This window comes from Maniola jurtina, chromosome W, assembly GCF_905333055.1.
Source record: "Maniola jurtina chromosome W, ilManJurt1.1, whole genome shotgun sequence".
NCBI classification, from domain to species: domain Eukaryota; kingdom Metazoa; phylum Arthropoda; class Insecta; order Lepidoptera; family Nymphalidae; genus Maniola; species Maniola jurtina.
The window spans coordinates 944,550-1,016,638 of record NC_060057.1 but is presented as its reverse complement, the minus strand read 5'-3'; positions in this window follow the sequence as shown (position 1 = coordinate 1,016,638).

The window sequence follows — 72,089 nt, the reverse complement described above, 5'->3', positions numbered from 1 at the left end:
TTGCATACGTAAGTAGGTCCTTGAATAAAAGTGAAAGGAATTATAGCGCTACTGAGCGTGAGGCGTTAGCCGTAATATTCTCAGTAGAAAAATTTCAAGCATATCTAGGTTCTCGAACATTCAAAATCGTAACAGATCATTCATCACTGAAGTGGTTCTTGAATTTAGAAAACCCTTCAGGTAGGTTAGCTCGGTGGGGTTGTCGCCTGTCTCAGTTCAATTTTGAAATCGAACATCGAAAAGGCACCGATAATGTGGTCCCTGATGCCTTATCACGTCTTATGAAGGTAGAGGCCATCCATACGGCTCCATTCACGCCTACAATGAGTACGAGAGATGAATGGTACGATAGAATTTTAAATGGTTGTAGATCTCATCCGACAAACTTTCCAAATTTCATGATTAAAGATAATACTCTTTATCGATTTAGTAAAAGTAAATATAATCTCACTAGTGAATTTGATTGGAAAGAGGTAGTTCCTAAGGGAATGAGATCTAAAATCATTCGAGAAAATCATAGCGAGGCTACAGCAGGTCATTTAGGTATTTTCAAAACACATAGACGTTTATGTCTTAGGTATTTTTGGCCAGGAATGTATAAAGATGTGTTAGAATTTGTGAATGCATGTGATGTATGTAAAGCGTATAAACACTCTACACAGGCAACGCCCGGTTTAATGGGTAAACCGAAGGTTTGTTCGCGACCGTTTCAGGTAGTGTCAGTGGATTTGGTTGGTCCGTTGCCACGATCCCGATCCGGTTACACCTTCCTTTTAGTAATTACGTGTTGCTTTTCGAAATATACACTTCTTTTTCCCTTACGTCGTGCAACTTCAGCCTTGGTGGCTAAACATTTCGAAAATGATGTAGTTTTGGTACATGGGACGCCAGAAACCATAATCCTTGACAATGGCAGCCAAATGACAGGTTCAGAATTCAAAAATGTCATTGCGCGCTACAATATACCAAAACTTCATTATACTCCGAAATATACCCCCCAAGTAAATTTGGTAGAACGTTATAATAAAACCATTATGACGGCTGTCGCGTCTTATGTGGAGGACAACCATCGTTCATGGGATCAAAACCTGAATAAGATTCAATTCGCTATAAATAGTGCAATAAACGAATCCACAGGGTTTTCACCATTTTTCTTGGTTCACGGTCGCGAACCTGTCATAAATGGAAACTTCTATCGGGATACAGATAAAGAATATAGAGTGGGTATGCCACGCGAGGAGTATGCAGGGGAATTTAAAAGTTTGGAAGAGATTTTTGATAAGGTACGTGAAAAATTACATCAAGCACATGCTAAAAATGCATCTCATTATAACCTTAGGCGAAGGAACGCCAAGTTCTCAGTTGGAGATCTTGTATGGAAGTCTACTTATACTCAGAGTGACGCTGAAAAATTCAAAATGTCAAAATTAGCTCCGAAGTATGAGAAATGTAGGGTTACAAGAGTTTTATCTCCACTGGTGTATGAATTAGAAAGACTAGATGGTACAAAAATAGGTTCCTGGCATATAAAGGATTTAAAGGTATAAATTGTAACTCAGGCATGTTCAATCCCAACCCGTGTGTGAACATTATAAGTGCTCACATACTAAAGTGTAAGGAAGTGGTAAACTTAATTTGGAATAAGTTACTACCAAGTATAAATGCGTGATGAATGAAGTAGTATAATGCAAGGAAAGAGTGAGAGTGATAAATAGAATGCGTGATGTATGTTATAGTATAATGCAAGAGTGATAGGGGTGAGATGGAGGCGGATTGATGAATCATGATTGATCTGAGACAGTCAACAAACCTTTCAACCATGGTGTATATTTTTCTTCTGAAATACGAATCATATACTCGAAGGTTAGTAATTTTCGTATTTTTCTTTTGCTGTGCATTTTGTTGCACAGAGATTATAGTATTCCTATGTCTTGTTAGCTCATATTGACGCTAGGACCTTGTTCCAGACATTTAGGAAATCAATTTCTTCTTTGCTGTGCTTTGCACAGAGACTATTTTTTCCCAGTGTTTTGTTTAGGTAGTATTGATGCTAAGAAGGTGTCCACACACTGAGGAAAATCGGTTCTTGTATATACCGAAAAAGTATCCGGAGACTCTGTCTCCTGTATCATAACAGTTATACTGTTTTAGTTTATTGTAAGATCAAGCTGCAAAGACCGTAGGCCTAGATGCATTGCTGTATTATTACGTACGCCGTTTACAGTGAATGATGCCAAGGTCCAAGCAACTTCTGATCGTCCTATAAATAGCAGAATTTGTAGTTGTATAGTTAAACTAGTGTTTTGCTCGGTGCGCGAGCTGCTAAAGCAGCTCACGTGACGTGGTTAGGTTTATGAGTTGTATTAAACCGATTTTTTTTATTAAGATACACAAATTACCCCGAAAACCCCATAAAACGACACCTATATCAATTTTTTTCTTAAAAAGTGCACGCTCGCCATCTTGGATTTCAAAATAAATGTCGTTATCAAAATCAGCACCCTAGAAAACTCTGAAAAAGACATCCATATCATTTTTTGTAAAAACGGGGTAGTTGAGGTTAATAAAGTAGGGTGCGTGGGTGCGCGGACCACTAAAGTGGTCCGCGAGCATGCAGAGTTTGTTCCACCGAGTAGACCTTCGGACCCTGATCATCTTTTGCCAAGAAACCACTCTTCCATCTTTTATAGCCTCCGAGATAGACACCGACGAAATTTGTACGGCGGCCATCTTGATTTTCCAAAATTTTCCACTTTTCCTATTAATCGTTTACTACATTCTTCAAAAATTGCGAGTTTCAACGAAATCGGTTGGAAAACAAAATAGTTGCAAAAATCATGTCGGTCGCCATCTTGTTTTTCTGAAATGTCATAATTTTCCCCTACTCATATTGCGCATCCGAACATATCTCCCCTACATTATCGTATCGTTATCCGTCTCTTTCTAGGAGAATGAGGCATTCAATATTCGCCATACAAAATGTATGGAAAATTAAATTCCGCCATTTTGAATTTTTTTTCTATTCATCGAGTAAACCTTTGGATCCTGATCTTCTTTTGCCAAGAAACCGCACCTCCATCTTTTATACCCTCCGAGCTGGACGCCGGCGAAATTTGTATGGCGGCCATCTTTTCTTCGCCATTTTGATTTTTTTTTCAGCTTTTTGGCAATTGGATGACGTCATGAATGACATTTGCTCAAGCACCCCCCACCTATCTTCAATACCTTAAGCGGGCCCTCCACCCGTCTCCGAAACCCTCAATCATCAGCTCTCTCCATAATTTTGGCTTACTAAGTTTTTGTTTTCTATACGAAACCATCAGTGAAAAAAAAAATTTTCATACAAAATTTTACAGGAGTTTCTTAGTTGAAAATCTCGAAAATCTCCCCAAAAGTGGCAACACCGGTTGAATATCTCCATACTGCCAGCCGAGATACACAATCGATTCATACATGTTAACTTTCCAAAATGTTGCCAACTGCCTCAAAAACGTGATCAAAATTTCAAAAAATTAAAAAAAATACAAAATGGCCGTCAACTCGTTTCACAGAAAGATTTTACAAGGTTTCATAATTTTCCTATTAACTACAGGATATACCGCTCCCGATGACGTTTCAATCTCTCCTCTCACTCGTACCCACGCGAAAGGGGATTCCGTGAAAAAGACCACGTCGAAAATCACTTTTTCTTTGATAAATTCCAGTGTTGCCAGTCTCCGGCAACAAAAATACCCAAATGTCATTTGTACAATCAAAACACGTAATCGCTCATACTCGGATTTTGCGAAAAGTCCGTATTTCGATTTTTTACAATTTCCCGAAAATCTTGAAATTTCCCTAAAAATGGGGTATTTTTTTTCCTCCAATCTATACCTCGAGCCTATACGTACAATCGCTTCATGGAAAGAAAAACGGTCCGATGTTGCCAACTTTGAGATATTTAACTTTTAAAATTGCGTTTTTTCGTACCTCTAACATAATGGCCGCCACGACAGCCGCCATCTTGAATTTTTAAAAATCACTCCTATTTTGTCAAAATAGAGAATAATCGTGGGCGAAACCAAAAAAAAATATTATCCTCGACTACCCCGTCTCGGATCTGTGGCGCCGCGGTTCGGGGTCGAAAAATCAAAATTTTCAAAACGCTGCGGCTCGGCCGCCATCTTGTTTTTCCAATTTTTTCTACATTTTCTATTAACCGTTTACTATTTTCTTTAAAGATTGCAAAATTCAACGAAATCGGTTGAAATACAACGGAGCTGCGAAAATCACCTCGGCCGCCATCTTGTTTTTCCAAAATGTCATAATTTTTCCCCAGAGGGTTCCCGAAACCGAACACAATTCTCCTACATCATTATATCATTTTCCGTCTCTTTCTAGGAGAACAATTATGTCAATGAGTCAGTCAGTGAGTCAGTGGTAATCGAGCTATATATAGTATAACTAGTGTTTTGCTCGGTGCGCGAGCTGCTAAAGCAGCTCACGTGACGTGGTTATGTTAACTTTATTATATTTAACCAAATTTATTTATTAAAGATACACAATTCACCACAAAAACCCACAAAACGACACCCATATCAATTTTTTTCTTAAAAAGTGCATGTCCGCCATCTTGGATTTCAAAATAAATGTCGTTATCAAAATCAGCACGCCGGAAAACTCTGAAAACGACATCCATATCATTTTTTGTAAAAACGGGGTAGTTGAGGTTAATAAAGTAGGGTGCGTGGGTGCGCGGACCACTAAAGTGGTCCGCGAGCATGCAGAGTTTGTTCCACCGAGTAGACCTTCGGATCCTGATCATCTTTTGCCGAGAAACCAGTCTTCCATCTTTTATACCCTCCGAGATAGACACCGACGAAGTTTGTGTGGCGGCCATCTTGTTTTTCCAAATTTTTCCACTATTTCCATTAATCGTTTACTACTTTCTTCCAAGATTGCGAGTTTCAACGAAATCGGTCGAAAAACAATAGAGTTGCAAAAATCATATAGGCCGCCATCTTGTTTTTCTGAAATATCATAATTTTCCCCTACTCATATTGCGCATCCGAACATATCTCCCATACATCAATGTATCGTTTTCTGTCTCTTTCTAGGAGAATGAGGCATTCAATATTCGCCATACAAAATGTATGGAAAAAAAAATTCCGCCATTTTGGATTTTTTTTCTATTCATCGAGTAGACCTTCGGATCCTGATCATCTCTTGCCAAGAAACCTCACTTCCATCTTTTATACCCTCCGAGCTGGACACCAGCGAAATTTGTATGGCGGCCATCTTTTCTTCGCCATTTTGAATTTTTTTTCAGCTTTTTGGCAATTGGTTGACGTCATGAATGACATTTGCTCGAGCACCCCCCACCTATCTTCAATACCTTAAGCGGGCCCTCCACGCGTCTCCGAAACCCTCAATCATCAGCTCTCTCCATAATTTTGGCTTACTAACTTTTTGTTTTCTATACGACACCATCAGTGAAAAAAAAAATTTTCATACAAAATTTTACAGGAGTTTCTTAGTTGAAAATCTCGAAAATCTCCCCAAAACTGGCAACACCGGTTGCATATCTCTATACTGCCAGCCGAGATACACAATCGATTCATACATATTGACTTTCCAAAATGTTGCCAACTGCCTCAAAAACTTGATCAAAATTTCGAAAAGTTAAAAAAAATACAAAATGGCCGCCAGCTCGTTTCACAGAAAGATTTTACACGGTTTCATAATTTTCCTATTAACTACAGGATATACCGCTCCCGATGACGTTTCAATCTTGCCTCTCGCTCGCACCCACGCGAAAGGAGATACCGTGAAAAAGACCGTGTCGAAAATCACTTTTACTTTGATAAATTCCAGTGTTGCCAGTCTCTGGTAACAAAAGTACCTAAATGTCATTTGCACGAGCAAAACACATAATCGCTCATACTCGGATTTTGCTAAAAGTGCGTATTTCGATTTTTTACAATTTCCCGAAAATCTTGAAATTTCCCTAAAAATTGGGTAATTTTTTTCCTGCAAACTATACCTCGAGCCTGTACGTACAATCGCTTCATAGAAGCCGAATCGCTCTGATGTTGCCAACTTTGAGATATTTGAATTTTAAAATTGCGTTTTTTCGTACCTGTAACATAATGGTTGCCACGACAGCCGCCATCTTGAATTTTTAAAAACCACTCCCGTTCTGTCAAAATACAGGATAATCGTGGGCGAAACCAGAAAAAATAATTATCCTCGATTACCCCGTCTCGGATCTGTGGCGCTGCGGTTAGGGGTCGAAAAATGAAAATTTTGAAAACGCTCCATCTCGGCCGCCATTTTGTTTTTCCAATTTTTTCTACATTTTCTGGTAACCGTTTACTACTTTCTACAAAGTTTGCAAAATTCAAAAAAATCGGTTGGAAAAGAACGGAGCTGCAAAAATCACCTCGGCCGCCATCTTGTTTTTCCGAAATGTCATAATTTTTCCCCAGAGGACTCCCGAATCCGACCACATCTCCCCTACATCATTATATCATTTTCCGTCTCTTTCTAGGAGAACAATTATGTCAATGAGTCAGTCAGTGAGTGGTAATCGAGCTATATATAGTATAACTAGTATTTTGCTCGGTGCGCGAGCTGCTAAAGCAGCTCGCGTGACGTGGTTAGGTTTATGAGTTGTATTAAACCGATTTTTTTTATTAAGATACACAAATTACCCCGAAAACCCCATAAAACGACACTTATATCAATTTTTTTCTTAAAAACTGCACGCCCGCCATCTTGGATTTAAAAATAAATGTCGTTATCAAAATCAGCACCCTGGAAAACTCTGAAAACAACATCCATATCATTTTTTGTAAAAACGGGGTAGTTGAGGTTAATAAAGTAGGGTGCGTGGGTGCGCGGACCACTAAAGTGGTCCGCGAGCATGCAGAGTTTGTTTCACCGAGTAGACCTTCGGACCCTGATCATCTTTTGCCAAGAAACCACTCTTCCATCTTTTATAGCCTCCGAGATAGACACCGACGAAATTTTTACGGCGGCCATCTTGTTATTCCAAAATTTTCCACTTTTTCTATTAATCGTTTACTACATTCTTCAAAGATTGCGAGTTTCAACGAAATCGGTTGGAAAACAAAAGAGTTGCAAAAATCACGTCGGTCGCCATCTTGTTTTTCTGAAATGTCATAATTTTTCCCTACTCATATTGCGCATCCGAACATATCTCCCATACATCAATGTATCGTTTTCTGTCTCTTTCTAGGAGAATGAGACATTCATAATCGCCATACAAAATGTATGTAAAAATAAATTCCGCCATTTTGAATTTTTTTTCCATTCATCGAGTAGACCTTCGGACCCTGATCATCTCTTGCCAAGAAACCACACTTCCATCTTTTATACCCTCCGAGCTGGACACCGGCGAAATTTGTATGGCGGCCATCTTTTCTTCGCCATTTTGAATTTTTTTCCAGCTTTTTGGCAATTGGATGACGTCATGAATGACATTTGCTCGAGCACCCCCCACTTATCTTCAATACCTTAAGCGGGCCCTTCACCCGTTTCCGATATCCTCAATCATCAGCTCTCTCCATAATTTTGGCTTACTAAGTTTTTGTTTTCTATACGACACCATCAGTGAAAAAAAAAATTTTCATACAAAATTTTACAGGAGTTTCTTAGTTGAAAATCTCGAAAATCTCCCCAAAAGTGGCAACACCGGTTGCATATCTCCATACTGCCAGCCGAGATACACAATCGATTCATACATATTGACTTTCCAAAATGTTGCCAACTGCCTCAAAAACGTGATCAAAATTTCGAAAAATTAAAAAAAATACAAAATGGCCGCCAGCTCGTTTCACAGAAAGATTTTACACGGTTTCATAATTTTCCTATTAACTACAGGATATACCGGTCCCGATGACGTTTCAATCTTTCCTCTCGCTCGCACCCACGCGAAAGGGGATACCGTGAAAAAGACCGTGTCGAAAATCACTTTTACTTTGATAAATTCCAGTGTTGCCAGTCTCCGGTGACAAAAATACCCAAATGTCATTTGTACGAGCAAAACACGTAATCGCTCATACTCGGATTTTTCAAAAAGCCCGTATTTCGATTTTTTACAATTTCCCGAAAATCTTGAAATTTCCCTTAAAAATGGGGTAATTTTTTTCCTCCAATCTATACCTCGAGCCTATACGTACAATCGCTTGATAGAAGCCGAATCGCTCCGATGTTGCCAACTTTGAGATATTTAACTTTTAAAATTACGTTTTTTCGTACCTCGAACAAAACGGCCGCCATGACAGCCGCCATCTTGAATTTTTTAAAACCACTCCCGTTCTGTCAAAATACAGGATAATCGTGGGCGAAACACGAAAAAATAGTTATCCTCGACTACCCCGTTTCGGATCTGTGGCGCCGCGGTTCGGGGTCGAAAAATCAAAATTTTCAAAACGCTACGGCTCGGCCGCCATTTTGTTTTTCCAATTTTTTCCACATTTTCTGTTAACCGTTTACTACATTCTTCAAAGTTTGCAAAATTCAACGAAATCGGTTGAAAAACAACGGAGCTGCAAAAATCACATCGGCCGCCATCTTGTTTTTCCGAAATGTCATAATTTTTCCCCAGTCGACTCCCCCACCCGAACACAACTCCCCTACATCACTATATCATTTTCCTTCTCTTTCTAGGAGAACAATTATGTCAATGAGTCAGTCAGTCAGTGGTAATCGAGCTATATATAGTATAATATAACTAGTGTTTCGCTCGGTGCGCGAGCTGCTAAAGCAGCTCGCGTGACGTGGTTAGGTTGAATTTATTTATTAGGATACACAATTCACCCCGAAAAACCCGTAAAACGACACCCATATCAATTTTTTTCTTAAAAAGTGCATGTCCACCATCTTGGATCTAAAAATGAATGTCATTATCAAAATCAGCACCCTAGAAAACCCTGAAAACGACCTTTACATTATTATTTTTAAAAACAGAGTAGTTGAGGATAATAATTTATTGGGTGCGTGGGTGCGCGGACCACTAAAGTGGTCCGCGAGCATGCAGAGTTTGTTCCACCGAGTAGACCTTCGGACCCTGATCATCTTTTGCCACGAAACCACTCTTCCATCTTTTATAGCCTCCGAGATAGACACCGACGAAATTTGTACGGCGGCCATCTTGTTTTTCCAAAATTTTCCACTTTTTTTATTAATCGTTTACTACATTCTTCAAAGATTGCGAGTTTCAACGAAATCGGTCGAAAAACAATAGAGTTGCAAAAATCATATAGGCCGCCATCTTGTTTTTCTGAAATGTCATAATTTTCCCCTACTCATATTGCGCATCCAAACATATCTCCCATACATCAATGTATCGTTTTCTGTCTCTTTCTAGGAGAATGAGACATTCAATATTCGCCATACAAAATGTATGGAAAAATAAATTCCGCCATTTTGAATTTTTTTTTTGTTCATCGAGTAGACCTTTGGATCCTGATCCTCTTTTGCCAAGAAACCACACTTCCATCTTTTATACCCTCCGAGCTGGACACCGGCGAAATTTGTATGGCGGCCATCTTTTCTTCGCCATTTTGAATTTTTTTTCAACTTTTTGGCAATTGGATGACGTCATGAATGACATTTGCTCGAGCACCCCCCACCTATCTTCAATACCTTAAGCGGGCCCTTCACCCGTCTCCGATATCCTCAATCATCAGCTCTCTCCATAATTTTAGCTTACTAAGTTTTTATTTTCTATATGACACCATCAGTGAAAAAAAAATTTTTCATACAAAATTTTACAGGAGTTTCTTAGTTGGAAATCTCGAAAATCTCCCCAAAAGTGGCAACACCGGTTGCATATCTCTATACTGCCAGCCGAGATACACAATCGATTCATACATATTGACTTTCCAAAATGTTGCCAACTGCCTCAAAAACGTGATCAAAATTTCGAAAAAAGAAAAAAAATACAAAATGGCCGCCAACTCGTTTCACAGAAAGATTTTACACGGTTTCATAATTTTCCTATTAACTACAGGATATACCGCTCCCGATGACGTTTCAATCTCTCATCTCGCTCGCACCCAGGCGAACCGACCGCCCCTAAAAAAGACCATGTCGAAAATAACTTTTACTTTGATAAATTCTAGTGTTGCCAGTCTCTGGCAACAAATGTACCTAAATGTCATTTGCACGAGCAAAACACGTAATCGCTCATACTCGGATTTTGCTAAAAGTGCGTATTTCGATTTTTTACAATTTCCCGAAAATCTTGAAATTTCCCTAAAAATATGGGTAATTTTTTCCCACCGATCTATACCTCGAGTCTATACGTACAATCGCTTCATAGAAGCCGAATCGCTCCGATGTTGCCAACTTTGAGATATTTAACTTTTAAAATTGCGGTTTTGCGTACCTCTAACAAAACGGCCGCCATAACAGCCGCCATCTTGAATTTTTAAAAACCACTCCCGTTCTGTCAAAGTACAGGATAATCGTGGGCGAAACCAAAAAAAAAATATTATCCTCGATTACCCCGTCTCGGATCTGTGGCGCCGCGGTTCGGGGTCGAAAAATCAAAAATTTTAAAACACTACGGCTCGGCCGCCATCTTGTTTTTCCAATTTTTTCTACTTTTTTTATTAATCTTTAACCAGTTTCTTTAAAGATTGCAAAATTCAACGAAATCGGTTGGAAAACAACGGAGCTGCAAAAATCACGACGGCCGCCATCTTGGCATCGTCATAATTTTTCCCCAGAGGGTTTCCGAATCCGAACACATCTTCCCCACATCACTATATCATTTTCCGTCTCTTTCTAGGAGAACAATTATGTCAATGAGTGAGTGAGTGAGTGAGTGGTAATCGAGCTATATATAGTATAATATAACTAGTTTTTGCTCGGTGCGCGAGCTGCTAAAGCAGCTCACGTGACGTGGTAAGGTTAACTTTATTATATAAAACCAAATTGATTTATTAAGATAATTCACCCCGAAAAACCCCATAAAATGACAGGCATTTCTATTTTTTGTAGAAAATGTAAGTCCGCCATCTTGGATTTGAAAATAAATGTCATTATCAAAATCAGCACCCTGGAAACCCTGAAAACGATATCGATATTATTTTTTGTAAATTAGGATAATAATTAAGTAGGGTGCGTGGGTGCGCGGACCACTAAAGTGGTCCGCGAGCATGCAGTGTTTGTTTCACCGAGTAGACCTTCGGACCCTGATCATCTTTTGCCAAGAAACCACTCTTCCATCTTTTATAGCCTCCGAGATAGACACCGACGAAATTTGTACGGCGGCCATCTTGTTTTTTCGAAATTTTCCACTTTTTCTATTAATCGTTTACTACATTCTTCAAAGATTGTGAGTTTCAACGAAATCGGTTGGAAAACAAAAGAGTTGCAAAAATCACGTCGGTCGCCATCTTGTTTTTCTGAAATGTCATAATTTTTCCCTACTTGCTTCCACCAGCCAAACACATCTGTCCTACATTATCGTATCGTTTTCCGTCTCTTTCTAGGAGAATGAGGCATTCAATATTCGCCATACAAAATGTATGGAAAAAAAAATTCCGCCATTTTGAATTTTTTTTCTATTCATCGAGTAGACCTTTGGATCCTGATCCTCTTTTGCCAAGAAACCACACCTCCATCTTTTATACCCTCCGAGCTGGACGCCGGCGAAATTTGTATGGCGGCCATCTTTTCTTCGCCATTTTGAATTTTTTTTCAGCTTTTTGGCAATTGGATGATGTCATGAATGACATTTGGTCGAGCACCCCCCACCTATCTTCAATACCTTGAGCGGACCCTTCACCCGTCTCCGACATCCTCGATCATCAGCTGTCTCCATAATTTTGGCTTACTAAGTTTTTGTTTTCTATACGACACCATCAGTGAAAAAAAAATTTTTCATACAAAATTTTACAGGAGTTTCTTAGTTGAAAATCTCGAAAATCTCCCCAAAAGTGGCAACACCAGTTGCATATTTCGATACTGCCAGCCGAGATACACAATCGATTCATACATATTGACTTTCCAAAATGTTGCCAATTGCCTCAAAAACGTGATCAAAATTTCGAAAAATAAAAAAAAATACAAAATGGCCGCCAACTCGTTTTACAGAAATAAATTTCATCGTTGTACAACTTTTCCAATAACTACAGGATATACCGCTCCCGATGACGTTGCAATCTCTCCTCTCGCTCGCACCCACGTGAAATGATCGCCCCTGGAAAAAGACCATGTCGAAAATCACTTTTTCTTTGATAAATTCCAGTGTTGCCAGTCTCCGGCGACGAAAATACCCAAATGTCATTTGTACGAGCAAAACACATAATAGCTCATACTCGGATTTTGCACAAAGTCGTTATTTCGTTTTTTTACAATTTCCCGAAAATCTTGAAATTTCCCTAAAAATGGGGTATTTTTTTCCCACCGATCTATACCTCGACTCCATACGTACAATCGCTTCATAGAAACCGAATCGCTCCGATGTTGCCAACTTTGAGATATTTGAATTTTAAAATTGCGATTTTTCGTACGTCTAACTTAACGGCCGCCATGACAGCCGCCATCTTGAATTTTTAAAAACCACTCCCGTTCTGTCAAAATTCAGGATCATTCTGAGCGAAACAAGAAAAAAATAATTATTATCGATTTCCCGTTTCGGATCTGTGGCGCCGCGGTTTGGGGTCGAAAAATCAAAATTTTGAAAACGCTACGGCTCGGCCGCCATCTTGTTTTTCCAATTTTTTTCACATTTTCTGTTAACCGTTTACTACATTCTTTAATAGTTGCGAATTTGAACGGAGTCCCTTAAAAAACAAAGGAGCTGCAAAAATCACGTCCGCCGCCATCTTGTTTTTCCGAAATGTCATAATTTTTCCCCAGTCGATTCCCCCACCCGAACACAACTCCCCTACATCATTATATCATTTTCCTTCTCTTTCTAGGAGAACAATTATGTCAATGAGTCAGTCAGTGGTAATCGAGCTATATATAGTATAATAACTAGTTTTTGCTCGGTGCGCGAGCTGCTAAAGCAGCTCACGTGACGTGGTAAGGTTAACTTTTTTATTATATAAAACCAAATTGATTTATTAAGATAATTCACCCCGAAAAACCCCATAAAATGACAGGCATTTCTATTTTTTGTAGAAAATGTAAGTCCGCAATCTTGGATTTGAAAATAAATGTCATTATCAAAATCAGCACCCTGGAAACCCTGAAAACGATATCCATATTATTTTTTGTAAATTAGGATAATAAGTTAGTAGGGTGCGTGGGTGCGCGGACCACTAAAGTGGTCCGCGAGCATGCAGCGTTTGTTCCACCGAGTAGACCTTCGGACCCTGATCATCTTTTGCCAAGAAACCACTCTTCCATCTTTTATAGCCTCCGAGATAGACACCGACGAAATTTGTACGGCGGCCATTTTGTTTTTCCAAAATTTTCCACTTTTTCTATTAATCGTTTAGTACATTCTTCAAAGATTGCGAGTTTCAACGAAATCGGTTGGAAAACAAAAGAGTTGCAAAAATCACGTCGGTCGCCATCTTGTTTTTCTGAAATTTCATAATTTTCCCCTACTCATATCGCGCATCCGAACATATCTCCCAAACATCAATGTATCGTTTTCCGTCTCTTTCTAGGAGAATGAGACATTCATAATCGCCATACAAAATGTATGGAAAAATAAATTCCGCCATTTTGAATTTTTTTTCTATTCATCGAGTAGACCTTCGGATCTTGATTCTCTTTTGCCAAGAAACCACACTTCCATCTTTTATACCCTCCGAGCTGGACACCGGTGAAATTTGTATGGCGGCCATTTTTTCTTCGCCATTTTGAATTTTTTTTCAGCTTTTTGGCAATTGGATGACGTCATGAATGACATTTGGTCGAGCACCCCCCACCTATCTTCAATACCTTGAGCGGACCCTTCACCCGTCTCCGACATCCTCGATCATCAGCTATTTCCAAATTTTTCCTCGATTTTTTTTTTGTTTTCTATATGAAACCATCAGTGAAAAAAAATAATTTCATACAAAATTTTACAGGAGGAGTTTTTGGGGAAAATCTCGAAAATTTCCCCAAATGTGGCAACACTGTTTACATATTTCGATACTGCTGGTTGAGTCACACAATCGATTGATACATGTCGACTTTCCAAAATGTTGCCAACTGCCTCAAAAACGTGATCAAAATTTCGGAAAATTTAAAGAAAATACAAAATGGCCGCCAAATCGTTTCACAGAAAGATTTTACACGCTTTCATAATTTTCCTATTAACTACAGGATATGCCGCTCCCGACAACGTTTCAATCTCTCCTCTCGCTCGCACCCACGCGAAAGGGGATTCCGTGAAAAAGACCGTGTCGAAAATCACTTTTACTTTGATAAATTCCAGTGTTGCCAGTCTCTGGTAACAAAAGTACCTAAATATCATTTGCACGAGCAAAACACATAATCGCTCATACTCGGATTTTGCTAAAAGTGCGTATTTGAATTTTTTACAATTTCCCGAAAATCTTGAAATTTCCCTAAAAATGGGGTAATTTTTTTCCTCCAATCTATACTTCGAGCCTATACGTACAACCGCTTCATAGAAGCCGAATCGCTCCGATGTTGCCAACTTTGAGATATTTAACTTTTAAAATTGCGTTTTTTCGTACCTCTAACTTAACGGCCGCCATGACAGCCGCCACCTTGAATTTTTAAAAACCACTCCGTTTTTGTCAAAATACAGGATAATCGTGGGCGAAACCAGAAAAAATAATTATCCTCGATTACCCCGTTTCGGATCTGTGGCGCCGCGGTTCGGGGTCGAAAAATGAAAATTTTGAAAACTCTCCAGCTCGGCCGCCATTTTGTTTTTCCAATTTTTTCGACATTTCCCATTAATCGTTTACTATTTTCTTCAAATATTGCAAAATTCAACGAAATCGGTTGGAAAACAACAGAGCTGCAAAAATCACCTCAGCCGCCATCTTGTTTTTCTGAAATGTCATAATTTTTCCCCAGAGGACTCCCGAATCCGACCACATCTCCCCTACATCATTATATCATTTTCCGTCTCTTTCTAGGAGAACAATTATGTCAATGAGTGAGTGAGTGAGTGGTAATCGAGCTATATATAGTATAACTAGTGTTTTGCTCGGTGCGCGAGCTGCTAAAGCAGCTCGCGTGACGTGGTTATGTTTACTTTATTATATTTAACCAAATTTATTTAAACCCACAAAACGACATCCATAACATTTTTTTCTTAAGAAGTGCATGTTTGCCATCTTGGATTTGAAAATGAATGTCGTTATCAAAACCATCACCCTGGAAAACTCTGAAAACGACATCCATTCATTTTTTTGTAAAAACGGGGTAGTTGAGGTTAATAAAGTAGGGTGCGTGGGTGCGCGGACCACTAAAGTGGTCCGCGAGCATGCAGAGTTTGTTCCACCGAGTAGACCTTCGGACCCTGATCATCTTTTGCCAAGAAACCACTCTTCCATCTTTTATAGCCTCCGAGATAGACACCGACGAAATTTGTACGGCGGCCATCTTGTTTTTTCAAAATTTTCCACTTTTTCTATTAATCGTTTACTACATTCTTCAAAGATTGCGAGTTTCAACGAAATCGGTTGGAAAACAAAAGAGTTGCAAAAATCACGTCGGCCGCCATCTTGTTTTTCTGAAATGTCATAATTTTTCCCGACTCCCATCCCGCACCCAAACATATCTTCCGAACATCATTGTATCGTTTCTTGTCTCTTTCTAGGAGAATGAGGCATACAATATTCGTCATACAAAATGTATGAAAAAATAAATTCCGCCATTTTGATTTTTTTTTCTATTCATCGAGTAGACCTTCGAATCTTGATCCTCTTTTGCCTAGAAACCACACTTCCATCTTTTATACCCTCCGAGCTGGACACCGGTGAAATTTGTATGGCGGCCATCATTTCTTCGCCATTTTGAATTTTTTTTCAGCTTTTTGGCAATTGGATGACGTCATGAATGACATTTGCTCGAGCACCCCCCACCTATCTTCAATACCTTAAGCGGGCCCTCCACCCGTCTCCGAAACCCTCAATCATCAGCTCTTTCCATAATTTTGGCTTACTAACTTTTTGTTTTCTATACGACACCATCAGTGAAAAAAAAATTTTTCATACAAAATTTTACAGGAGTTTCTTAGTTGAAAATCTCGAAAATCTCCCCAAAAGTGGCAACCCCGATTGCATATCTCCATACTGCCAGCCGAGATACACAATCGATTCATACATATTGGCTTTCCAAAATGTTGCCAACTGCCTCAAAAACGTGATCAAAATTTCGAAAAATTAAAAAAAAAAATGCAAAATGGACGCCAACTCGTTTCACTGAAAGATTTTACACGGTTTCATAATTTTCCTATTAACTACAGGATATACCGCTCCCGATGACGTTTCAATCTTTCCTCTCGCTCGCACCCACGCGAAAGGGGATACCGTGAAAAAGACCACGTTGAAAATCACTTTTTCTTTGATAAATTCTAGTGTTGCCAGTCTCCGGCGACAAAAATACCCAAATGTCATTTGTACAAGCAAAACACATAATCGCTCATACTCGGATTTTGCGAAAAGTCCGTATTTCGATTTTTTACAATTTCCCGAAAATCTTGAAATTTCCCTAAAAATGGTGTAATTTTTTTCCTCCAATCTATACCTCGAGCCTATACGTACAATCGCTTGATAGAAGCCGAATCGCTCCGATGTTGTCAACTTTGAGATATTTAACTTTTGAAATTGCGTTTTTTCGTACCTCGAACAAAACGGCCGCCATGGCAGTCGCCATCTTGAATTTTTAAAAACCACTCCCGTTCTGTCAAAATACAGGATAATCGTGGGCGAAACCAAAAAAAAATAATTATCCTCGATCACCCCGTATCGGATCGAAACCCCGCGGTTCGGGGTCGAAAAATCAAAAATTTTAAAACGCTACGGCTCGGCTGCCATCTTGTTTTTCCATTTTTTTTCACATTTTCTCTTAACCGTTTACTACATTCTTTGACAATTGCGAGTTTGAACGGAGTCCCTTAAAAAACAAAGGAGCTGCAAAAATCACATCGGCCGCCATCTTGTTTTTCCGAAATATCATAATTTTTCCCCAGAGGGTTCCCGAATCCGAACACATCTCCCCTACATCATTATATCATTTTCCGTCTCCTTCTAGGAGAACAATTATGTCAATGAGTGAGTGAGTGAGTGGTAATCGAGCTATATATGTATAGTATAGTATATATACTAGTGTTTTGCTCGGTGCGCGAGCTGCTGAAGCAGCTCGCGTGACGTGGTTGGGTTGACAAGTATTAAAACGATAGTATTTATTAAGATACAAAATTAACCGCGAAAACACAATAAAACGACACCCATATCGATTTTTTTCTTAAAAAATGCATGTCCACCATCTTGGATTTCAAAATAAATGTCGTTATCAAAATCAGCAACCTGGAAAACTCTGAAAACGACATCCATATCATTTTTTGTAAAAACGGGGTAGTTGAGGTTATTAAGTAGGGTGCGTGGGTGCGCGGACCATTAAAGTGGTCCACGAGCATGCAGAGTTTGTTCCACCGAGTAGACCTTCGGACCCTAATCATCTTTTGCCAAGAAACCACTCTTCCATCTTTTATATTCTCCGAGATAGACACCGACGAAATTTGTACGGCGGCCATCTTGTTTTTCCAAAATTTTCCACTTTTTCTATTAATCGTTTACTACATTCTTTAAAGATTGCGAGTTTGAACGAAATCGGTTGGAAAACAAAAGAGTTGCAAAAATCATATAGGCCGCCATCTTGTTTTTCTGAAATGTCATAATTTTTCCCTACTCATATCGCGCACCAAAACATATCTCCCGTACATTATTGTATCGTTATCCGTCTCCTTCTAGGAGAATGAGACATTCAATATTCGCCATACAAAATGTATGTAAAAATAAATTCCGCCATTTTGAATTTTTTTTCTATTCATCGAGTAGACCTTCGGACCCTGATCATCTCTTGTAAAGAAACCACACCTCCATCTTTTATACCCTCCGAGCTGGACACCGGCGAAATTTGTATGGCGGCCATCTTTTCTTCGCCAATTTGAATTTTTTATCAGCTTTTTGGCAATTGGATGACGTCATGAATGACATTTGCTCGAGCACCCCTATCTATCTTCAATACCTTAAGCGGGGCCTTCACCCGTCTCCAAATACTTTTCCAAATACTCCCTCGATTTTTTTTTTGTTCTCTATACGAAACCATCAGTGAAAAAAAAAATTTTCATACAAAATTTTACAGGAGGAGTTTTTGGGGAAAATCTCGAAAATCTCCCCAAATGTGGCAACACCGTTTGAATATTTCGATATTGCCAACCAAGTCACACAATCGATCCTCACATGTCAACTTTCCAAAATGTTGCCAACTGCCTCAAAAACTTGATCAAACTTTCGAAAAATTAAAAAAAATACAAAATGGCCGCCAACTCGTTTCACAGAAAGATTTTACACGGTTTCAAAATTTTCCTATTAATAACAGGATATACCGCTTCCGATGTCGTTTCAATCTCTCCTCTCGCTCGCACCCACGCGAAAGGGGATTCCGTGAAAAAGACCATATCGAAAATCACTTTTTCTTTGATAAATTCCAGTGTTGCCAGTCTCCAGCGCCAAAAATACCCAAATGTCATTTGTACAAGCAAAACACATAATCGCTCATACTCGTATTTTGTGAAAAGTCCGTATTTCGTTTTTTTACAATTTCCCGAAAATCTTGAAATTTCCCCAAAAATGGGGTATTTTTTTACCAATCTATACCTCAAGTCTATACGCACAATCAATTCATAGAAACCGAAACGGTGCGACGTCGTCGACTGGGATCAATAACGTGATCAAACTTTCGAAAAATTAAAAAAAATACAAAATGGCCGCCAACTCGTTTCACAGAAAGATTTTACACGGTTTCATAATTTTCCTATTAACTACAGGATATACTGCTCCCGACCACGTTTCAATCTCTCCTCTCGCTCGCACCCACGCGAAAGGGGATTCCGTGAAAAAGACCATATCGAAAATCACTTTTTCTTTGATAAATTCCAGTGTTGCCAGTCTCCAGCGCCAAAAATACCCAAATGTCATTTGTACAAGCAAAACACATAATCGCTCATACTCGTATTTTGTGAAAAGTCCGTATTTCGTTTTTTTACAATTTCCCGAAAATCTTGAAATTTCCCCAAAAAATGGGGTATTTTTTTTTACCAATCTATACCTCAAGTCTATACGCACAATCAATTCATAGAAACCGAAACGGTGCGACGTCGTCGACTGGGATCAAAAACGTGATCAAACTTTCGAAAAATTAAAAAAAATACAAAATGGCCGCCAACTCGTTTCACAGAAAGATTTTACACGGTTTCAAAATTTTCCTATTAATTACAGGATATACCGCTTCCGATGTCGTTTCAATCTCTCCTCTCGCTCGCACCCACGCGAAAGGGGATTCCGTGAAAAAGACCATATCGAAAATCACTTTTTCTTTGATAAATTCCAGTGTTGCCAGTCTCCAGCGCCAAAAATACCCAAATGTCATTTGTACAAGCAAAACACATAATCGCTCATACTCGTATTTTGTGAAAAGTCCGTATTTCGTTTTTTTACAATTTCCCGAAAATCTTGAAATTTCCCCAAAAATGGGGTATTTTTTTTTACCAATCTATACCTCAAGTCTATACGCACAATCAATTCATAGAAACCGAAACGTTGCGACGTCGTCGACTGGGATCAATAACGTGATCAAACTTTCGAAAAATTAAAAAAAATACAAAATGGCCGCCAACTCGTTTCACAGAAAGATTTTACACGGTTTCATAATTTTCCTATTAACTACAGGATATACTGCTCCCGACCACGTTTCAATCTCTCCTCTCGCTCGCACCCACGCGAAAGGGGATTCCGTGAAAAAGACCATATCGAAAATCACTTTTTCTTTGATAAATTCCAGTGTTGCCAGTCTCCAGCGCCAAAAATACCCAAATGTCATTTGTACAAGCAAAACACATAATCGCTCATACTCGTATTTTGTGAAAAGTCCGTATTTCTTTTTTTTACAATTTCCCGAAAATCTTGAAATTTCCCCAAAAAATGGGGTATTTTTTTTACCAATCTATACCTCAAGTCTATACGCACAATCAATTCATAGAAACCGAAACGGTGCGACGTCGTCGACTGGGATCAAAAACGTGATCAAACTTTCGAAAATTAAAAAAAATACAAAATGGCCGCCAACTCGTTTCACAGAAAGATTTTACACGGTTTCAAAATTTTCCTATTAATTACAGGATATACCGCTTCCGATGTCGTTTCAATCTCTCCTCTCGCTCGCACCCACGCGAAAGGGGATTCCGTGAAAAAGACCATATCGAAAATCACTTTTTCTTTGATAAATTCCAGTGTTGCCAGTCTCCAGCGCCAAAAATACCCAAATGTCATTTGTACGAGCAAAACACATAATCGCTCATGCTCGTATTTTGCGAAAAGACCGTATTTCGTTTTTTTACAATTTCCCGAAAATCTTGAAATTTCCCCAAAAAATGGGGTATTTTTTTTCACCAATTTATACCTCAAGTCTATACGCACAATCGCTTCATAGAAACCGAAACGGTGCGACGTCGTCGACTGGGATCAAAAACGTGATAAAACTTTCGAAAAATTAAAAAAAATACAAAAAGGCTGCCAACTCGTTTCACAGAAAGATTTTACACGGTTTCATAATTTTCCTATTAACTACAGGATATACTGCTCCCGACCACGTTTCAATCTCTCCTCTCGCTCGCACCCACGCGAAAGGGGATTCCGTGAAAAAGACCATGTCGAAAAATCACTTTTTCTTTAATAAATTCCAGTGTTGCCAGTCTCCGGCGACAAAAATACCCAAATGTCATTTGTACAAGCAAAACACATAATCGCTTATACTGGGATTTTGCTAAAAGTGCGTATTTCGATTTTTTACAATTTCCCGAAAATCTTGAATTTTCCCTAAAAATGGGGTAATTTTTTTCCTCCAATCTATACCTCAAGCCTATACGTACAATCGCTTCATAGAAGCCGAATCGCGTCAATGTTGCCAACTTTGAGATATTTGAATTTTAAAATTGCGATTTTTTGTACGTCTAACTTAACGGCCGCCATGACAGCCGCCATCTTGAATTTTTAAAAACCACTCCCGTTCTGTCAAAATACAGGATAATCGTGGGCGAAACACGAAAAAATAATTATCCTCGACTACCCCGTCTTGGATCTGTGGCGCCGCGGTTCGGGATCGAAAAAACAAAAATTTTGAAACGCTACGGCTCGGCCGCCATTTTGTTTTTCCAAATTTTTCCACATTTTCTGTTAACCGTTTACTACATTCTTTAATAGTTGCGAATTTGAACGGAGTCCCTTTAAAAACAAAGGAGCTGCAAAAATCACGACGGCCGCCATCTTGTTTTTTTGAAATGTCATAATTTTTCCCCAGTCGAATCCCGCATCCAAACACAATTCCTCTACATCATTATTTCATTTTCCGTCTCTTTCTAGGAGAACAATTATGTCAATGAGTGAGTCAGTGGTAATCGAGCTATATATATATACTAGTGTTTTGCTCAGTGCGCGAGCTGCTAAAGCAGCTCGCGTGACGTGGTTGGGTTAACTTTATTATACTAAACCAAATTTATTTATTAAGATACACAATTCACCCCAAAAAACCCACAAAACGACACCCATATAAATTTTTTCTTAAAAAGTGCATGTCCGCCATCTTGGATTTTAAAATAAATGTCGTTATCAAAATTAGCACCCTGGAAAACCCTGAAAACGACATCCATATTATTTTTTGTAAAAACGGGGTAGTTAGGGTTAATAAAGTAGGGTGCGTGGGTGCGCGGACCACTTAAGTGGTCCGCGAGCATGCAGAGATTATTTCACCGATAGACATTTAGATCCTGATCATCTTTTGCCAATAAACCACTCTTCCATCTTTTATAGCCTCCGAGATAGACACCGACGAAATTTGTACGGCGGCCATCTTGTTTTTCCAAAAAATTCCACTTTTTCTATCAATCGTTTACTACTTTCTTCAAAGATTGTGAGTTTCAACGAAATCGGTTGGAAAACAAAAGAGTTGCAAAAATCACGTCGGTCGCCATCTTGTTTTTCTGAAATGTCATAATTTTTCACTACTTGCTTCCACCAGCCAAACACATCTGTCCTACATTATCGTATCGTTTTCCGTCTCTTTCTAGGAGAATGAGACATTCAATATTCGCCATACATTTTCTATGGGGAAAAAAAATCCGCCATTTTGAATTTTTTTTCTATTCATCGAGTAGACCTTCGGACCCTGATCATCTCTTGCCAAGAAATCACACTTCCATCTTTTATACCCTCCGAGCTGGACACCGGCGAAATTTGTATGGCGGCCATCTTTTCTTCGCCATTTTGAATTTTTTTCCAGCTTTTTGGCAATTGGATGACGTCATGAATGACATTTGCTCGAGCACCCCCCGCCTATCTTCAATACCTTAAGCGGGCCCTTCACCCGTCTCCGAAACCCTCAATCATCAGCTCTCTCCATAATTTTGGCTTACTAAGTTTTTGTTTTCTATCTGATGCCATCAGTAAAAAAAAAAATTTTCATACAAAATTTTACAGGAGTTTCTTAGTTGAAAATCTCGAAAATCTCTCCAAAAGTGGCAACACCGATTGCATATCTCCATACTGCCAGCCGAGATACACAATCGATTCATACATACTGACTTTCCAAAATGTTGCCAACTGCCTCAAAAACGTGGTCAAAATATCGAAAAATAAAAAAAAATACAAAATGGCCGCCAACTCGTTTCACAGAAAGATTTTACACGGTTTCATAATTTTCCTATTAACTACAGGATATACCGCGCCCGATGACGTTTCAATCTTTCCTCTCGCTCGCACCCACACGAAAGGGGATACCGTGAAAAAGACCGTGTCGAAAATCACTTTTACTTTGATAAATTCTAGTGTTGCCAGTCTCCGGTGACAAAAATACCCAAATGTCATTTGTACGAGCAAAACACGTAATCACTCATACTCGGATTTTGCTAAAAGTGCGTATTTCGATTTTTTACAATTTCCCGAAAATCTTGAAATTTCCCTAAAAATGGGGTAATTTTTTTCCTCCAATCTATACCTCGAGCCTATACGTATAATCGCTTGATAGAAGCCGAATCGCTCCGATGTTGCCAACTTTGAGATATTTAACTTTTAAAATTGCGTTTTTTCGTACCTCGAACAAAACGGCCGCCATGACAGTCGCCATCTTGAATTTTTAAAAACCACTCCCGTTCTGTCAAAATACAGGATAATCATGGGCGAAACAAAAAAAAATAATTATCCTCGATCACCCCGTATCGGATCTGTGGCGCCGCGGTTCGGGGTCGAAAAATCAAAAATTTTAAAACGCTACGGCTCGGCCGCCATCTTGTTTTTCCAATTTTTTTCACATATTCTCTTAACCGTTTACTACATTCTTTGATAATTGCGAGTTTGAACGGAGTCCCTTAAAAAACAAAGGAGCTGCAAAAATCACATCAGCCGCCATCTTGTTTTTCCGAAATGTCATAATTTTTCCCCAGAGGGTTTTGGAAACCAAACACAACTCCCCTACATCATTATATCATTTTCCGTCTCCTTCTAGGAGAACAATTATGTCAATGAGTCAGTGAGTGGTAATCGAGCTATATATAGTACTAGTTTTTGCTCGGTTCGCGAGCTGCTAAAGCAGCTCACGTGACGTGGTAAGGTTAACTTTATTATATAAAACCAAATTGATTTATTAAGATACATAATTCACCCCGAAAAACCCCATAAAATGACACGCATTTCTATTTTTTGTAGAAAATGTAAGTCTGCCATCTTGGATTTGAAAATAAATGTCATTATCAAAATCAGCACCCTGGAAAACCCTGAAAATGACATCCATATTATTTTTTGTAGATTAGGATAATAATTTAGTAGGGTGCGTGGGTGCGCGGACCACTAAAGTGGTCCGCGAGCATGCAGAGTTTGTTCCACCGAGTAGACCTTCCGATCCTGATCATCTTTTGCCAAAAAACCATTCTTCTATCTTTTATACCTTCCGAGATGGACACCGACGAAATTTGTATGGCGGCCATCTTGTTTTTCCAAAATTTTCCACTTTTTCTATTAATCGTTTGGTACTTTCTTCAAAGATTGTGAGTTTCAGCGAAATCGGTTGGAAAACAAAAGTGTTGCAAAAATCACGTCAGCCGCCATCTTGTTTTTCTTAAATGTCATAATTTTTCCCTACTCATATCGTGCACTTGAACATATCTCCCGAACATCATCGTATCGTTTCTTGTCTCTTTCTAGGAGAATGAAGCATTCAATATTCGCCATACAAAATGTATGGAAAAATAAATTCCGCCATTTTGATTTTTTTTCTATTCATCGAGTAGACCTTCGGATCCTGATCATCTTCTTCCAAGAAACCCCACTTCCATCTATTATACCCTTAGAGCTGGACACCAGCGAAATTTGTATGGCGGCCATCTTTTCTTCGCCATTTTGAATTTTTTTTCAGCTTTTTGGCAATTGGATGACATCATGAATGACATTTGCTCGAGCACCCCCCACCTATCTTCAATACCTTAAGCGGGCCCTTCACGTGTCTCCGATATCCTCAATCATCAGCTCTCTCCATAATTTTGGCTTACTAAGTTTTTGTTTTCTATATAACACCATCAGTGAAAAAAAAATTTTTCATACAAAATTTTACAGGAGTTTCTTAGTCGAAAATCTCGAAAATCTCCCCAAAAGTGGCAACACCGGTTGCATATCTCGATACTGCCAGCCGAGATACACAATCGATTCATACATATTGACTTTCCAAAATGTTGCCAACTGCCTCAAAAACGTGGTCAAAATTTCGAAAAATTAAAAAAAATACAAAATGGCCGCCAACTCGTTTTACAGAAATAAATTACATCGTTGTACAACTTTTCCAATAACTACAGGATATACCGCTCCCGATGACGTTGCAATCTCTCCTCTCGCTCGCACCCACGCGAAACGATCGCCCCTGAAAAAACACCACGTCGAAAATCACTTTTTTTTTGATAAATTCCAGTGTTGCCAGTCTTTGGCCACAAAAATACCCAAATGTCATTTGTATGAGCAAAACACGTAATCGCTCATACTCAGATTTTTCAAAAAGCCCGTATTTCGATTTTTTACAATTTCGCGAAAATCTTGAATTTTCCCCAAAAAATAGGGTAATTTTTTTCCTCCAATCTATACCTCGAGCCTATACGTACAATCGCTTGATAGAAGCCGAATCGCTCCGATGTTGCCAACTTTGAGATATTTAACTTTTAAAATTGCGTTTTTTCGTACCTCTAACATAATGGCCGCCACGACAGCCGCCATCTTGAATTTTTAAAAACCACTCCCATTCCGTCAAAATTCAGGATAATCGTAGACGAAACCAGAAAAAAATTATTAGTTTCAATTTCCCGTTTTGGATCTGTGGCGTCGCGGTTCGAGGTCGAAAAATCAAAAATTTTAAAACGCTACGGCTCGGCCGCCATTTTGTTTTTCCAATTTTTTCTACATTTTCTGTTAACCGTTTAATACATTCTTTAATAGTTGTGAGTTTGAACGGAGTCCCTTAAAAAACAAAAGAGCTGCAAAAATCACGTCGGCCGCCATCTTGTTTTTCCGAAATGTCATAATTTTTCCCCAGTCGACTCCCCCACCCGAACACATTTCCCCTACATCATTATATCATTTTCCTTCTCTTTCTAGGAGAACAATTATGTCAATGAGTCAGTGGTAATCGAGCTATATATAGTATAATAACTAGTGTTTAGTGTTTTGTGTTTAAGTGTGACGTGGTTAGGTTTATGAGTTGTATTAAACCGATTTTTTTATTAAGATACACAAATTACCCCAAAAACCCCATAAAACGACACTTATATCAATTTTTTCTTAAAAACTGCACGCCCGCCATCTTGGATTTCAAAATAAATGTCGTTATCAAAATCAGCACCCTGGTAAACTCTGAAAACGACATCCATATCATTTTTTGTAAAACGGGGTAGTTGAGGTTAATAAAGTAGGGTGCGTGGGTGCGCGGACCACTAAAGTGGTCCGCGAGCATGCAGAGTTTGTTCCACCGAGAAGACCTTCGGACCCTGATCATCTTTTGCCACGAAACCACTCTTCCATCTTTTATAGCCTCCGAGATGGACACCGACGAAATTTGTATGGCGGCCATCTTGTTTTTCCAAATTTTCCACTTTTTCTATTAATTGTTTAGTACTTTCTTCAAAGATTGTGAGTTTCAGCGAAATCGGTTGGAAAACAACGGAGCTGCAAAAATCACGTCGGCCGCCATCTTGTTTTTCCGAAATGTCATAATTTTTCCCCAGAGGGTTTCCGAATCCGAACACAACTCCCCCACATCATTATATCATTTTCCGTCTCCTTCTAGGAGAACAATTATGTCAATGAGTGAGTCAGTCAGTGATAATCGAGCTATATATAGTACTAGTATTTCGCTCGGTGCGCGAGCTGCTAAAGCAGCTCGCGTGACGTGGTAAGATTAACTTTATTATATTAAACCAAATTTATTTATTAAGATACACAATTCACTCCGCAATACCCATAAAACGACACCCATATCAGATTTTTCTTAAAAGTGCATGTTCGCCATCTTGGATTGGAAAATGAATGTCGTTATCAAAACCAGCAACCTGGAAAACTCTGAAAACGACATCCATATATTTTTTTGTAAAAACGGGGTAGTTGAGGATAATAGGGTAGGGTGCGTGGGTGCGCGGACCACTAAAGTGGTCCGCGAGCATGCAGAGTTTGTTTCACCGAGTAGACCTTAGGATCCAGATCATCTTTTGCCAAGAAACCACTCTTCCATCTATTATAACCTCCGAGATAGACACCGACGAAATTTGTACGGCGGCCATCTTGTTTTCACAAAATTTTCCACTTTTTCTATTAATTCTTTACTATATTCTTCAAAGATTGCGAGTTTCAACGAAATCGGTCGGAAAACAAAAGAGTTACAAAAATCACGTCGGTCGCCATCTTGTTTTTCTGAAATATCATAATTTTTCCCTACTCGCCTCCCCCACCCGAACACATCTCCCATACATCAATATATCGTTTTCTGTCTCTTTCTAGGAGAATGAGACATTCAATATTCGCCATACAAAATATATGGGAAAATAAATTCCGCCATTTTGAATTTTTTTTCTATTCGTCGAGTAGACCTTTGGATCCTGATCCTCTTTTGCTAGGAAACCGTACCTCCATCTTTTATACCCTCCGAGCTGGACGCCGGCGAAATTTGTATGGCGGCCATCTTTTCTTCGCCATTTTGAATTTTTTTTCAGCTTTTTGGCAATTGGATGATGTCATGAATGACATTTGGTCGAGCACCCCCCACCTATCTTCAATACCTTGAGCGGACCCTTCACCCGTCTCCGACATCCTCGATCATCAGCTATTTCCAAAATTTTCCTCGATTTTTTTTTGTTTTCTTTACGAAACCATCAGTGAAAAAAAAAATTTCATACAAAATTTTACAGGAGGAGTTTTTGGGGAAAATCTCGGAAATCTCCCCAAATGTGGCAACACTGTTTACATATTTCGATACTGCTGGTTGAGTCACACACTCGATTGATACATGTCGACTTTCCAAAATGTTGCCAACTGCCTCAAAAACGTGATCAAAATTTCGGAAAATTTGAAGAAAATACAAAATGGCCACCAACTCTTTTTGCAGAAGCAAATTAGATAATTTTGCAACTTTCCTATTATCTACAGGATATACCGTGTAGCGGCTATGAACATCCTCATTGGCGCGTGTGCACGCTGCGCCGTTCGGCGACGGACTGAGCTTCATGCGGCCGTGCATTCCACATACAGAGGCTGCCCGGAGAGATGCGTTCGCCGATGGATGGTCGCTCCACGCCGCACCGCTGCCCGCTGTAGACTGAGTTTCGAAGACACGGTTTCTCGCCTTATATAAACGACACTTATTGCTCGAAGCTGTCTGTTGCGCCTGCGCCGATATTGCGGTTTATGATTTGTCGATTGCGAATAATCTACTCGTGTATGTAGTCAGTTTCGTAAGTCCCAAAATTGTATATAACAAGTTCTCAAATAAATGATTTTCAGGATCCCAAAAGCCAGTTTTATTTGAATCGCCTAACAATAACTATGGACGGCAACAACCGGTCCCGATGACGTTTCAATCTCTCCTCTCGCTCACACCCACGCGAAATGATCGTCCCTGAAAAAAGACAATGTCGAAAATCACTTTTTTTTTGATAAATTCCAGTGTTGCCAGTTTCCGGCAACAAAAATACCCAAATGTCATTTGTACGAGCAAAACACATAGTCGCTCATACTCAGATTTTGCGAAAAGTCCGTATTTTGATTTTTTTACATTTTCGCAAAAATCTTGAAATTTCCCTAAAAATGGGGTAATTTTTTTCCTCCAATCTATACCTTAAGCCTATACGTACAATCGCTTGATAGAAGCCGAATCGCTCCGATGTTGCCAACTTTGAGATATTTAACTTTTAAAATTGCGATTTTTCGTACCTCTAATATAATGGCCGCCACGACAGCCGCCATCTTGAATTTTTAAAAACTGCTCCCGTTCTGTCAAAAAACAGGATAATCGTGGGCGAAACCCAAAAAAAATAATTATCCTCGATTACCCCGTCTCGGATCTGTGGCGCCGCGGTTCGGGGTCGAAAAATCAAAAATTTTAAAACGCTACGGCTCGGCCGCCATCTTGTTTTTCCAATTTTTTCCACATTTTCTGGTAATCGTTTACTACATTCTTTGATAGTTGCGAGTTTGAACGGAGTCCCTTAAAAAACAAAGGAGCTGCAAATATCACCTCGGGCGCCATCTTGTTTTTCAGAAATGTCATAATTTTTCCCCAGAGGGTTCCCAAATCCGACCACATCTCCCCTACATCATTATATCATTTTCCATCTCTTTCTAGGAGAACAATTATGTCAATGAGTCAGTCAGTGAGTCAGTGGTAATCGAGCTATATATAGTATAATAATAATAACTAGTGTTTTGTGTGACGTGGTTGGGTTAACTTTATTATACTAAACCAAATTTATTTATTAAGATACACAATTCACCCCAAAAAACCCACAAAACGACACCCATATCAATTTTTTCTTAAAAAGTGCATGTCCGCCATCTTGGATTTGAAAATAAATGTCATTATCAAAATCAGCACCCTGGAAACCCTGAAAACGATATCGATATTATTTTTTGTAAATTAGGATAATAATTAAGTAGGGTGCGTGGGTGCGCGGACCACTAAAGTGGTCCGCGAGCATGTACAGTTTGTTCCACTGAGTAGATCTTCGGACCCTGATCATCTTTTGCCAAGAAACCACTCTTCCATCTTTTATAGCCTCCGAGATAGACACCGACGAAATGTTTTGTACGACGGCCATCTTGTTTTTCCAAAATTTTCCTCTTTTTCTATTAATTGTTTACTACATTCTTCAAAGATTGCGAGTTTCAACGAAATCGGTTGGAAAATAAAAGAGTTGCAAATATCACGTCGGTCGCCATCTTGTTTTTCTGAAATGTCATAATTTTCCCCTACTCATATCGCGTATCCAGACATATCTCCCATACATCAATGTATCGTTTTCTGTCTCTTTCTAGGAGATTGAGACATTCAATATTCGCCATACAAAATGTATAGAAAAATAAATTCCCCCATTTTGAATTTTTTTTTTTGTTCATCGAGTAGACTTTTGGATCCTGATCCTCTTTTGCCACGAAACCACACTTCCATCTTTTATACCCTCCGAGCTGGACACCGGCGAAATTTGTATGGCGGCCATCTTTTCTTCGCCATTTTGAATTTTTTTTCAGCTTTTTGGCAATTGGATGACGTCATGAATGACATTTGCTCGAGCACCCCCCACCTATCTTCAATACCTTAAGCGGGCCCTCCACCCGTCTCCGAAACCCTCAATCATCAGCTCTCTCCATAATTTTGGCTTACTTACTTTTTGTTTTCTACACGACACCATCACTGAAAAAAAAAATTTTCATACAAAATTTTACAGCAGTTTTCTAGTTGAAAATCTCGAAAATCTCCCCAAATGTGGCATCACCGGTTGCATATCTCCATACTGCCAGCCAAGATACACAATCGATTCATACATATTGACTTTCCAAAATGTTGCCAACTGCCTCAAAAACGTGATCAAAATTTCGAAAAATTAAAAAAAATACAAAATGGCCGCCAACTCGTTTCACAGAAAGATTTTACACGGTTTCATAATTTTCCTATTAACTACAGGATATACTGCTTCCGATTACGTTTCAATCTTTGCTCTCGCTTGCACCCACGCGAAAGGGGATACCGTGAAAAAGACCGTGTCGAAAATCACTTTTACTTGGATAAATTCCAGTGTTGCCAGTCTCTGGCGACAAAAATACCCAAATGTCATTTGTACGACCAAAAAACGTAATCACTCATACTCGGATTTTGCTAAAAGTGCGTATTTGGATATTTTACAATTTCCCGAAAATCTTGAAATTTCCCGAAAAATGGGGTAATTTTTTCCCACCGATCTATACCTCGAGTCTATACGTACAACCGCTTCATAGAAGCCGAATCGCTCCGATGTTGCCAACTTTAAGATATTTAACTTTTAAAATTGCGTTTTTTCGTACCTCGAACAAAACGGCCGCCATGACAGCCGCCATCTTGAATTTTTAAAAACCACTCCCGTTCTGTCAAAATTAAGGATAATCGTAGACGAAACCAGAAAAAAATTATTAGTTTCAATTTCCCGTTTCGGATCTGTGGCGCCGCGGTTCGGGGTCGAAAAATCAAAAATTTTAAAACGCTACGGCTCGGCTGCCATCTTGTTTTTCCAATTTTTTCCACATTTGCTATTAATCGTTTACTACTTTCTTTAAAGCTTGTGAGTTTCAACGAAATCGGTTGGAAAACAACGGAGCTGCAAAAATCACATCGGCCGCCATCTTGTTTTTCTGAAATGTCATAATTTTTCCCCAGAGGGTTCCCAAAACCAATCACAACTCCCCTACATCATTATATCATTTTCCGTCTCCTTATAGAAGAACAATTATGTCAATGAGTGAGTCAGTGAGTGGTAATCGAGCTATATAATTATAGTATAATAATAATAATAACTGCTTAAGCAGCTCGCGTGACGTGGTTATGTTAACTTTATTATATTTAACCAAATTTATTTAAACCCACAAAACGACATCCATATCAATTTTTTTCTTAAAAAGTGCATATCCGCCATCTTGGATTTCAAGATAAATGTCGTTATCAAAATCAGCACCCTAGAAAACCCTGAAAACGACATTCACATTATTGTTTTTAAAAACAGAATTTATTTATTTATTTATTTAGTAATAGACTTAATTTAAAGAGAAACATTTTTCACCATTTTTTATAGACCAAAGCACTAGATAAAAAACAGACTGGTGTTTGGAATTTTGCAGCCCAAATAGACCGTAGTCTGTGCTAGGGCTGACAAAAAAGAAAAAAAGATTAATTTATTTTATGATTTTACGATTAAAAAAGCCGATTTATTATATGATTTTACGAGTTAAGCCTATATTTTCATTTTTTACAAACAAAAGAATAAAAAAATATTTTTTTTTTTTTTTTTTGAATAGAATAGTTGAGGATAATAATTTAGTAGGGTGCGTGGGTGCGCGGACCACTAAAGTGGTCCGCGAGCATGCAGAGTTTGTTCCACCGAGTAGACCTTCGGACCCTGATCATCTTTTGCCAAGAAACCACTCTTCCATCTTTTATAGCCTCCGCGATAGACACCGACGAAATTTGTACGGCGACCATCTTGTTTTTCCAAAATTTTCCACTTTTCCTATTAATCGTTTACTACATTCTTCAAAGATTGCGAGTTTCAACGAAATCGGTTGGAAAACAAAAGAGTTGCAAAAATCATATAGGCCGCCATCTTGTTTTTCTGAAATGTCATAATTTTTCCCTTACTCATATCGTGCATCCGAACATATCTCTCATACATCAATGTATCGTTTTCTATCTCTTTCTAGGAGAATGAGACATTCAATATTCGCCATACAAAATGTATGGGAAAATAAATTCCGCCATTTTGAATTTTTTTTCTATTCATCGAGTAGACCTTTGGATCCTGATCCTCTTTTGCCACGAAACCGCACCTCCATCTTTTATACCCTCCGAGCTGGACGCCGGCGAAATTTGTATGGCGGCCATCTTTTCTTCGCCATTTTGAATTTTTTTTCAGCTTTTTGGCAATTGGATGATGTCATAAATGACATTTGATCGAGCACCCCCCACCTATCTTCAATACCTTGAGCGGACCCTTCACCCGTTTCCGACATCCTCGATCATCAGCTATTTCCAAATTTTTCCTCGATTTTTTTTTTGTTTTCTATACGAAACCGTCAGTGAAAAAAAAAATTTCATACAAAATTTTACAGGAGGAGTTTTTGGGGAAAATCTCGAAAATCTCCCTAAATTTGGCAACACTGTTTACATATTTCGATACTGCTGGTTGAGTCACATAATCGATTGATACATGTCGACTTTCCAAAATGTTGCCAACTGCCTCAAAAACGTGATCAAAATTTCAGAAAATTTAAAGAAAATACAAAATGGCCACCAACTCTTTTTGCAGAAGCAAATTAGATAATTTTACAACTTTCCTATTAACTACAGGATATATCGTTCCCGATGACGTTTCAATCTCTCCTCTCGCTCGCACCCACGCGAAATGATCGTCCCTGAAAAAAGACAATGTCGAAAATCACTTTTTTTTGATAAATTCCAGTGTTGCCAGTCTCCGGCGACAAAAATACCCAAATGTCATTTGTACAAGCAAAACACATAATCGCTCATACTCGGATTTTGCGAAAAGTCCGTATTTCGATTTTTTACATTTTCCCGAAAATCTGGAAATTTCCCTAAAAGTGGAAATCGTTCTTCAAAGATTGCGAGTTTCAACGAAATCGGTTGGAAAACAAAAGAGTTGCAAAAATCACGTCGGTCGCCATCTTGTTTTTCTGAAATGTCATAATTATTTTTCCCTACTCGCCTCCTCCACCCAAACACATCTCCCCTACATTATCGTATCGTTTTCTGTCTCTTTCTATGAGAATGAGACATCCAATATTCACCATACATTTTCTATGGGAAAATAAATTCCGCCATTTTGAATTTTTTTTCTATTCATCGAGTAGACCTTCGGATCCTGATCCTCTTTTGCCAAGAAACCACACTTCCATCTTTTATACCCTCCGAGCTGGACACCGGCGAAATTTGTATGGCGGCCATCTTTTCTTCGCCATTTTGAATTTTTTTTCAGCTTTTTGGCAATTGGATGACGTCATGAATGACATTTGCTCGAGCACCCCCCACCTATCTTCAATACCTTAAGCGGGCCCTTCACCCGTCTCCGATATCCTCAATCATCAGCTCTCTCCATAATTTTGGCTTACTAAGTTTTTGTTTTTTATATAACACCATCAGTGAAAAAAAAATTTTTCATACAAAATTTTACAGGAGTTTCTTAGTTTAAAATCTCGAAAATCTCCGCAAGAGTGGCAACACCGGTTGCATATCTCCATACTGCCAGCCGAGATACACAATCGATTCATACATATTGACTTTCCAAAATGTTGCCAACTGCCTCAAAAACGTGATCAAAATTTCGAAAAATGAAAAAAAATACAAAATGGCCGCCAACTCGTTTCATAGAAAAATTTTACACGGTTTCATAATTTTCCTATTAACTACATGATATACCGCGCCCGATGACGTTTCAATCTTTCCTCTCGCTCGCACCCACGCGAAAGGGGATACCGTGAAAAAGACCGTGTCGAAAATCACTTTTACTTTGATAAATTCCAGTGTTGCCAGTCTCCGGTGACAAAAATACCCAAATGTCATTTGTACGAGCAAAACACGTAATCACTCATACTCGGATTTTGCTTAAAGTGCGTATTTCTATTTTTTACAATTTCCCGAAAATCTTGAAATTTCCCTAAAAGTGGGGTAATTTTTTTCCTCCAATCTATACCCCGAGTCTATACGTACAATCGCTTCATAGAAGCCGAATCGCTCCGATGTTGTAAATCTTGGGATATTTAACTTTTAAAATTGCGTTTTTTCGTACCTCTAACATAATGGCCGCCACGACAGCCGCCATCTTGAATTTTTAAAAACTACCCCCATTCCGTCAAAATAAAGGATAATCGTAGACGAAACCAGAAAAAAATTATAAGTTTCAATTTCCCGTTTCGGATCTGTGGCGCCGCGGTTCGGGGTCGAAAAATCAAAATTTTGAAAACGCTCACTTTGAGATATTCGAATTTTAAAATTGCGTTTTTTCGTAACTCGAACAAAATGGCCGCTATGACAGCCGCCATCTTGAATTTTTAAAAACCATTCCCGTTTTGTCAAAATACAGGATAATCGTGGGCGAAACACGAAAAAATAATTATCCTCGACTACCCCGTTTTGGATCTGTGACGCCGCGGTTCGGGGTCGAAAAATCAAAATTTTGAAAACACTACAGCTCGGCCGCCATCTTGTTTTTTCAATTTTTTCTACATTTTCTGTTAATCGTTTACTATTTTCTTCAAAGTTTGCAAAATTCAACGAAATCGGTTGGAAAACAACGGAGCTGCAAAAATCACACCGGCCGCCATCTTGTTTTTCTGAAATGTCATAATTTTTCCCCAGAGGGTTCCCGAAACCGAACGCAACTCCCTTACATCACTATATCATTTTCCGTCTCCTTCTAGGAGAACAATTATGTCAATGAGTGAGTGAGTCAGTGAGTGGTAATTGAGCTATATATAGTATAATAATATAATAATAATAACTAGTGTTTCGCTCGGTGCGCGAGCTGCTAAAGCAGCTCGCATGACGTGGTTCGGTTGAATTTATTTATTAAGATTCACCCCGAAAAACCTGTAAAACGACACCCATATCGATTTTTTCTTAAAAAATGCATGTCTGCCATCTTGGATTTCAAAATATAAGTCGTTATCAAAATCAGCACCCTGGAAAACTCTGAAAACGACATCCATATCATTTTTTGTAAAAACGGGGTAGTTGAGGTTAATAAAGTAGGGTGCGTGGGTGCGCGGACCACTAAAGTGGTCCGCGAGCATGCAGAGTTTGTTTCACCGAGTAGACCTTCGGACCCTGATCATCTTTTGCCAAGAAACCACTCTTCCATCTTTTATACCCTCCGAGATGGACACCGACGAAGTTTGTATAGCGGCCATCTTGTTTTTCCAAATTTTTCCATTTTTTCTATTAATCGTTTACTACTTTCTTCAAAGATTGTGAGTTTCAACGAAATCGGTTGGATAACAAAAGAGTTGCAAAAATCACGTCGGCCACCATCTTGTTTTCCTGAAATGTCAGAATTTTTCCCGACTTCCATCCCGCACCCAAACATATCTGTAGAACATCATTGTATCGTTTTCCGTCTCCTTCTAGGAGAATGAGACATTCAATATTCGCCATACATTTTCTATGGGAAAAAAAGTCCGCCATTTTGAATTTTTTTTCTATTCATCGAGTAGACCTTCGAACCCTGATCATCTCTTGCCAGGAAACCACACCTCCATCTTTTATACCTTCCGAGCTTGACACCGGCAAAATTTGTATGGCGGCCATCTTTTCTTCGCCATTTTGAATTTTTTTCCAGCTTTTTGGCAATTGGATGACGTCATGAATGACATTTGCTCGAGCACCCCCCACCTATCTTCAATACCTTAAGCGGGCCCTCCACCCGTCTCCGAAACCCTCAATCATCAGCTCTCTCCATAATTTTGGCTTACTAAGTTTTTGTTCTCTATACGACACCATCAGTGAAAAAAAAATTTTTCATACAAAATTTTACAGGAGTTTCTTAGTCGAAATTCTCAAAAATCTACCCAAAAGTGGCAACACCGGTTGCATATTTCCGTACTGCCAGCCGAGATACACAATCGATTCATACATATTGACTTTCCAAAATGTTGCCAACTGCCTCAAAAACGTGATCAAAATTTCGAAAAATTCAAAAAATTACAAAATGGCCGCCAACTCGTTTTGCAGAAATAAATTACATCGTTGTACAACTTTCCCATTAACTACAGGATATACCGCTCCCGATGACGTTTCAATCTCTCCTCTCGCTCGCACCCACGCGAAACGATCGCTCCTAAAAAAAGACCACGTCGAAAATCACTTTTTCTTTGATAAATTCCAGTGTTGCCAGTCTCCGGCGACAAAAATACCCAAATATCATTTGTACGATCAAAACACATAATCGCTCCTACTCGGATTTTGGGAAAAGTCCGTATTTCGATTTTTTACAATTTCCCGGAAATCTTGTAATTTCCCCAACAAATGGGGTATTTTTTTTCCTTCAATCTATACCTCGAGCCTATACGTACAATCGCTTCATAGAAACCGAATCGCTCCGATGTTGCCAACTTTGAGATATTTAACTTTTAAAATTGCGTTTTTTTCGTACCTCGAACAAAACAGCCGCCATGACAGCCGCCATCTTGAAATTTTAAAAACCACTCCCACTTTGTCAAAATTAAGGATGATCGTGGGCGAAACCAAAAAAAAATAATTATCCTCGATTACCCCGTCTTGGATCTGTGGCGCCGCGGTTCGGGGTCGAAAAATGAAAATTTTCAAAACGCTACGGCTCGGCCGCCATCTTGTTTTTCCAATTTTTTCTACATTTTCTATTAATCGTTTACTACTTTCTTTAAAGATTGCAAAATTCAACAAAATCGGTTGGAAAACAACGGAGCTACAATAATCACCTCGGCCGCCATCTTGTTTTTCCGAAATGTCATAATTTTTCCCCAGAGGGTTTCTAAAACCAAATACAACTCCCTCACATCATTATATCATTTTCCGTCTCCTTCTAGGAGAACAATTATGTCAATGAGTCAGTCAGTGGTAATCGAGCTATATATAGTATAACTAGTATTTTGCTCGGTGCGCGAGCTGCTAAAGCAGCTCGCGTGACGTGGTTATGTTAACTTTATTATATTTAACCAAATTTATTTATTAAGATACACAATTCACCACAAAACCCACAAAACGACACCCATATCAATTTTTTCTTAAAAACTGCATGTCCGCCATCTTGGATTTCAAAATAAATGTCGTTATCAAAATCAGCACCGTGGAAAACTCTGAAAACGACATCCATATCATTTTTTGTAAAAAACGGGGTAGTTGAGGTTAATAAGGTAGGGTGCGTGGGTGCGCGGACCACTAAAGTGGTCCGCGAGCATGCAGAGTTTGTTCCACCGAGTAGACCTTCGGACCCTGATCATCTTTTGCCAAGAAACCACTCTTCCATCTTTTATAGCCTCCGAGATAGACACTGACGAAATTTGTACGGCGGCCATCTTGTTTTTTCAAAATTTTCAACTTTTTCTATTAATCATTTACTACTTTCTTCAAAGATTGCGAGTTTCAACGAAATCGGTTGGAAAACAAAAGAGTTGCAAAAATCACGTCGGTCGCCATCTTGTTTTTCTGAAATTTCATAATTTTCCCCTACTCATATCGTGCATCCGAACATATCTCCGTACATCAATGTATCGTTTTCCGTCTCTTTCTAGGAGAATGAGACATTCATAATCGCCATACAAAATGTATGGAAAAATAAATTCCGCCATTTTGAATTTTTTTTCTATTCATCGAGTAGACCTTTAGATCCTGATTCTCTTTTGCCACGAAACCACACTTCCATGTTTTATGCCCTCCGAGCTGGACACCGGCGAAATTTGTATGGCGGCCATCTTTTCTTCGCCATTTTGAATTTTTTTTCAGCTTTTTGGCAATTGGATGACGTCATGAATGACATTTGCTCGAGCACCCCCCACCTATCTTCAATACCTTAAGCGGGCCCTTCACCCGTCTCCGATATCCTCAATCATCAGCTCTCTCCATAATTTTGGCTTACTAAGTTTTTGTTTTCTATATGACACCATCAGTGAAAAAAAAATTTTTCATACAAAATTTTACAGGAGTTTCTTAGTTGAAAATCTCGAAAATCTCCCCAAAAATTGGCAACACCGGTTGCATATCTCCATACTGCCAGCCGAGATACACAATCGATTCATACATATTGACTTTCCAAAATGTTGCCAACTGCCTCAAAAACGTGATCAAAATTTCGAAAAATGAAAAAAAATACAAAATGGCCGCCAACTCGTTTCACAGAAAGATTTTACACGGTTTCATAATTTTCCTATTAACTACAGGATATACCGCTCCCGATGACGTTTCAATCTCTCATCTCGCTCGCACCCAGGCGAACCGATCGCCCCTAAAAAAGACCATGTCGAAAATCACTTTTACTTTGATAAATTCTAGTGTTGCCAGTCTCTGGCGACAAAAGTACCTAAATGTCATTTGTACGAGCAAAACACGTAATCGCTCATACTCGGATTTTGTTAAAAGTGCGTATTTCGATTTTTTACATTTTCCCGAAAATCTTGAAATTTCCCTAAAAATAGGGTAATTTTTTACAACCGATCTATACCCCGAGTCTATACGTACAACCGCTTCATAGAAGCCGAATCGCTCCGATGTTGCCAACTTTGAGATATTTAACTTTTAAAATTGCGTTTTTGCGTACCTCTAACAAAACGGCCGCCATGACAGCCGCCATCTTGAATTTTTAAAAACCACTACCTTTCTGTTAAAATACAGGATAATCGTGGGCGAAACCAGAAAAAATAATTATCCTCGACTACCCCGTCTTGGATCTGTGGCGCCGCGGTTAGGGGTCGAAAAATGAAAATTTTGAAAACGCTCCAGCTCGGCCGCCATCTTGTTTTTCCATTTTTTTTCACATTTTCTATTAACCGTTTACTACTTTCCTAAATAGTTGCGAGTTTAAACCAAATCGGTTGGAAAACAACGGAGCTGCAAAAATCACCTCGGCCGCCATCTTGTTTTTCCGTCATGTCATAATTTTTCCCCAGAGGGTTCCCGAAACCGAACAGAATTTCCCTGCATCACTATATCATTTTCCGTCTCCTTCTAGGAGAACAATTATGTCAATGAGTGAGTCAGTCAGTGAGTGGTAATCGAGCTATATATAGTATAATAATAATATAACTAGTGTTTTGCTCGGTGCGCGAGCTGCTAAAGCAGCTCGCGTGACGTGGTTAGGTTGACTTTATTATATTTAACCAAATTTATTTATTAAGATACACAATTCACCACAAAAACACATAAAACCCACACCCATATCAATTTTTTCTTGAAAAGTGCATGTCCACCAGCTTGGATCTAAAAATGAATGTCATTATCAAAATCAGCACCCTGGAAAACTCTGAAAACGACATCCATATCATTTTTTGTAAAAACGGGGTAGTTGAGGTTAATAAAGTAGGGTGCGTGGGTGCGCGGACCACTAAAGTGGTCCGCGGGCATGTAGAGTTTTTTTCACTGAGTAGACCTCCGGATCCTGATCATATTTTGCCAAGAAACCACTCTTCCATCTTTTATAGCCTCCGAGATAGACACCGACGAAATTTGTACGGCGGCCATCTTGTTTTTCCAAAATTTTCCACTTTTTCTATTAATCATTTACTACTTTCTTCAAAGATTGCGAGTTTCAACGAAATCGGTTGGAAAACAAAAGAGTTGCAAAAATCATATAGGCCGCCATCTTGTTTTTCTGAAATGTCATAATTTTTCCGTACTCATATCGCGCATCCGAACATATCTCCCATACATCAATGTATCGTTTTCCGTCTCTTTCTAGGAGAATGAGACATTCAATATTCGCCATACATTTTCTATGGGAAAATAAATTCCGCCATTTTGAATTTTTTTTCTATTCATCAAGTAGACCTTCGGACCCTGATCATCTCATGCCAATTTAAAATTGCGATTTTTCGTGTCTCTAACATAATGGCCGCCACGACAGCCGCCATCTTGAATTTTTAAAAACTACTCCCGTTCTGTCAAAATTCAGGATAATCGTAGACGAAACCAGAAAAAATAATTATTATCGATTTCCCGTTTCGGATCTGTGGCGCCGCGGTTCGGGGTCGAAAAATCAAAATTTTGAAAACGCTACGGCTCGGCCGCCATCTTGTTTTTCCAATTTTTTCTACTTTTTTTATCAATCATTTACTACTTTCTTCAAAGATTGCAAAATTCAACGAAATCGGTTGGAAAACAACGGAGCTGCAAAAATCACGTCGGCCGCCATCTTGTTTTTCCGAAAAGTCATAATTTTTCCCCAGAGGGTTCCCGAATCCAAACACATCTCCTCTACATCACTATATCATTTTCCTTCTCTTTCTAGGAGAACAATTATGTCAATGAGTCAGTCAGTCAGTGATAATCGAGCTATATATAGTATAACTAGTGTTTTGCTCGGTGCGCGAGCTGCTAAAGCAGCTCGCGTGACGTAGTTATGTTAATTTTTTTGTATTAAACCGAATTTATTTATTGAGATAGACAATCCACCCCGAAAAACCCACGAAACGACACCCATGTAAATTTTTTCTTAAAAAGTGCATGTCCACCACCTTGGATCTAAAAATGAATGTCATTATCAAAATCAGCACCCTGGAAAACCCTGAAAACGATATCCATATTATTTTTTGTAAATTAGGATAATAATTTAGTAGGGTGCGTGGGTGCGCGGACCACTAAAGTGGTCCGCGAGCATGCAGAGTTTGTTTCACCGAGTAGACCTTCGGACCCTGATCATCTTTTGCCAAGAAACCACTCGTCCATCTTTTATAGCCTCCGAGATACACACCGACGAAATTTGTACGGCGGCCATCTTGTTTTTCCAAAATTTTCCACTTTTTCTATTAATCGCTTGCTACATTCTTTAAAGATTGCGAGTTTCAACGAAATCGGTTGGAAAACAAAAGAGTTGCAAAAATTACGTCGGTCGCCATCTTGTTTTTCTGAAATGTCATAATTATTCCCTACTCGCCTCCGCCACCCGAACACATCTCCCCTACATTATCGTATCGTTTTCCGTCTCTTTCTAGGAGAATGAGACATTCAATATTCGCCATACAAAATGTATGGGAAAATAAATTCCGCCATTTTGAATTTTTTTTCTATTCATCGAGTAGACCTTTGGATCCTGATCCTCTTTTGCCAGGAAACCGCACCTCCATCTTTTATACCCTCCGAGCTGGACGCCGGCGAAATTTGTATGGCGGCCATCTTTTCTTCGCCATTTTGAATTTTTTTTCAGCTTTTTGGCAATTGGATGATGTCATGAATGACATTTGGTCGAGCACCCCCCACCTATCTTCAATACCTTGAGCGGACCCTTCACCCGTCTCCGACATCCTCGATCATCAGCTATTTCCAAATTTTTCCTCGATTTTTTTTTTGTTTTCTATACGAAACCATCAGTGAAAAAAATATTTTTCATACAAAATTTTACAGGAGGAGTTTTTGGGGAGAATCTCGAAAATCTCCCCAAATGTGGCAACACTGTTTACACATTTCGATACTGCTGGTTGAGTCACACAATCGATTGATACATGTCGACTTTCCAAAATGTTGCCAACTGCCTCAAAAACGTGATCAAAATTTCGGAAAATTTGAAGAAAATACAAAATGGCCACCAACTTTTTTTGCAGAAGCAAATTAGATAATTTTACAACTTTCCCATTAACTGCAGGATATACCGCTCCCGATGACGTTGCAATCTCTCCTCTCGCTCGCACCCACGCGAAACGATCGCCCCTGAAAAAAGACAATGTCGAAAATCACTTTTTCTTTGATAAATTCCAGTGTTGCCAGTCTTCGGCGACAAAAATACCCAAATGTCATTTGTACGAGCAAAACACGTAATCGCTCATACTCGGATTTTGCAAAAAGTCCGTATTTCGATTTTTTTCAATTTCCCGAAAATCTTGAAATTTCCCCAAAAAATGGGGTAATTTTTTTCCTCCAATCTATACCTCGAGCCTATACGTACAATCGCTTGATAGAAGCCGAATCGCTCCGATGTTGCCAACTTTGAGATATTTAACTTTTAAAATTGCGTTTTTTCGTACCTCGAACAAAACGGCCGCCATGACAGCCGCCATCTTGAATTTTGAAAAACCACTCTCGTTCTGTCAAAATACAGGATAGTCGTGGGCGAAACCAGAAAAAAATAATTATTATCGATTTCCCGTTTCGGATCTGTGGCGCCGCGGTTCGGGGTCGAAAAATCAAAATTTTGAAAACGCTACGGTTCGGCCGCCATCTTGTTTTTTCAATTTTTTCCACATTTTCTGTTAACCATTTACTACATTCTTTAATAGTTGCGAGTTTGAACGGAGTCCCTTAAAAAACAAAGGAGCTGCAAAAAACTTGACGGCCGCCATCTTGTTTTTCCGAAATGTCATAATTTTTCCCCAGTCATCTCCCTCACCCAAACACATCTCCCCTACATCACTATATCATTTTCCGTCTCTTTCTAGGAGAACAATTGTATCAATGAGTCAGTCAGTCAGTGAGTGGTAATCGAGCTATATATAGTATAACTAGTGTTTTGCTCGGTGCGCGAGCTGCTAAAGCAGCTCGCGTGACGTGGTTATGTTAACTTTATTATATTTAACCAAATTGATTTACTAAGATGCAAAATTCACCCCGAACACCATAAAACGACACCCACATCGATTTTTTTCTTAAAAAATGCATGTCCGCCATCTTGGATTTCAAAATAAATGTCGTTATCAGAATCAGCACCGTGGAAAACTCTGAAAACGACATCCATATCATTTTTTGTAAAAAATGGGGTATTTGAGGTTATTAAAGTAGGGTGCGTGGGTGCGCGGACCACTAAAGTGGTCCGCGAGCATGCAGAGTTTGTTCCACCAAGTAGACCTTCAGTATTAAAACGATAGAATTTATAAAGATACAAAATTAACCGCGAAAACACAATAAAACGACACCCATGTCAATTTTTTCTTAAAAAGTGCATGTCCACCAGCTTGGATATAAAAATGAATGTCGTTATCCAAATCAGCACCCTACAAAACCCTGAAAACGACATTCACATTATTATTTGTAAAAACGGGGTAGTTGAGGTTAATAAAGTAGGGTGCGTGGGTGCGCGGACCACTAAAGTGGTCCGCGAGCATGCAGAGTTTGTTCCACCGAAAAGACCTTCGAACCCTGATCATCTTTTGCCAAGAAACCACTCTTCCATCTTTTATAGCCTCCGAGATAGACACCGACGAAATTTGTACGGCGGCCATCTTGTTTTTCCAAAATTTTCCACTTTTTCTACTAATCGTTTGGTACTTTCTTCAAAGATTGTGAGTTTGAACGAAATCGGTTGGAAAACAAAAGAGTTGCAAAAATCACGTCGGCCGCCATCTTGTTTTTCTGAAATATCATAATTTTTCCCTACTCATATCGTGCACCCGAACATATCTCCCGAACATCATCGTATCGTTTATTGTTTCTTTCTAGGAGAATAAAACATAAAATATTCGCCATACAAAATGTATGGGAAAATAAATTCCGCCATTTTGAATTTTTTTTCTATTCATCGAGTAGACCTTTGGATTCTGATCCTCTTTTGCCACGAAACCACACCTCCATCTTTTATACCCTCCGAGCTGGACGCCGGCAAAATTTGTATGGCGGCCATCTTTTTTTCGCCATTTTGAATTTTTTTTCAGCTTTTTGGCAATTGGATGACGTCATGAATGACATTTGGTCGAGCACCCCCCACCTATCTTCAATACCTTGAGCGGACCCTTCACCCGTCTCCGACATCCTCGATCATCAGCTATTTCCAAATTTTTCCTCGATTTTTTTTTTGTTTTCTATACGAAACCATCAGTGGAAAAAAAAATTCTCATACAAAATTTTACAGGAGGAGTTTTTGGGGAGAATCTCGAAAATCTCCCCAAATGTGGCAACACTGTTAACATATTTCGATACTGCTGGTTGAGTCACACAATCGATTGATATATGTCGACTTTCCAAAATGTTGCCAACTGCCTCAAAAACGTGGTCAAAATTTCGAAAAATAAAAAAAAATACAAAATGGCCGCCAACTCGTTTCACAGAAAGATTTTACACGGTTTCATAATTTTCCTATTAACTACAGGATATACCGCGCCCGATGACGTTTCAATCGTTCCTCTCGCTCGCACCCACACGAAAGGGGATACCGTGAAAAAGACCGTGTCGAAAATCACTTTTACTTTGATAAATTCCAGTGTTGCCAGTCTCCGGCAACAAAAATACCCAAATGTCATTTGTACAAGCAAAACACGTAATCGCTCATACTCGGATTTTTCAAAAAGCCCGTATTTCGATTTTTTACAATTTCCCGAAAATCTTGAAATTTCCCTAAAAATGGGGTAATTTTATCCCACCGATCTATACCTCAAGTCTATACGTACAACCGCTTCATAGAAGCCGAATCGCTCCGATGTTGCCAACTTTGAGATATTTAACTTTTAAAATTGCGTTTTTTCGTACCTCGAACGAAACGGCCGCCATGACAGCCGCCATCTTGAATTTTTAAAAACCACTCCCGTTTTGTCAAAATACAGGATAATCGTGGGCGAAACATGAAAAAATAATTATCCTCGACTACCCCGTTTCGGATCTGTGGCGCCGCGGTTAGGGGTCGAAAAATGAAAATTTTGAAAACGCTCCGGCTCGGCCGCCATCTTGTTTTTTCAATTTTTTCGACATTGCCCATTAATCGTTTACTACTTTCTTTAAAGTTTGCAAAATTCAACGAAATCGGTTGGAAAACAACGGAGCTGCAAAAATCACGTCGGCCGCCATCTTGTTTTTCTGAAATGTCATAATTTTTCCCCAGAGGGTTCCCGAATCCAAACACAACTCCCCTACATCACTATATCATTTTCCGTCTCTTTCTAGGAGAACAATTATGTCAATGAGTCAGTCAGTCAGTGAGTGGTAATCGAGCTATATATAGTATAAATAATAACTAGTATTTTGCTCGGTGCGCGAGCTGCTAAAGCAGCTAGCGTGACGTGGTTAGGTTTATGAGTTGTATTAAACCGATTTTTTTTATTAAGATACACAAATTACCCCGAAAACCCCATAAAACGACACTTATATCAATTTTTTTCTTAAAAACTGCACGCCCGCCATCTTGGATTTAAAAATAAATGTCGTTATCAAAATCAGCACCCTGGAAAACTCTGAAAACAACATCCATATCATTTTTTGTAAAAACGGGGTAGTTGAGGTTAATAAAGTAGGGTGCGTGGGTGCGCGGACCACTAAAGTGGTCCGCGAGCATGCAGAGTTTGTTTCACCGAGTAGACCTTCGGACCCTGATCATCTTTTGCCAAGAAACCACTCTTCCATCTTTTATAGCCTCCGAGATAGACACCGACGAAATTTTTACGGCGGCCATCTTGTTATTCCAAAATTTTCCACTTTTTCTATTAATCGTTTACTACATTCTTCAAAGATTGCGAGTTTCAACGAAATCGGTTGGAAAACAAAAGAGTCGCAAAAATCATACAGGCCGCCATCTTGTTTTTCTGAAATGTCATAATTTTTGCCCTACTCGCCTCCCCCACCCAAACACATCTCCCCTACATTATTGTATCGTTTTCTGTCTCTTTCTAGGAGAATGAGACATTCAATATTCGCCATACAAAATGTATGGGAAAATAAATTCCGCCATTTTGAATTTTTTTTCTATTCATCGAGTAGACCTTTGGATCCTGATCCTCTTTTGCCAAGAAACCGCACCTCCATCTTTTATACCCTCCGAGCTGGACGCCGGCGAAATTTGTATGGCGGCCATCTTTTCTTCGCTATTTTGAATTTTTTTTCAGCTTTTTGGCAATTGGATGATGTCATGAATGACATTTGGTCGAGCACCCCCCACCTATCTTCAATACCTTGAGCGGACCCTTCACCCGTCTCCGACATCCTCGATCATCAGCTCTCTCCATAATTTTGGCTTACTAAGTTTTTGTTTTCTATACGACAGCATCAGTGAAAAAAAAATTTTTCATACAAAATTTTACAGGAGTTTCTTAGTTGAAAATCTCGAAAATCTCCCCAAAAGTGGCAACACCGGTTGCATATCTCCATACTGCCAGCCGAGATACACAATCGATTCGTACATATTGACTTTCCAAAATGTTGCCAACTGCCTCAAAAACGTGATCAAAATTTCGAAAAATTAAAAAAAATACAAAATGGCCGCCAACTCATTTCACAGAAAGATTTTACACGGTTTCATAATTTTCCTATTAACTACAGGACATACTGCTTCCGATGACGTTTCAATCTTTCCTCTCGCTCGCACCCACGCGAAAGGGGATACCGTGAAATAGACCGTGTCGAAAATCACTTTTACTTTGATAAATTCCAGTGTTGCCAGTCTCCGGTGACAAAAATACCCAAATGTCATTTGTACGAGCAAAACACGTAATCACTCATACTCGGATTTTGCTAAAAGTGCGTATTTCTATTTTTTACAATTTCCCGAAAATCTTGAATTTTCCCTAAAAATGGGGTAATTTTTTCCCACCGATCTATACCGCGAGTCAATACGTACAACCGCTTCATAGAAGCCGAATCGCTCCGATGTCGCCAACTTTGAGATATTTAACTTTTAAAATTGCGTTTTTTCGTACCTCGAACAAAACGGCCGCCATGACAGCCGCCATCTTGAATTTTTTTAAATCACTCCCGTTTCGTCAAAATACAGGATAATCGTGGGAGAAACCAAGAAAAATAATTATCCTCGAGTACCCCGTTTCGGATCTGTGGCGCCGCGGTTCGGGGTCGAAAAATGAAAATTTTGAAAACGCTACGGCTCGGCCGCCATCTTGTTTTTCCAATTTTTTCCACATTTTCTGTTAATCATTTACTACTTTCTACAAAGTTTGCAAAATTCAACAAAATCGATTGGAAAACAACGGAGCTGCAAAAATCACATCGGCCGCCATCTTGTTTTTCTGAAATGTCATAATTTTTCCCCAGTCGAATCCCCCATCTGAACACAACTCCCCTTCATCACTATATCATTTTCCGTCTCTTTCTAGGAGAACAATTATGTCAATGAGTCAGTGAGTGAGTGGTAATTGAGCTATATATAGTATAACTAGTGTTTTGCTCGGTGCGCGAGCTGCTAAAGCAGCTCACGTGACGTGGTTATGTTAACTTTATTATATTTAACCAAATTTATTTATTAAAGATACACAATTCACCACAAAAACCCACAAAACGACACCCATATCAATTTTTTTCTTAAAAAGTGCATGTCCGCCATCTTGGATTTCAAAATAAATGTCGTTATCAAAATCAGCACGCCGGAAAACTCTGAAAACGACATCCATATCATTTTTTGTAAAAACGGGGTAGTTGAGGTTAATAAAGTAGGGTGCGTGGGTGCGCGGACCACTAAAGTGGTCCGCGAGCATGCAGAGTTTGTTCCACCGAGTAGACCTTCGGATCCTGATCATCTTTTGCCGAGAAACCAGTCTTCCATCTTTTATACCCTCCGAGATAGACACCGACGAAGTTTGTGTGGCGGCCATCTTGTTTTTCCAAATTTTTCCACTATTTCCATTAATCGTTTACTACTTTCTTCCAAGATTGCGAGTTTCAACGAAATCGGTCGAAAAACAATAGAGTTGCAAAAATCATATAGGCCGCCATCTTGTTTTTCTGAAATATCATAATTTTCCCCTACTCATATTGCGCATCCGAACATATCTCCCATACATCAATGTATCGTTTTCTGTCTCTTTCTAGGAGAATGAGGCATTCAATATTCGCCATACAAAATGTATGGAAAAAAAAATTCCGCCATTTTGGATTTTTTTTCTATTCATCGAGTAGACCTTCGGATCCTGATCATCTCTTGCCAAGAAACCTCACTTCCATCTTTTATACCCTCCGAGCTGGACACCAGCGAAATTTGTATGGCGGCCATCTTTTCTTCGCCATTTTGAATTTTTTTTCAGCTTTTTGGCAATTGGTTGACGTCATGAATGACATTTGCTCGAGCACCCCCCACCTATCTTCAATACCTTAAGCGGGCCCTCCACGCGTCTCCGAAACCCTCAATCATCAGCTCTCTCCATAATTTTGGCTTACTAACTTTTTGTTTTCTATACGACACCATCAGTGAAAAAAAAAATTTTCATACAAAATTTTACAGGAGTTTCTTAGTTGAAAATCTCGAAAATCTCCCCAAAACTGGCAACACCGGTTGCATATCTCTATACTGCCAGCTGAGATACACAATCGATTCATACATATTGACTTTCCAAAATGTTGCCAACTGCCTCAAAAACTTGATCAAAATTTCGAAAAGTTAAAAAAAATACAAAATGGCCGCCAGCTCGTTTCACAGAAAGATTTTACACGGTTTCATAATTTTCCTATTAACTACAGGATATACCGCTCCCGATGACGTTTCAATCTTGCCTCTCGCTCGCACCCACGCGAAAGGAGATACCGTGAAAAAGACCGTGTCGAAAATCACTTTTACTTTGATAAATTCCAGTGTTGCCAGTCTCTGGTAACAAAAGTACCTAAATGTCATTTGCACGAGCAAAACACATAATCGCTCATACTCGGATTTTGCTAAAAGTGCGTATTTCGATTTTTTACAATTTCCCGAAAATCTTGAAATTTCCCTAAAAATTGGGTAATTTTTTTCCTGCAAACTATACCTCGAGCCTGTACGTACAATCGCTTCATAGAAGCCGAATCGCTCTGATGTTGCCAACTTTGAGATATTTGAATTTTAAAATTGCGTTTTTTCGTACCTGTAACATAATGGTTGCCACGACAGCCGCCATCTTGAATTTTTAAAAACCACTCCCGTTCTGTCAAAATACAGGATAATCGTGGGCGAAACCAGAAAAAATAATTATCCTCGATTACCCCGTCTCGGATCTGTGGCGCTGCGGTTAGGGGTCGAAAAATGAAAATTTTGAAAATGCTCCATCTCGGCCGCCATTTTGTTTTTCCAATTTTTTCTACATTTTCTGGTAACCGTTTACTACTTTCTACAAAGTTTGCAAAATTCATAAAAATCGGTTGGAAAAGAACGGAGCTGCAAAAATCACCTCGGCCGCCATCTTGTTTTTCCGAAATGTCATAATTTTTCCCCAGAGGACTCCCGAATCCGACCACATCTCCCCTACATCATTATATCATTTTCCGTCTCTTTCTAGGAGAACAATTATGTCAATGAGTGAGTGGTAATCGAGCTATATATAGTATAAATAACTAGTATTTTGCTCGGTGCGCGAGCTGCTAAAGCAGCTAGCGTGACGTGGTTAGGTTTATGAGTTGTATTAAACCGATTTTTTTTATTAAGATACACAAATTACCCCGAAAACCCCATAAAACGACACTTATATCAATTTTTTTCTTAAAAACTGCACGCCCGCCATCTTGGATTTAAAAATAAATGTCGTTATCAAAATCAGCACCCTGGAAAACTCTGAAAACAACATCCATATCATTTTTTGTAAAAACGGGGTAGTTGAGGTTAATAAAGTCGGGTGCGTGGGTGCGCGGACCACTAAAGTGGTCCGCGAGCATGCAGAGTTTGTTTCACCGAGTAGACCTTCGGACCCTGATCATCTTTTGCCAAGAAACCACTCTTCCATCTTTTATAGCCTCCGAGATAGACACCGACGAAATTTTTACGGCGGCCATCTTGTTATTCCAAAATTTTCCACTTTTTCTATTAATCGTTTACTACATTCTTCAAAGATTGCGAGTTTCAACGAAATCGGTTGGAAAACAAAAGAGTCGCAAAAATCATACAGGCCGCCATCTTGTTTTTCTGAAATGTCATAATTTTTGCCCTACTCGCCTCCCCCACCCAAACACATCTCCCCTACATTATTGTATCGTTTTCTGTCTCTTTCTAGGAGAATGAGACATTCAATATTCGCCATACAAAATGTATGGGAAAATAAATTCCGCCATTTTGAATTTTTTTTCTATTCATCGAGTAGACCTTTGGATCCTGATCCTCTTTTGCCAAGAAACCGCACCTCCATCTTTTATACCCTCCGAGCTGGACGCGGGCGAAATTTGTATGGCGGCCATCTTTTCTTCGCTATTTTGAATTTTTTTTCAGCTTTTTGGCAATTGGATGATGTCATGAATGACATTTGGTCGAGCACCCCCCACCTATCTTCAATACCTTGAGCGGACCCTTCACCCGTCTCCGACATCCTCGATCATCAGCTCTCTCCATAATTTTGGCTTACTAAGTTTTTGTTTTCTATACGACAGCATCAGTGAAAAAAAAATTTTTCATACAAAATTTTACAGGAGTTTCTTAGTTGAAAATCTCGAAAATCTCCCCAAAAGTGGCAACACCGGTTGCATATCTCCATACTGCCAGCCGAGATACACAATCGATTCGTACATATTGACTTTCCAAAATGTTGCCAACTGCCTCAAAAACGTGATCAAAATTTCGAAAAATTAAAAAAAATACAAAATGGCCGCCAACTCATTTCACAGAAAGATTTTACACGGTTTCATAATTTTCCTATTAACTACAGGACATACTGCTTCCGATGACGTTTCAATCTTTCCTCTCGCTCGCACCCACGCGAAAGGGGATACCGTGAAATAGACCGTGTCGAAAATCACTTTTACTTTGATAAATTCCAGTGTTGCCAGTCTCCGGTGACAAAAATACCCAAATGTCATTTGTACGAGCAAAACACGTAATCACTCATACTCGGATTTTGCTAAAAGTGCGTATTTCTATTTTTTACAATTTCCCGAAAATCTTGAATTTTCCCTAAAAATGGGGTAATTTTTTCCCACCGATCTATACCGCGAGTCAATACGTACAACCGCTTCATAGAAGCCGAATCGCTCCGATGTCGCCAACTTTGAGATATTTAACTTTTAAAATTGCGTTTTTTCGTACCTCGAACAAAACGGCCGCCATGACAGCCGCCATCTTGAATTTTTTTAAATCACTCCCGTTTCGTCAAAATACAGGATAATCGTGGGAGAAACCAAGAAAAATAATTATCCTCGAGTACCCCGTTTCGGATCTGTGGCGCCGCGGTTCGGGGTCGAAAAATGAAAATTTTGAAAACGCTACGGCTCGGCCGCCATCTTGTTTTTCCAATTTTTTCCACATTTTCTGTTAATCATTTACTACTTTCTACAAAGTTTGCAAAATTCAACAAAATCGATTGGAAAACAACGGAGCTGCAAAAATCACATCGGCCGCCATCTTGTTTTTCTGAAATGTCATAATTTTTCCCCAGTCGAATCCCCCATCTGAACACAACTCCCCTTCATCACTATATCATTTTCCGTCTCTTTCTAGGAGAACAATTATGTCAATGAGTCAGTGAGTGAGTGGTAATTGAGCTATATATAGTATAATATAATATAAATAAATTCCATAGTTATAAAACTAGTATAGTAACATTAGCCTAAAACATTTCAAAACTCCCAGAAATAGAATAGATAAGGTAAATAGGAATAGTTATTATAGTCTTCTGTTTGTTTAGGTATCAGTGGTTATATATTTTGTTTTTTTGAATTTATTTGAATTTCAGTGCTTCATCGTGATCGCTGAGGGCAGCGAGCGGTTCCCCTTCGTTGAACCTTTTTTCCGGGGGAGGGGGTATTGTAACGTGTGGTATTTATTGTATATAAATATTAAAAGTAAACATATAACTTCAAATCACTGATCTCCTTACGACTAGCGACATCTGTGCGTAGCGGGTGGAACTAGTTCGGCATCTTGGTGTGATGCTTGTAACAGCCATCATAAAAGAATTTATTTATTATTACTAATTATTAATTTACGTTTGTGTAAATATTTGCCTTTTCTTTATAAAAGGATCTATAAAATACATTTGTAAAAGTTTCACATGAGTTAGGGAATTATTTTTAAAACTGACAGGTGGTCAGGAATCTGGGGCCAGAAAAAAAAAAAAATAAAAAGAAAAAGAATTTGGTGTGATAGTTTTTCTTTCTTTTTTCGTACGCCTTGCAAGATGGATGGCGTAATTAAAATTCGTAAAGGATAATGTGTTAGTTTAGGCTGGGATTTTTGAAAAATGGTATGTGTGAGTTTATTCGTGCGAGATCAATTCGTCCACTTTTCGATGGTGTTGTGAATTTATGATTCCTTGTTACAGTTTTAGGATAAAGTTCTACCACGCGGCGGGTGGGTGTCGGTCATCACGATTTGGTAAGTGAATCATTACTCTCAAAAATTAATTAGAAAGATGTAAGGCTCCCCTACCCGAAATAAGCGTGTCGCCAATTTGCAATTTCATTTTTCTTTTTAGGTGGCGACATGGGTGTGTCGTGTTGATGGGTTGTTGTGATTAAGAATTTTATGGAATTTAATTGAAATTTAAACAACTTGATAAGAAAATCATCATCATGGTCCCTTAACAACCTAATAATTTTAAAAACCATGATTGGGTTATAAAATAACGCTGAAATTTGAGAGTTAACACGCGTTTTGCTCGCTTCACGTTTGGATTGAGGAAGCGTGCACCGCCAGTAATCCATAGGAATCTCTTGCATCCTTTACCCTGCTCGTCCGTATGACACACGGCCACAGTCTGCATGAGCCGCGCGTCCGGAGCGAAGCTTGATTTTTCGGAACAGGTGTTTTCCTAAATCTTCAGGATATTAAGGTGGATTCTCTCCAACATATTAACTTTTTTTGTGAAGCTAATTCAACTACCTTTGTATTTTGGTTTACATTTATATTAATTGATGGTTTACCCTAGATTGTGACTTATCCGTTCATAAAATTGTAACTTAGCATTATGTCGAGTAACCTAAGATCATAATTAAGGTGCATTGAATGCGGACAGCACCTTGAGATTGTATAATACCTCTCATGTCTCAGTAACTAGTCGAGTAAACTATAAATTGTAAAGCTCTAACAAACAAGAGAAGAATTAAATAACTATTCCTAAGGTACTCGAGGTTTCAATTCAATAATTAACTTTTTCCACATAAATCCCTGGCTGTACAGAGCTGATTCTGCTAACATGTCTAGGTCCAAGCAACGCACCTAGAGTTCCTGTAAGACCTAGGACCTGGATATGTTACAGTGTAGAGGTCTCTTCAGTCTCGTCATCTTCACTATCTGTGCCGAAAAGATCGTATGCAGTGATCTTTTTTGGTGGCGGTGCGATGGGATTGATGATGGACTTCATTGATTTCTTCGCAACACGCGCCGGTGTGGGACTTGATGGTTCACCGGTTTTTAATTTGTCATGTGCCCTTTTCTTGGATTTCTTTTCAGGCTCAAGCTGCGGCGAAGGCTGCGGCGACTCATCTTCTGATGGGAACAACGTTTCAGCACTCTGTCGTGACCTGTAATATAAAAAAAACATAAATTAGATTATTTAGCAAGTATGTATTCAAATGTGACTAGGTATTAATATAAACTTGACAAAAATATCTTATAACACTTAATGCTTACTATTCAAGCCAGCTAATCATTTGACCGACAAAGTTACATGGTCACACCATAAAAACATATTATTATCAAAATCAATCGAATACTGGAAGTATTCTTAATATGAGTATCAGTAGAACCCGAGAATCGAACCCGGGACTATTCAAGCCAGCTAATCATTTGACCAACAAAGTTACATGTACACACATAAAACATATTATTATCAAAATCAATCGAATACTGGAAGTATTCTTAATATGAGTATCAGTAGGACCCGAGAATCGAACCCGGGACTATTCAAGCCAGCTAATCATTTGACCGACAAAGTTACATGGTCACATCATAAAAACATATTATTATCAAAGTCAATCGAATACTGGAAATATTCTTAATATGAGTATCGGTAGGACCCGAGAATCGAACCCGGGACTATTCAAGCCAGCTAATCATTTGACCGACAAAGTTACATGTACACACATAAAACATATTACTATCAAAATCAATCGAATACTGGAAGTATTCTTAATATGAGTATCAGTAGGACCCGAGAATCGAACCCGGGACTATTCAAGCCAGCTAATCATTTGACCGACAAAGTTACATGGTCACATCATAAAAACATATTATTATCAAAGTCAATCGAATACTGGAAGTATTCTTAATATGAGTATCGGTAGGACCCGAGAATCGAACCCGGGACTATTCAAGCCAGCTAATCATTTGACCGACAAAGTTACATGTACACACATAAAACATATTATTATCAAAATCAATCGAATACTGGAAGTATTCTTAATATGAGTATCAGTAGGACCCGAGAATTGAACCCGGGACTATTCAAGCCAGCTAATCATTTGACCGACAAAGTTACATGTACACACATAAAACATATTATTATCAAAATCAATCGAATACTGGAAGTATTCTTAATATGAGTATCAGTAGGACCCGAGAATCGAACCCGGGACTATTCAAGCCAGCTAATCATTTGACCGACAAAGTTACATGGTCACATCATAAAAACATATTATTATCAAAGTCAATCGAATACTGGAAATATTCTTAATATGAGTATCGGTAGGACCCGAGAATCGAACCCGGGACTATTCAAGCCAGCTAATCATTTGACCGACAAAGTTACATGTACACACATAAAACATATTACTATCAAAATCAATCGAATACTGGAAGTATTCTTAATATGAGTATCAGTAGGACCCGAGAATCGAACCCGGGACTATTCAAGCCAGCTAATCATTTGACCGACAAAGTTACATGTACACACATAAAACATATTACTATCAAAATCAATCGAATACTGGAAGTATTCTTAATATGAGTATCAGTAGGACCCGAGAATCGAACCCGGGACTATTCAAGCCAGCTAATCATTTGACCGACAAAGTTACATGGTCACATCATAAAAACATATTATTATCAAAGTCAATCGAATACTGGAAGTATTCTTAATATGAGTATCGGTAGGACCCGAGAATCGAACCCGGGACTATTCAAGCCAGCTAATCATTTGACCGACAAAGTTACATGTACACACATAAAACATATTATTATCAAAATCAATCGAATACTGGAAGTATTCTTAATATGAGTATCAGTAGGACCCGAGAATCGAACCCGGGACTATTCAAGCCAGCTAATCATTTGACCGACAAAGTTACATGGTCACATCATAAAAACATATTATTATCAAAGTCAATCGAATACTGGAAGTATTCTTAATATGAGTATCGGTAGGACCCGAGAATCGAACCCGGGACTATTCAAGCCAGCTAATCATTTGACCGACAAAGTTACATGTACACACATAAAACATATTATTATCAAAATCAATCAAATACTGGAAGTATTCTTAATAGGTAGGATATTGTAATATAGGATAGGTATCGGTAGGACCCGAGAATCGAACCTAGGACTATATTCAAGCCAGTTAACCATTTGCCCGACAAGGTTACGTAAACACAAATAACATAAGTATTATTATTATTAACAAAAATAAACCCGAGAATCGAACCCGGGAACTATTCAAGTCAGCTAATCATTTGACCAACAAAGTTACATGTACACACATAAAAACATAGTACATATTATTATAACAATCAATTCAATACTGGAAGTATTCTTAATGTAGGTATCAGTAAGATCCGGGAATCGAACCCAGCTAACCATTAGACCGACAAGGTTACATACGCATAAATAACTTACTATTATTATAATCAATTGAATACTGCAAGTATTCTCAATTTAGGTGCCCATGAACGTACCTTGATTGCTCGAAATTATAATATCGAAGATGAGAAAAAAACCATTAAAAATAAAGAATAAATATGATATTACTTACATTTCAGTATCCACCAGATTCCTTGCTTCAGGATAACACAATGATGCTTTAACATCTCGCTTGATTGTTTAAATAAAGCAAAAATGATTTGTCATTAAATTTCCGTAAAGGTCCCTTTACACTATCACTCGCTCTATTATGAATGATGATACAAATCAATATGCTGAGATATTCACCAGATAATATCTGACAATAATAATAATTCAGTATAAAGCAGGATGGTTTTTAATCTGGCTTAAAAGGCTGAGTTTGTTGTGGGCTCTTCTCAGACTTGGGCGCGTTTGGAACCCTCATCGCTTTTGTTTTAAGTATGTAATTAATTATCACAATCACATCATCTTACAAATTAAAAAATTTGAATATCAGTGAGCGTAACATGTTACCTATTCTGAATAAATAATTTTCATTTTTATTTAATCTTGTCTTCTTCATGATCACACTTTCCTATTAACATTTTCATGCAAGTATAGGTACGCTAAATTATTATTCTAAAAAAACATTGTTTATGAGTTATGAGGGGAGCAAATGAACAAAATAAGTATACTATAGTGTCGGGGGATAATGTGTAAGAGCCTTAATGTACTTATCATATTATTGCTAACAAAGCAACACTTACTTACAATGTTAGAGATGAATAGGTTACCATTCATTAAGTGATTAAAGTAGGACAAAAATTTTATTGAGTAAGTTATGCGTTCTCCAATAACTATAACTATTATTATTTAAAACATTGAGTTTATAATGGATGGACTAGGTTTGAGCAACCTTAATTACCTTCGCATATTGTACCGTGCTATACGATACAATAAGAATAGTTTGTCTGTTGATTTGTTCGTGCGTAGGTACAAAATACAACATGAAACGTTATTCAATCGTTTGTAACCCGATTACATAGCAACCAACTTCTTTGCATGAATACAACCTAAGACAAATCCATTATATTTCAAACTGAATGTAGCCCTACAACAACGCGCGCCAGCGCCGGCGACGCTATGTCTAGAGGGTTCGTATTTCACATTCCATTTCCAGTTAAGGAATGATCTTTGAATGATAAAACCTGCGATTTTGAACTTTATTGATAATTTAAAAAAAAAGTATATAAGTTACGTAAAAACTTGTGAAAATTCATTACATTGTACTGGACATCAAAACGTGATCTACAACATGTCGGTAAGACCTGATTTTTTTACTATACATAATAATTAAGAATTAAAATTTGAATAATTTGATTAGTAATCACTTTGTTTTTATTTGATAAACATGACTACCTCTTAGATTCGTTTGATATTCAAATTGCCTTTTTTTTTAAACCTAAATTGTTACTTATTTCAGCATTCATAATAGTATTTTTATTTGTTTCAGGATTCAAATGATCCTTTTAACTTTCAACCCAATACGACCCTTACTCAACGTGTTAGTAATTATTTTCAAAGGGAAAATAATGGGTTAGATATCCCTCCTACTTTAAAAAAGAAAAAAGCCAATGTTGTGTATTCATACATAAAAGTTCCTAATAATGGAGCCAAAGTTATCAGATTGGAAATATATGACGCGGCAAAACTACGAAACACTATGTTTTGTGAATGTGATGCAAATGTCTGTGTTCAGTATGTCGTCGATAGCGATAACTTACTTTTCGATGAAATCTATAATGGAGCTCACAGTTTAATAACGAAAATACAACGAAGTATGTCCTGCATTAATGTTACTAGCGATTAAAAAATAAGAGTGAAATGCGTTTTTGTGTTTATAACTAACGATACAAATTGTTTACTCAATCATTATGTAAACTTATTCGAATGCAAAGAAATAAACTTTATTATTGAACTTGAATTTCATTTTGAGGGAAATAAAACTAAAGCCTTGTAGTGTTGGCTCGGTGTGTCTCCAACCGTAAGCTCGGTGTAACACCAGCTTGCCCTAAAACTGCTTAAGTTGCACATTACATTGTATTAATGCATTGCCTTTTATTACACGGCATACGGTCAACATGATTAAACGTTTTATTTTCTATCACCACCAAAACCATCAAAGTTTTATCTATATTCTATATTAGAGACAATTTTCTGTTCTATATCAGTTGAGTAGATTACATTGGATGATAACACGCGACTAAAGTGAACTATTTATTTATTCATAAGGAAAAAAGTCACCATGTCTTTAAATATTGGAGATTGTGTAGAAATAATTATAACTGAAAAAAGATTACACGGTCTTCATTTAGTTAAAATTATTGGATACGAACAATACGATGCCATTTTAATACCCTTAAATAAAAGTAATTCAGGTATTTATTTCAAAGTTCGATATCATGGCCAACAACTATAGGCACGAATATTAAGAGTTGAAAAACAGAAATTTGTTGATTTAATAGATGAATGCGAATAAGCTAAATATTCATAATTCGCTTTATTCGCTTCACATTTTTAGTATACAAGTGTATAGTCTAGCATAAGAGTATATGCAATACACAGTGTTTTAAATATACCTAACCTTGTAGACATTCAGTATGTCATGCTCTCGAGTATATTTTCCACCATTACCCATTGTTCAGTACTTATAATAGTCATTAGTATTCATGCATTCAGAGTGAAGTAGCTATTCAGTATTTATGCATTCTTATTATTTATCAATTCAGTATTCATGCATTCGAATGAAGTATCTATTCAGTATTCATGCATTCGAATGAAGTATCTATTCAGTATTCATGCATTCGAATGTAGTATCTATTCAATATTCATGCATTCGAATGAAGTATCTATTCAGTTTTCATTCATTCGAATGAAGTAACTATTCAGTATGCATGCATTCGAATGAAGTATCTATTCAGTATTCATCCATTCGATGAAGTATCAGTATTCAAGTACTCGATTATATCCATTATACAGTATTCAAGTATTCAAATATATCCATTATTCAGTATTCAAGTATTCAAATATATCCATTATTCAGTATTCAAGTATTCAAATATACCCATTATTCAGTATTTAAATATGGTATCATTCACTATTCAAGCATTCGAATACTACCATTTTCAGTATTCAAAATGTAGGAATTGGATTATCTGGATTAGGGATCATTCGAATGAATGAATGATCCCTGATCCAGATAAGCCAATTCCTATCTACTTTTATGTCTAAAGATATCTATGATAACACAATTTGATAGAAAAAAAAACCGGCCAAAAGCGAGTCAGACTTGTGCACTGAGGGTTCTATACTTGGTTATTTTTACAGACATTTTACAAGATAAATCAAAAATTATTGTGCATAAAAATAAACAAAAATCTGTTTTTAGAATGTACAGATAAAGCCCTTTCATATGTTACCCAATTATGTATAGTTTGTCTTACTTAAAAATTGAAACAAACACATTATAATATTTTTTTTGTTATGTACTTAATCATTATAAATTTAGTTTTCAGATTTTTTCCTTTACTTGTGCTATAAGACTTACTCTATTTACAAAATTTCATGATTCTAGATCAATGGGCAGTATCCTATAGGTTTGATTGACAAACATATAGATAGACAGACAACAAAGTGATCCTATAAGGTTTGAGGTTTAAGGTAGGTAAAGATTGTTTTTCCTTTTTAGGTATGAAATCTTTAAAAATTACAAGATAAAGTTGAAAACTAAAACTCGACTGTGAACGCTGAAATATTATAGTAAAATTGTTTTTCTGTTCATTGGTATATTTTAATTTTCTAGTACATTTGTATTCATGACCTCAGAATTTTCTCCTCTTTCATTTGACATCCCACTCGATACATTAGCAAAAAAAAATTTTGGAGACCCCTACTTTTTGACACCTCATTCATCAAAATCGGCCCAGTAGTTTAGGCACTACGGTGGAACACATAGAACCTGGATACAAACATACATACATACATACATAGACTGCTAAAATCATAACCATTCCTTTTGGTTTTGTTACAGTTGGGTTAAAACAAAATAACACATTACTGTAGTTGGCTCAGCCTCAACCTGCTAACTCATTATAGTTTATAGCCCTGCATAGGTACAGCAGTATGTAACCCTGGCACACTGTTGACCACACCGAACGCAAGATTAAATGTTAACATTTTTTTTTCTTCATTATTGAGCAGGGTGGGACTAAAGAAAAAAAAAAGGGAAGGTTTAACTTAAGCGAAGTATCTGAACTCCTCAAACCTGATGATGCAAGGTACATAACTCCTAAACCATAGAGATTCAGGAACTCTTTCTGGTGATATATAATTGTAAATGCCGATCATATATGTCGGCGGTACCGACTTTTAGCTGTCAATACTTTGCTCACTGAGCATTACGTCATCTCCCCACTGTCGTCGTTGGACTATAAAATCAGACACGCTGTGCGTAGCGAGGCATTATTCGTCCGGTTGTTGCCGAGGACACTTCTCAGTAGGAATAGTCTGTCGTACTGTATGTAGGTTTTAGAGTAGTGGTTACCTAAAGTGGTTCTGTTGGTTAAACGAGTTGTTATTGTGGTGGTTAGGTTAGATGGTTGGTTTGGGACCGGTGTAAGGGGTGGAGGAGCCGGTCTAGGTAGGTTAGGTTAGGTTTACCTAGTTACGCTGGTAGTTGTGACATGCAGTAAACGGAAGTATTGTTCTTAACACGTCTGAAGATCGCCTAGTGATCGAAGCAGACCCTAAGGATCTCCGCCTGCCTTCATCAATTCTTAAACAATCCTCGGCTCGATCCGACATATACTCTGTTATTGAATTTCAAGTTTTAACTCTTCAATCCTGATGCTGCAAGGCACTGAACTTCTAGCTGTGATTCGTAAAGTTTTGTTAGTAAATAAATATTTTAGATTTATATAATGACTATTTTGACTTTTACAACACTAAAAAGATTAAAATTAAAAAACCCTGACTTCCACTGTCTACTGTTGAGCACAGGTCTCCTGTCAGAATGAGAAAGGGTTTGGTCATAGTCTGCTACGGTGGCTACGGTGGCCAAGTGTGGTTTGACAGACTTCACACATATCATTACACTATAATATAATAGAGAAACACTGGTAATTTTAGAGGTTTCTAATCTGATATTATAAATAAAAAATTTTTTTGCATTTACATTGCAAATGCTGGTTGAACCTTAGGAGATAGATCAAAATAATTTATGTACTACAGTATTTTACACTGTAAAAAGGTCTATAAAAAAGTCTGCAATGGTATATATGTGTAACTTTTACGGATAATCCACAATCATCATTTTTTATCCTTTACTTTTTACGAGAAATAATTGCTTATTTATGAAGCGATTTTATACAATACAGTAATAATCTCAATCCAATCAAGAGTAACCTCTATAGTGGCTTTTTGTTGTGCCACACAGCACATAGAAAACATGTTTGTATTGTCTAATAACAAAAATAGCTGTGAATGTTGTATATAAAGATATTCTGTAGTATATATAGTATCAGCATTATACCTATGCGAGGCCAGAGTGGGTTAATAACCTAATCTATCCTAACCTACCTACTACTATTAACCTAATAGTATTCTAATATAATGAAAATTCTCATTCATGCAGATTTCCTTACAATGTTTTCATTAATGGTAAAATACCTAAGTAATATTTAATTGCTTAATGTACACATACTTAACTAACTCCATAAAGTTAGAGGTGCATGCCTGGGATTGAACTTTCGACCTCTCAAATAGGAAGCGGACATCTTAACTCTTAACCATTAAGGTTGAAATCTATAGACCGCACTTTGACTTTGCTTAGACTTAAGTTTCAGTTAAAACGAGACAGATTTATGGCAGCGGTATAACGCTGTCTCGTTTTAGCGGTGTCTTAAATCTGAGCAAAGTCTAAGGGCGCTCTATAGATGTCAGCCTTAGATATCATGGCTTTAAGTACCTATATTATAATATAATAATTATTCTGTGAATAGGTCGTGAAAGTTATACGAAAAATTACATCTAGATTTAAATAATTTATACAAGTATTATTTCATATACAAGTATTACCTATCTATTTCAGTAGTATTTCATAGTAAAATAGATATGAATGTGTTTGTACTTATAAGTTACAAGAAACCAAAAGCTTAGTTTGCTATAATCCGCTAAACCAGATAGATCTATATGGTAGTTGGTACCACGCAGCACCACACAGATCCCAAACCCACTCGACGTACGTTTTGTTCTGACACGGAAGTATCCTTAGATGTAAATCTTAAAATGTCTAATTGCAATGTTAATAAGTTATTTAATTGAATACCTTTTACAATGGCCACAGTTGCTGTTGCTCTTACGGATTCGCTGGTTTTGTTAACCGACTTCTTCACGGATGAATTTTGCATTTTTCATAAAAATGAAATAACTTAACCGACCACAACAATTTTTAAAAAGCGCCAAAGGACGCTTTCTAGAGATGAGACATTGCGGTCAAAACTAAAATCGATTAATCGAAAAATCGATAAAAAACTTGCCAGAAAATCGAGATTCAATTTGTTATGTTAATAACCATAAAGGGAATAGTATAAGATTGGCTAGACGTGAACAGAATTCATACAAAAAAACGATTATGCCAAAAACTGTCGTAAATTAAATCATGATTATTTGTGATATCCAGTTGTATCAATATAAACTGATAAAAGCTTTATTTTTAAGTATTTTAATTCATTAATTATTTAATACCGGTTTATTTCCTTTTGGTGATGTGATTATGTACCGTTGCCAGCTTTAAAAAATAATTATTTAATAACAAATAATTAATCGATTCAAAAATATCTTTACATTGAATTTAAAATAAAGAAACAGTTTTATTTTGAATTTTTAATTAAACGACACGTTTTGACACGCATATCACCTTCACCAGTGACGAGTTGGTTATGATTTTCAGAATAAATTATTTTTTTATTTAAATGTATAATATATTCCCTAAATATAAAAGTTATCCTTTCTATTAAATGTCGTCGGTCCATTGTGCTGGAGGGCGTCTCACACTACGCTTGCTTATACGTGATCTTTACTCAAGGACTTTCCGGCTCCAACGGCCATCGCCTCTACGACTAAATAATATTGCTCGAAAAAAAATTTAAATCGATTAAATAATCGATGTAATTTTTTTTTTTTAAATGGCAACCCTAGACCATAGAGTAGTACTTTTTTATTGCTTTTGACTTGTCATTTTCGTTTACAGTTCGATAAAGGTGAAACACACTTATCTAAGCCGAATGCGTCGAAAACGAGTCGAATGAAACGAATTTTAGAATTTTGTATATGACATCTCTTGAAATCTCGCACATTTCCTCGCGTCGAATTGTTCGAATTGGAACTATTGAGGTTTCATGAGATTTCATATACAGAATTCTAAAATTCGTTTCGTTCGGTTCGTTCGACGCGTTCGGCTCGGATAAGTGTGTGTTCATCTTAAAGCTCTTTTGGCACTTGAGTGAGGGCGCTGTTGTAGCTTATACCGACTCAACACAGAGAACTATCAACAAATGCACTTCTTTATTAGGTAGTTCCGATTTTTTGGCCCTGCGCCCAAAGAGTATATAAACACTACGTTCTAGCGCCAAAAGAGCCTTGTCAGTTGTCGGACTGTATTTGTACTAAGTATTGCATCGTTTATTGCACAGGTTTATTGTGGTCTTTACTTACTGTACCTGTACTTATATTGATTAGTGAATATTACTTATTTGTTGTTGTTTGGTTTCCTATTTTTTTTTATCTCGACTTTTGTTATTAATAATGGGAGTTGGGATACCGATGACGCCAGGTATCCCTACCGGTACTGGTTACTGACTACTGATCACAGAGTACATTGAATATTACATTGAATATAGGGGTATAGAGTTAACACTGAGAATTATTGAATAGCGCCATCTAGCGATATACGACGACACTAAAGCCGAGCAAGTCACGCTCCTCAGGGTATTTTTTTAAAGAAAATATTCCCCAAAGTAATTTCCAAAAGTCAAAATCATAATCTGATTTTGACTTTTAGAAATTACTTTGGAGACAATGTAATTTGAATTCTTTAGGCAAATAAAACAACGATTTAGCGATTAGATGGTTTTTTATGTTTTCTTTTATTAAATACTGAAACAGTGGGTTTAAATAAAAAGAGCAAATCAGTATAATCGCACTAATTTATTTTATCACTTCACTCAACACACTAATAATTACTCTCATATATTTGTTACTACTACACTTATTTACTTATTACACATTTATTACACACTTATTACACTTATTTACAGAGACCGGCAGTATTTCAGCTTATAATGCGTACGATACAATAATAATCCTAAAAATGAGCTCGCATGGCTTTATATGGCGTTATCCCCACCGAAGGCATTCGGCAGTTGTTGCTGAGTGGCGTTCGGCTGTCAATGGCGCTGGCGTTGGCATTCAATGGCCGCTAGGCTATGATTGGCCGGCGTTTGGCTCGGCTTGACTCGGATAGTCTGGTTGGCGTTGGCGCGTTGCGATTGGCTGAGGCGGTGTGGCGTTACATTCGGCCGTCCTGAAACAATGAATTGCTCCCGCAATGGGAAAATGCTTGGTTAGCTTTCTGGTAGGCAATAGCTCAATAAGGTCTTCGGTTTCAAGTTATTTATCGGAACAGTTAGCACAGTTGGATATAAGATCCGTAGGCGCTGTGATATGGCTTTAAAGAGTCTGCTCAGGCATGTACAAGCTTTGTAGCCTCGAAATCCCTTAACACTGCGGGTTCTCGTAATGCCTACCAGCTTGGTTACGAAAATGAACCTGAGTAAATGCTATCAGTGTTTACTTTTGTCGCAATGCTTGTGGGAACTTGCCACTAAATAACTAAATTCCTTTGTTATAATTAAATGAAATATTAATTTTGTCAGTTACATTATCTAGTTAGCTTTATCCTATCGCTTGCTATCCTTTACCGAGCATTTGCCTTGTTACGCATAACCTCCCCGTGTTTACTAATTTTACATTAATAGCAACATGGCATCGTGACCTAGGTAAATACCAAATTATGGATAGCACATTCTTTGAGAGTATTGTCAGTAGTCCAAATAATATCAAGTAAGCAGTTTGTCCAATCATTTTATTCGCAGTCTCGCTAGGGCCTGTGGCACAACGCGTTTAACATGGTCTGGCTAGTGCTTGGCTTGGCTTGACTAGGCACTTGGCTCGTGGTAGTATCATGGAGGTCAAAACATACCTAACTATTAATCAGTCGACACTCGAAAACTCTAAAATGTCTACTAGTAAAAGCATTCTTATAGTCACTTTATAAGTTTGCTAGGATGTTCAAATAAGCCAAATTATGTATAATATTCTACGAAACTGATCGTTTTCGGCTAGTAACAAATTTTGCAAAAGCATCTGTAATAATCAAATTGTACCTATACTACTGATGAGCGATATCCTTTCGCTGTCTTACAAAATGGTTTTACAAAATGTGGTCAGTATGAATTCTACAAAATTCTAATCCAATGCTATTGGTCTGTGATCTAAACTGCAATCTTATCCACTTTAAAACCAAGACGAAACAAAAGAACATTATTTAATTTATAAATTATTATCGTTTTTCAGTTGTACTATTTTTCCACGTTTTACTTTAGAGACATTTTTGAAAGAAAAACCGTCAACAGACTGGCTTGTAGAAAGGAAGTGAATAGCTTCTCGTGAAGCTGTGAATGCTATTACTCTGACTTGAAAAGGAATCTCACTTAAATCCTTGCAGGGAGATCTCTCAACGAGCAACGAGATGAAAGTACTCCTATCGAAAGTAAAACTTGGCTTTCGAAAGTAAAAATTGGCTACCGAAAGTAAAACTTGGCTATCGAAAGTAAAACTTGGCTACCGAAAGTAAAACTTGGCTACCGAAAGTAAAACTTGGCTACCGAAAGTAAAACTTGGCTACCGAAAGTAAAACTTGGCTACCGAAAGTAAAACTTGGCTACCGAAAGTAAAACTTGGCTACCGAAAGTAAAACTTGGCTACCGAAAGTAAAACTTGGCTACCGAAAGTAAAACTTGGCTACCGAAAGTAAAACTTGGCTGCCGAAAGTAAAACTTGGCTGCCGAAAGTAAAACCTGGCTGCAGAAAGTAAGACCTGGCTGTAGAAAGTAAGACCTCACTACAGAAATTAAGACCTGGCTGCATGAAGTAAGACTTAGCTGCAGAAAGTAGTAAGACTTGGCTACTGTCTTCACTTCGGCATCTATGTAATTCCGAAAACAGTTCACGATTGAATTTAGGTAATACAGGATCATCAGTTAAATAACAGTTTTCTATTCCATTCCTATTCCCTACTATGTAAGCTACATAACCAGGCAGGCATACTAACACCAACTGAACTCAAGATATTATGTAAAATGTCAGTCTAGTCGGCTTAGTGAAAATTCTTACGGTACGTCCGGTCCACCTGACTAACAATGAACGGCACAAAGCTAAATCATGGCTATAATTAAAAGTGCCACTTGAACTTTCTACTTACATTACGATTGGACCGACAATCTAAAGGTAGAATGATAAAATTGACTCGATTGAAAGCTTGTTGGCAAAAGTACGTAACGTACATGCTGCCTACAAGCACTACTTTTTTTCTAAAATGACAAAAGCATTATCCAAATCATAAAGATGTCTAACTGGTAATAATTATTATAACGTTTCCTCCAAGTGCCCGATTCTGCCTACATTACACTACCTATTTGTATTTACTCATACGCTGTGCCACTGGCTTGTATATTATACGAGACAGTCCCAAAGCCGTGAGTAAGATCTACTTACTATGCTCTCAATCATTCAAAGAATGTGATTTAAACTACAAGTTACAACACGTACAGACTTCATAAACACTAACTTTTAGTAAAAATAAAAGAACAGTCATACCAAACAGCATAAACGCTTAACAGCGCTTATGTGACCCCAAGTAGGCGACAATACGGCGGCTTATAGATACCCATTGGCTGCAACCCTGCATCGTTAGCGCGCCACGATGAGGTGCCTCGCAGTGACGCGCTCGGCATCAGGCACACAGCGCACAGCAAAGCATCAGTGGTGACCATCGTAGGCGATGACGTTTGCACTTCACGAACTCACCAAAAATTCCGAGAAAAGAAAGATAAGCACAATATTATTGTTTGACTACAAGTAGCTCCCAGTCGATTCATAAAGTACGTCTGCCCCAATTATGAAGATCTATATTCATATTACATAACAATCATATAACCACATGAAAATCAATTTCACAAGAAACTCAAAAGTGAACATCATAAAATAATTCGATTTTACATTCAAATTGCGATCGCCATGCTATATGCAAAACTGAGTTTGAGCACACTGAAAGTGTTCATCAACCGATTCTGACGTAAATGATATTATTGTACCCTTAAAAATAATTTATAGGTACCCCACACGTACCCAGTGTTGTCTGTATGACTGTAGCGGGAATATCACTGACGACGCGAAAAAAATAACCTTAAAGGTTTATAGAACCTTATACTATGACTGAGCCTTGTGCAAATAAAAACACTAATAGCGTCAAAGCTTGTTTCTTAAAAACTTCTGGTTGAAATTTGCGGGTAGTCTGAGAACTATTGTTACCATCCGATATACTAGATTTTTTTTTTATTAATTGCTGCAAAAGTAGGGATTAGGCGTTTAATCAGTATGTATTTGTGTCAGTTCATAACCTCTCAACAATTTTAACCAATTTTGATAAATGATACGTCATTCGTCTTGATGGCGTGTGTGTCAATGGATACATAAAATTCTTTAAACAATCAATGTGGTGGATTTTATACGATTTAATGTAAGAGCCGAAAAATATGCAGCGCAAACAGCAGTCGGGAGTTTTCATTTTTTACTATTTAACTTATTGAATTACTTGTTAACTTTTTCGTACCGGTAGCACTCTAGAATTAAACTGCGAATTCAAATTGCGGGTATCTCGGCGAGATGCAACGTGAAAAGTGGATGGTTGAGCGGGTTTTTACCTAATTCGATAAAAAGTTGACTAAATAAATTAGTTGAAATTTTAGCATTAGTATTTACCGCCTTTATTTCATCAGTTATATACATACAGCACGTGTATTTTTGTTAGGAAAACTGTAAATAAAACAATACACACGAATATCACATTCACAAAAATTAAAACTAAAACTCGTCGAGCTAGCTACCTTGCCTTACCCAAAACTAGAACAATTTATGGCAGAAAAACCCTTACCTATGAAGGAGCTAAACTGTACAACAAAATACCTGCACACATAAAAAAAATGTACACTCATTCAATCCATTTAAAACTGAATAATTAGCTGCTCACATTATGAGTAATGCGAACTACTTCAGCAAATGCGCTGAATGAGTACTTCATTAAATGGCGAATATTGTAAACTTTATTTTCTCATGTAAATGACCTTTTTTTTTATGAGAATACGTCTTTAAACCTAAACCTTTATTTGACGGTCAGATATGCCACAAATTATAGTTATATTTTTAGCTTCAGCTATCACTCAAACCATTTACTCTATCCGCGAGCGTATAATGACCACCTATCATAACCCGCGTGCCCTAATACTAATTTCATAACCTCAAACAGGGTGTTAGCAATATTAACCTTTCACGGTCATCTCATCAGTAGAGGTTACAAACACGATCAACCTCATTACACTATGCATCAATATCATTAAAAACGGGATTAAAATTTGAAATGGAATAATGGATGGATCATACCTCAGTTATTACGCGTAGAAGTTGAGGGTAGGTTGCCATCGGGCGTAGAAACCATGCACGCTGCAGATGAATGTACCTCCGGTTCAAAACTCTTCTAAGGACCTTCCGGGCCCCAGAAGTGGACGATCTTCATTGTCGCTTGATTTTTACACGGTGATTCGTTTCCCTCTTGCGGAGGATCAAAGTAGCCGGCATGTATTTGCCGGATCGTTAATTGGCGCGATTATGCATCATAACTTTCTTTATTAATCCCACTTCTGAGATGAAACAGTGGGTTTAAATAAAAAGAGCAAATCAGTATAATCGCACTAATTTATTTTATCACTTCACTCAACACACTAATAATTACTCTCATATATTTGTTACTACTACACTTATTTACTTATTACACATTTATTACACACTTATTACACTTATTTACAGAGACCGGCAGTATTTCAGCTTATAATGCGTACGATACAATAATAATCCTAAAAATGAGCTCGCATGGCTTTATATGGCGTTATCCCCACCGAAGGCATTCGGCAGTTGTTGCTGAGTGGCGTTCGGCTGTCAATGGCGCTGGCGTTGGCATTCAATGGCCGCTAGGCTATGATTGGCCGGCGTTTGGCTCGGCTTGACTCGGATAGTCTGGTTGGCGTTGGCGCGTTGCGATTGGCTGAGGCGGTGTGGCGTTACAATACATTCAATGCCAACATTTTAATTATATCACCTTCGTCTAAATCTAATCTGGTACCATTAATTATTTTATTTACGTCTCTGCACCAGTTAAAAAGAAAAAAATTGCACGATAATTCGTATATTATATCCACTGTCTGTGCTTTATGTATTTCACAATTGAAAAAATCAAAATCGACCTCTGTATATAAATAAGTTTTTATGAGTGCTTTTATATTGGGACTCATAGGTTTATTTTTAATAATATGTGTAATTAAATCCTGAATTCTTGAAAAAAGAATAATTAAATAACTTGACCGTAACTGGAAGCTTTATATTGAGAGTAGCATTTCCGTTTCCGTCGATTTCATGCCAGTTTTCGTACTTTTATTGATGTCATATCCGGTTTTGTGGCGCCACCTGGCGGGGTCGCGCTCAAAGTTTTCGTAAATTGCTCAGCGCGGCCATGGCTTCATTGGCGTTTTGTTTGCCGTCGAAGCAACTTGCAATCAGTCAACACGAAACGTTGCAAGATATTTTATTTTATTGTGTGGTACTTTATAAAGTGAATTTGGTGAATAATTCGCAGTAAGTACTTATTTTTAATTTATATTACATTATGTAAAATGTAAAATATAATAATATGTACGTGATCAATATTTTTAACGGTTTGTCCGTTCGGATCACAGTACTTTATATTTATTTGCCAGAAGGTAGTTATTAAAAACTTTTCGTACTTGAGACGATGTAACAATTAGAAACCGATTATTAGAAATGAATTTCAAATATTTGAAATTAATATTATTTAGCTAAAATTTACCTTTTAAGTCTGTTACAATATGCTCATTTTATTTAGAGGGTACATGACGATAGTTATGACCCCGATTGCATTTTGAAATGAATCCTCTCGGATTTATACGAGAAATTCTTTTAAGATTATGATATGTCTTTTCTAGTTATTGTTATTGTTAATTCAAATTGTTACATCGAATAGTAATGAAATTACAGGTAACCTTTATAAAAATAAAAATATCACACCTGACGATCATCAGGATGAAATCGAATAACAAAGTTCGTGTTTAGATTTTACTTTCAACAGGTTCTAACCTTTAATTAACCAGGTTCCAGGTTTTTCAGGTTTAGCTAGCGCATCTTGGTTTTTACGTGTACCTACACAGTACATTAAAAAGTCTTTGATAAAACTCAAGGTTCATAGACCTAGAAACAAACAAAGGGGTAAAAAAGTATGATACCTTGCAATTTCTAGCAGATAAAGCTTATGCAGCTATCACATACTGCATAAACAAAAATAAGCCTAGGTTTTCCTAAAAATTGTGCTTTCTTGACTTTATTTTTATTCGTATATAAATTAACTGAAAATCAATATTAACTTAAATAATAATATTAAATTAATTAAAATATTGACTGAAATCAATAATCAGACTTCGTCGGGTCTTTCCACAATTAGTGGGTAGCTACAGCATAGAAGGTATTGCGATGCGCTGCGAAATTATCACGAGCCAGGTGGGTCTTTTGGTTACATCCATATGGGAAAAAACGAGTGGAGTTTGTTAATATTTTTTGGGTCGAAAAGAACACATTTATTCAGTCAAAAATCAATTATTATTAGTCCGCTGCCTCTCGCGGGGGCAAGGCATTGAAAATGTTACCGTTCCATCGCGTGGAACTATTTTGCATACACTATGGTAAATTATTTTGACGATTCAAAAGCAATTGCAAAAGTGTATTTGAATAAAGATAAGATAAATTTATTTGACCCAGCAATAAATAGAAAACACATTGAACGCGTTCGCCGCTTCACAAGCACAGAAAATTATAATTGTTGCCGTTCCATCGCGTGGAACTACTCGACATGCACATTGCTTTTCTGAAAAATGGTCACCCGCCCCTCGTAGGGGCCATGCATTTCAAATGTTACCATTTCAATACATAGAGCTGCCATGACTACCTTTGCCGTGCATTGAGCCTATTCAATGATCAATATTATCCACTCTCGTGGGTTGGATACCAGTATGATCAATATCATTCAACCTTCGCAGGGTTGATCCTAACATGAGCAATATTATAACACCCTCGCGGGGTGGATACCAGTATGCTCAATATCATCCACCCTCGCGGGGTGGATGCTAGTTTGAGCAATCTCATACACCCTCACGGTGTGAATACCAGTATGATCAATATCATCCACCCTCGCGGGGTGGATGCCAACATGATCTATATCATACACCCTCGCGGGGTGGAAACGAACATACCGGTAATATCTACAAAGGTCATCTAAAAAGTTCTTATCGTTCCTCAATCAGGACTGGAGGTCCAAAAAGGTAAGTAAGCCACAACATGATTATTTGCACCCGAATTCTCCAAGACAAATCAGAGAAACTAAACCGACCTCGTTCCAAGCAGGTTATTTAGTGCACTGTCTTTCGCAATGAAAGAAAATAGAGGCACCAGAGGTTATACAAAGGTTATTTCAATGGTATCGCATACCAACATTTAAAAAGCCACCTATTGTTTTTCCCAAGGAACTGTACGCAATAGTGCGTAAAATGAATCATGAAGCTTGCATCGCACGCCAAGCTTCCTTTTCACCTTGTTTCTGGTACCGAACTCCGAAGTGTCATCCCGACCAAGATCACATCTTAAAGTACGAAACAACTATGTATGTTATGGCAGAACATTTCATTTTGATAAACATGCAAAGTCTGTTTTCATGTAGTGAAACAGTCTTGTGTCAGTGCTTCTTATTGAGGCCATACGGGAAAGTTAGATAGAT